Below are 72089 nucleotides of genomic sequence, written 5' to 3' on the forward strand. Positions count from 1 at the left end.
CTAGCAGTTTTGCATACTTGTACTGTAGATATTTTGACTGCCACAGGATCGGTTACCGAGATTGACTGAGTGAAGTTTTTCGATTGTTGAACTGTTGTTGCCAGGGAATTATTCCATCCACTAGGTGCCGCTAAATGGAGAGCAGTTTGGTTTAGTTGGTTTTTGAATCTTTATCTTCGGACTGACAAAGCGTTGATAGGTTATTCCCAGAGCTGTATTCGTAGGGTATACGGCGGTATACGCAGTATACTCACTGCTTTTTCGAGCAATTGTAGTATACCTTCTGGTTTTCCAAATAGAGTGCCTATGCTATCTTTAGGCTACTGATTCTTGACAACTACTAACTAACTACTTAGCCCTTTGAGGACCAATGGTATACGGGTGTACAATGGTACATGGGTGTACCATGAACCCGTTCTGAGAGTTTTATCATTCAATCAATTCATTCAGAGCATTGTTAGAAGAATGAAAATGTGACTTTGTGCTAATGCCAACACTAACAATGGTCAGCTACTGGTTGATATTGCTAACTTTGCAACCTGAAAAAATTATAGAAGGAAATTTGCGTCATGGAGAAGCAGAGGTGAGAAGAATTTGTAGACGCTTTGACATTGATGAAATACAGTCAATCCAAGGAATAAGAGACTTTAGTGAAAAAGTTGAAATTGTGCCCAATAATTTGAAGCCTCTCTTGACAGCTATTTCAACTTTCCTTGTTCTACAGCAGAATGTGAACGTGGTTTCAGTTTATTGAACGATATTATCACAGGTTCAAGAGCACCTTTGCTTATTGATAATGTGGGCTGTTCGATGTTTACTAAACTTAATTGCAATGGACCACCGGTGGCTCAATTTACTGCTAAAAAATGTGTAAGATCCTGGCTGCCAAACCACCGATCAGCTAAGGCCTAAGGATACTAAATCCCAAATTTGTAAACAGGATAAAGATGTAGATTCCTCTCGGCAGGCTGTTTGGAATGTAGGCCTATTCATAAAAAATATACAATTTTGTACCTTTCGTCCAATTTTGATAATTCATGTTGTGGTAGAATAAAGATTAGTATTTTGCAATTTGTGTATTTATCATTTTATCAAATCTGAGACAGTATACCCTGTGCTTTTTTTACGAATACAGCACTGGTTATTCCTAGTAGTTTCGCATACTTGTACTGTTGAAGTGTTGTTGCCAGGGAATTATACCATCCATTAGGTGCCGCTGAAGAGAGCAGCCCTTAGAATGAGTTGCTCAAGCGCACACCCCAAGAGTCGAGCCAGCTCCGCTTCATTATGAGTCGGCGCTTAACCGCTGAGCTAACTTTGTATCCCAATGACTTCGTAACGTAACCCAACTTTAACTTTTTCATAATCCATGATTTAAGAAGCGGCTTATTATCCTACAATCCTACATTATGACGTACTTAGAAGGCATATTTATATTTATCTCAAACTGATGCTATAGGCAGGGTTGCCAGATTGGCCTTTTTACGGCCAAATGTCAGAAATTTGGCCTTTTTGAAAAGTGTTTGGCTGGACAATTTTTGTTTGGCCGCTTGGCCTTTTTTTGGCCTTTTTTAGTTTCCCGATTGGCATTTGTTTGGCCTTTTTTTATTTGGTTTTCATAGTTCTTTTGGTTATCCCTAGCAACAGTGAAGAGTTTTGGTGTAGCGTTTTACATCATGCTCATTTCAAAGACCTTGCTAGCTATGCTTTAACATGTCTCTGCATCCCTGTCAGTAATGCAGTAGTAGAGAGGATTTTTCATTACTTACTGCAGTGAAAAAAAAACATGAAACAAAATGCAGACTGAGCTTTTGGAAACGATTTTGCGAATACAAATGGACATGCTGCTGAATGGAAAATGTTGCACAAACTTTGATGCCAGTGCCATAATGATAAGGCGTTTCACATCTGATATTGTTTATGGTGAAACTAGCAGTAACGAAATGGCAGAGGCGCTAGCATTCCTAGAATAGTAAGGAGTGTTCATTGTGAAAGGATGTTGGACATAAATGCAATTGATTTCTCTGATTTTGCAGTGTTGGGTGTTTAATGTAGCCTACAAGTAATTGTATTGGGTATAAATATTGTATATAAATCAAATGTAGTTATTACTATCTGAAGCCTTTACAAATTGTTTCACCTAACGGATCATCAGAAGGTCTTATTCAAATAGAATCTAGTTTAATTTAATCTAGTTTAATCTAGTTTAATCTAGATTCTATTTGAATAAGACCTTCTGATGATCCGTTAGGTGAAACAATTTGTAAAGGCTTCAGATAGTAATAACTACATTTGATTTAATTCGCTCTGCTTTGCCTTTTTGCTTGGCATTGAGCACTTTTTGTAGTATTAATAGTTTTCATTGTTTTAATATTGTATATATATATATACAATATTAAAACAATCGGCACACGGAAACAATCGGCTATGCGGAAACAATCGGCACACGGAAACAATCGGCAATATTAAAACAATCGGCATGCGGAAACAATCGGCCACCCCCACTAGTGGGGAACAAACCGACGATGGATTATGATGATGATGATGATATACTATTTCATATTGCATTAAGTGATATGCCAATATTAACTCCTTCTCACTAGTCACCAGGGTCTCACTGGTGGACGTTAATGGCTTTTTAGTCTACAGGATGATGCTTAGCCTAATGTTGTATGCATATTTCAGTTGTATTGTAATTGTTTCCATACCTATCTGTTTTTATTTTATGGATTGCATTTTTTCAGGAATTTTACTAAGCGATTCTTCTTTAACAGATAACATGTAAAACAATAGAAACTGGGTATTTATTGAAAGTAAGTGCAAAAACACCACTGATTTCAACAAAGAGAATAAAACCTCAGGTTTGGCCTTTTTTTTCTATAATTTGGCCTTTTTTGGGGATGCATTTGGCCTTTTTTGTTTTATCAATCTGGCAACCCTGGCTATAGGTTGAGCATTTCTGCATCTGCTCATCGATCATTCAGCAGCCATTGAATCAATGAAAAAAAGCTGAATTGTTGGGGGAAATAAAACCTCGTTCTACTGTAGTCCTGATTCTCATAAACTTAATATTACGGTACCTTTAGCCTGACCGACTCCATCACTAGCCTACTTTACGAGCCTACCAAAAGTTAGGCTGTTTGCCCATATGGTGTTTGTTATACTTGCAAGCTAGAGTTAGGCTAGTAAGCTATGTAGGTTCGCTTCTTGTCATATATTTCCTGTCTCAGAACGTGTTCTTAACGTTGTGTTTAGAATCTGACATAACCTACTCCCTGGCGGAAGTTAGTCGTTGAAAACTTTCATGACTCAACTAGCGTGGTTACTGCGTAAATTTAATTAATCTTTGGTAACATTTTTTTGTAACGCCCAAACAAGAGATTGCAAGCTGCTTTAAATCTTAGGCTACCATCGGTATTTCACAGGTCTATGACAATTGATAGTGATCCCCAGGGCCTGATTAAGGCTCACGGGGGCCCGAGGCACAGCTAAGGTTAGGGGCCCATATTGGCAATCGTTTTCGATGCAGAGCAAGAGTGCACAACTGTTACTGCAAAATCGTTACACAATTTGAAATCGTTACTCAAAAATAACAACTGTGCACACACTGGCACAACAACTTTCACTACCTACCCCTACGGTACTAATGTAAAAAAAAATTGGGGGCCCCCAAAACCAGGGGGCCTGAGGCTTGTGCCTCGTGTGCCTCATGGTTAATCGGGCCCTGGTGATCCCAGCTCAGCGGTTGAGTGGTTTCGGCTCCGGTGCTCGTAGATCTGAGATCGATTCCAGGTCGTGTCAAGGCGAAGACTCTAAAAACGGTACCAATTATGTTTTTTTGCATAAAACAGAGAGGATAAGTCGGGAATAATGTGATGACATCGTAAACCTGATATATAAGAAATAAGCCCTGTCCCTAAAAGACCTTAGCTGTTACAGAGCGACAATAAATAAAACCATAATATTATTATTATTAATTGACAGTGTTGGGATTGTGAAACAAATTTGTAAAAAACAACGTTTTTATAAAAAAAAAAAAATAGCCTACAAAAGTAACATGAGCATGACCCACCCTGACTTTCACAGCCCACAAAATTTATGCTTGAGTTGGATCATTTGTAAAACGTAAATTACGCAATAAAACTATTTTTTAGCATAAAAGCAATTGATTTCACTGTTGTCGATGATAACATTAAAACAAAAAGTAAAAAAAGAAAACTAGGCAAATTGGGCTTAGCCTACAGTAGGCTAAGCTAAAATTTCATTAAGATGAACATGGAACATCTCATTTTTTCTGTGGGCGTATTCTATAAAAGAACGTTTACAGTATTAGACTAAAACTATGTTTATAACTTTATGTGATACGTTTAACCTGGAAAGCCAAAATTTGAAGAAGTCCAGTCTCCAGTAGTAGCATAAATTTAATGGCAAAACCTTCTGCAAAGTCACCGTCTCTGTTCAAAGAAGTAATCGAAAATATCTTTAAACCAGCAACAGGATTTGCAACTTGGCTGACACTGACAGTAACAACTGAGTTAATTTGATATCACTATACTTCTCCACCCAATGTACTGTAAGTCGAAACATCAAATGTACTAGTCCGGTTGCCAAATCCAATTTTTTGGCTGAACCTGGAAATTTTATGCAAAGTTTTTTTTTATTGATTTTGGTAGCCTAGAGTCTACTCTTTCAGAATCTGCCGGGTGCACTCCGCGCATCCTTGAGCGTTTTGAGAAATTCAAGATGGCGTCCAAAATGGCTGCCGTTTCAGATAACTCCCTATAACTCAGTTAGTATTTGACCTAGGATGATAATTTTGGTGTCTAACCATATGTTTTGAGGGGCAAGGAATACATTGAAACTATTTATTTGACTGGTCGGGGATTGCATCAGGTAGAAATGCAATAATGCCGCCAATAGGGCTGCCATATTACAAAATTCAAACAAAAACAAACAAATTCACTTGTATTTGGTCTAGAATGATAATTTTGGTGTCTATCCATATGTTTCATTGACAAGGAATCCATTTAAGGGATTAAATGTGCTATGCATGACATAAAGTGAGCTATAGTTTTGGTGTGCAACGTGCACTATGCAGTGTACAACCGAGTTCAAAATAGCATTGGTTTTGGTTCTAAATGACATGGACATGTCATTTAGAATTCATTTTTCAAAGGATTAAAGGACTGTGTCTGTGTAGTAGGGATGCCAGAAAGCAGAGATATTATTGATTTTCTATTAAAGTAGCCTACCGTACGAGCATATCCTACTGTGGCTCATGCATTCTACTAATAGGAAAAAATTAAAGTGCTTAGGAGCAAAATGGTTGGAACGCCTAGTTACTCTGATTAAAAATAAAAAGCGCCAAATGTAGATGTGAAACTCATGTTCAACAAACAAACGTTTTGAAAGCTATATGCTAGTAATGTTAGATAATAATGTTGGAAACACTTCTTATAGGGATGGTAACTTCTTATAGCACTGAAGATGAAGACAAAGACAGTATAATTTTCGAAACGTTTGTTTGCAGACCATAAGTTTATTATCTACAGTTTGGGCCCTTTATTTTTAGTTTAATTAAAGTGCCTTGCTGAAATATAACTTAGCTGTAGCCTATACTATTTACCAAGGGTCTCAAACTCAAATTGCTCTGAGGGTCAAATAAACACCTATAAATTAACTCGAGGGCCGCAATGCACAATGAAAAAGTCAGTAAATAAAATAACACAGTCACAGAGAATGACGTCACAAATGATGTTATTAAATCTGGCTACTTTCCATTTGGACCAGGCTTGACAGATTGGCCCTTTTGGGGCCAAATTTGTGAAATTTGTCCCTTTTTTAAAGGTAGTTGGCCCCCAAAAAATTGTTTGGCCCCTTGGCCCTTTGTTTTCAATATTTGGCTCTTTTTGGAAGCAGTTGGTACATACTATCAAACTAGCTATTTAAATAAATGTCTCGGAAATTGAGACTGAAAAGTGTTATTACGATTTTTTAGACAGTGTTTAGGCTGACAATGTTTATGCCAATGCCAAAGATTCGAGTGGAAACACTGTAGAAGATGAAGATTTGGAATTGTTCTTGTAGAATGTAGACTGTGTTGTTGTAATGTTGTAACGTTATTGACGCTGTTAACGTTCATCATCATTTTGTTCCTTCCTCGTCTGGAGGGTTGGATACAATGCGCCATTGTTCTCGACCATGAGCTGTGCGTACTGCACATTCATAAGTTAATTTTGTCCATTTTGTGATGTTTGTTGTCCAAATCATTCTTGGTCTGCCTTTACTTCTTTTACCGTTTATCTTCCCTTCTATTAATGATCTTTGTAATGAATTTTGCCTTATTGTGTGTCCAAAATACTTCAATTTTCTTCTTTTGACTGTTTGTAAGAGCATTTTGCTTGAATTGAATTTGGAGAGTACTTCATCGTTAGTGATTTTTTGTTTCCATGAAATTTTTAACATTTGCCTGTATGTCCAGAGCTCGAAGGCATCGATCCGTTTCTCCATTTTTTGTGATATTGTCCAAGTTTCAGAAATGTATAATAGGGTCGACCAGATGTTAACTGTTAATGTTAATGTTAACGTTATTATGTATTATTAGCAACGTTATTAACATTATTGAACAATTTGGCTCTTTTTTACCCAGTTTTGCCCTTTTTTCAACATTGTTTGGCTCTTTTTCTCAAAAGCTGTCTGACAACCCTGATTTGGACTTCTTAATTGAAGTTTTGTGGCGGTAGCCACTTTAACAAGTCGAAATTCTGCCACTGAAATTGACTACAATGCAACCGCCAACCAATCAGAACGTGTTATAAGAGGCTACCGTCCAATTGTGACCCTTCTAGCACTCATCCAGGGAGTTAATGCTTGTTTTGAACTTTATTTGGTAATTACAGAAGAAAAAGAGCAATAGCTGTGGTGAGAATCGAACACGCGTCAATGAAATGACTACTGTCTAGCCCTAACCCTAACCCCTAAGCCAACCAGCTGACAAAAAACCCATCACTTAATTTGCTTTCTATGATCTTCTTTTCGCCATTTTTTACGTCACTTAAACCGTAGCTTATGATTGGTTGGCGGTTTCATTCTAGTCAATTTCTGTGGCAGAATTTCGACTTGTTAAAGTGGCTACCTTTTGTGGCGTGCGCGGACATTTTGCCGAAGCCCATTTTGCCGAAAGACATTTTGCCGAAAGGACATTATGCCGAAGGACATTTTGCCAAATGAACTAATTGCCGAACGGACTAATTGCCGAAAGGACTAATTGCCGAATGGACAAATTGCCGAAACAATTTGGAAAAAAATTACTTTGAAGTGACACAAAGTCTCGTTACTATGCAAGCAATGCTTTTGAAATAGAATAATTACTTTTCTACTGTTGTTTGCCTAAAAATTACTTTGAAGCAACACCAAGTCTCGTTACTATGCAAGCAGTGCCTTTGAACTGGTAATTATTTTGAAGTGACACCAAGTCGCAAGTCTCATTGCTATGCAAGTATAGTGCCTTTGAACTATTAGGCTAATTATTTTGAAGTGACACCAAGTCTCGTTACCATGTAAGCAGTGGCTTTGAAATAGTAATTACTTTGCTGCTGTTGTTTGCCTAAAAATTGCTTTATATACAGTCTCCACAGTTTTTGGAAATCAGTATTAGTTTGAAGTAATACCAAGTCTCATCTATAAGTATATATGCAGTCTCCACAGGTTTTGGAGATCAGTAGGCTATTAGACGTTTGCTTATATACATATAACACTTCTGTCGGATACTTACGCGCTGTCGCACATAATTTGTGAATGAAATCTGTTTGTGAATGACATTTATGTGTTATTAGGTTATGCAATGGTAATAGGCTACATGTAATGCATTTGTATAATTTCGGCAAATTGTCCATTCGGCATTTAGTCCTTTCGGCAATTAGTCCTTTCGGCAAAATGAGTTTCGGCAAAATGTCCATTCGGCAAAATGTCTTTCGGCAAAATGGGTTTCGGCAAAATGGGTTTCGGCAAAATGTCTTTCGGCAACTGTCTTTCGCCAAAAGCGACACTCAGCGACGGGGGGTCTGGGGGGCCTCCCTCAGAAAATTTTGAAAAATTACTTTGAATTTGGTGCATTCTGAGAGCATTTTCAAACAAAATGTGGGTATAAATATTCCTGTAAAATGGTGCTGTCCGGTGGCATGGCAAAATGATAAGATCATGTTTTTTTGGGCATTTTTCGGAAATAAAGCTAAGTTTCTATGTTTTCTTGTTGCTAATTCTTGGCTGAGTTATTTGAATGTTTGGTATTGGCAAAACTCGCTCTTTTAATGCAGTTTTGTTTAAAGTTAGGCAAACTTTGTTTTAGAGACATAGAGATTGAAAGCATCATTCTCAATATCATGACGTCACATGCGTGCCAAAGGGGGGGGGGTTGTAACCCCCAAAACCCCCCCTTGGCTACGCCACTGGGGCTGAGCATTATAACCATATATTTTACATATTTACAAATAGTTTTAACAATCGAAAGTTTTCGGCTTAACTTAAGCCCTCATCAGAAATTTGAAAATATTTATAAAAATGCAATAAGTTTCAACTTCTTGAAGGGAAAATTGCATTAGAAAAGGCAACTACATAAATAGCCACAAAAAAATTGTACCACAAGGAACGTGATAGGGCCTACCGGTACATCAAGTATGCCTAAATGTTGAGGAGAATGGACGCGCCTCCAGCAAATAATTGTTTGTTTAGATTTGGGTTGTAGTTTTTGATTAACAGTGCTTCCTGAATTTTGGTGTCAAATTGAGACTTGCCTTTGCGTAAAAGTATGATCCAGCAGAGAATTTTCGATCTGTGCAGAAAGAACACTCCATGGTATGACATGTAAAACTGCATACGACATTTGAGCAGAGAGACGAAGGCGTCTGGGACTTTAGTTGAAAATAGGAACTAATTTTGAATGTTTTGTAAGTAGAAAAAACGTCAACATCAAATTTAATGTTTACAAAATTAGTGTTTTGTTTCAAACTGTTTTTGTGCTAGTTGTTGTTTTCGCACTTATTTGTGTTGGCAAACGAAAAGCTAATTCTATTTTGTCATACATGACGAAAAAGTCGAGATCTATAAAAGATTGTGAGAGTAGACCTAAGGATGAGAATGCTGATGGTGGTAGTAGCATGGGGTTCATTCGGCCAACTTCTAATTGGATTGAGAGAACGAATCCTGATGTATCGGCAACCAGAGGCGTAGCCAGGGGGGGAGGTTGGGGGTTTCAACCACCCCTTTATATCGCCCTTCTTTCTGTCTCTAAAACAAGGTTTGCTTAATTTTAAATGAAACTGCATTAAAGGAGCGAGTTTTGCCAATACCAAACATTCAAATATCTCAGCCAGGAATAAGTAACGAAAAAACATAGAAACTTAGCTGGATCTCAGAAAAATGCCGAAGAAAACATGATGTTATTCTTTTGCTATGCCACCGAACAGCACCAAATATTCATACCCACATTTTTGTTGAAAATGCTCTCAGAATGCACCAAATTCAAATTAATTTTTCAAAATTTTCTGGGGGACGCCCCCCAGACCTCCACCGCTGGGTGTCGTCTTAGGCAAACGCGCTGTCGGGCTTCGCCCACCGGCTGTCACAATCCCCCCTTTCAAAATTTCTAGCTACGCCACTGTCTGCAACCGGTGGGTTGTTGGCCGTGAGTGCCTTTAAATGTTAATCAAAGGTATGGGCATTGGCCTATTGTCGTAAATCACTCGGCCGACATTTTTGAATTAGCCCCCCCTTAATTTTTTTTCTGGGTGCGCTACTGACATATATGATATAATTTGCTCTGCTTGGCATTGAGCACTTTTTGTAGTATTAATGGTAGCTATTTATTGTTTAGAGCAGGGGTGACGAACCTTTTTGCGGTCGCGGGCCACTTTGTCAATTACACATGAGTTATCGGGCCACACAACTTTTTAATCGTGACGTCATAGATTGGAATCAACCAAAAATACAAGGTGAAGTTGGTGAATAGTGTTATCACAACTTTACCTTATAACTTTTCTATTTTCTAACTTTAAACCCTGAAAGTTAGTGTTTAGGGCAAGAAAATAGCAAAGGAAAGGTGTACCAGTGAAGGCGTAAAACAGCTTTGAGATGTCTTTTGTCTTTAATGCATGAGCGATTGTCAAATTGTTTTGCGGGCCACACAAAATTTTTTGACGGGCCGCAGGTTCGTCACCTCTGGTTTAGAGCTACTGTTCGGTGTTTTATGGGGTGGGGGACGATCGCTCCCTTCCCTGGATCCGCCACTGGGGATAGTGTGTAAAACTTTTAAAACGATTTTGCTATCAAACGTAACAGTCTATTTTTAACAATTGTGAAATGTGACATGACTCATTAGTTTAATAACAGCAATTCAATTTTACGTTATTTCCTTCAAATAGTGAGACAAAAGTAATTCGTGCAAGACAGTTTGACAAATCCAATGCACGGTCGGGTACAGTGCCAAATTTGTTCGTAGTCGTACCATTCCATACATGTTGTTGCCCTTCAATGCCCTAAGGAAATCGATTTTCAATGCGTGCAGTGTCAGCGCTGCTTTTCCAAGTCTATTTGCCGAAACGACTTTTTGTCGAAGAGACTGTTCACCGATCCGTGACGCGACGTTTTATCGAACCATTATTATTTTTTCGAATCACGTTTGACAAAGCAGGCACGAATTCGCGAATGCCTGTGTTCTTCAGCAAGCAGTAGGCTAATGTATTGCAGAGTCTTTTTAGTTAGAAAGTGCTTTCACTTTGTTTAAAATACCGGTACGTTAGTTTATTTGTTGTGATATTAACAACAAAATACAAAAGGTTACAGATCAGCTACCACTTCAGTTTCTACATTGCTTGAGTTTGCTTTTGTAGGTCATGCCGCTTTTCACTTGTGTAGTTGTGTTTGAGCAATTACATGCTTAAAAAGTATAAAGAACTGACAATTGTTTCAGTAATTCTCGGCAGTCGAGTCTCGAGTGTAGCAAGAACTGACATTAACAGTTGTTTCGGTGTTAGTGGCTTCGGACTGTGACAGTGTTGTGCAGTTTGATCGCAATAGCTGTGAACCAGTTACTTCACTTGTAATTGCTTTTTCGCTAAAAACGTTTGAACATGCTGCAGATCTTTGACTGCGCCTCAACAGTAGACCACCTTCCTGATGGTACTACTACGACAGTTTATCGAACGACTATTGATCGAACGACAGTTAATCGAAGCGACAGTTTATCGAACCACAATTAATCGAACGACGGTTAATCGAAACGACTGTTTATCGAAACGACTGTTCATCGAACGAAAATTAATCGAACGACAGTTAATCGAAACGACAGGTAATAGAATAATAGAACAGCTGATTTAAGTGGAGTCTATGCATCCAAAATTCATCCTCGAGAGACCTTTTGTTTGTGTAATTCCTCATTTGCAGAATAGAATCACATGGCACAAATTGCAGCTTTTGTTAGTTACTATAGCATGGATCAATTGGATCATGGATGTTATAGTTACTGAGTCATAAGAAATAGGTCGATGCATGCGAGATCCCAGACAATTGAAGGGTAATTATCGGATTAACCACTTAGTCTCGGCAAGCGTCAAGGAAAGAGCTGGTCTGTTTACAAGCAGGTTTGAGACATTCAGCTCAAACTGGCTATTCAATGAGTATTTTCATGTTGATTCAAGGCCTGGACACGTTGAATTGATGTAAAAACTCACTCAACGAATATTGACATAAACAAATATCTTCGAGCAATCGCATACAACTTGTAAACTGTCAATATTTTGTATCCGTGTATTCAAAATAAATGAATGCGATTAAAATGTACATTTAAAACGCCTTGAGTATTCCGTTGCATTATTATGTGCATTAAAATTTTAGATAAAATTTGTTTCGGGAGATTCGTCGTTCGATAAACTGTCGTTTCGATAAACAGTCGGTCGATGAACTGTCGTTTCGATAAACAGTCGGTTCGATTAACTGTCGTTTCGATAGATTGTCGTTAGATAAACTGCCTTTCGATAAACTGTCGTTCGATTAACTGTCGTTTGATAAATTGTCTTTCGATAAACTGTCGCGTCACGCTTCCTGATACCATTGAACTGCCTTTAGGCTTCTTTTCTATCAACTACTGTAGCTTACCAACAGAAAACTTACAAACAATGCTCTGGAACAGACCAAGCCTACCAGCTTATGGGCCAATTTACGGCTTGCTTAATTTTAGGTAGCTACTGCTACAATAAAATAGAAAGTGTTTCTCGGCGGTCGAGTGTAGCAAGAACTCAGCGATAGACACGTGTTTCGCCCATGAGGTTGGACTCATCAGTGCCGCACCACTATGTGGCAAGCACTAGTGGTGCGGTACTGATGAGCCCAGCCTCATGGGCGAAACACTACCTATTGCTGAGTTCTTGCTACGCTCGACTGCCGAGAACCACTTGTTTTTGGGAAAAGTCTTGATGGCTAGTGTGGAGGCTACACTGGTAATCTGGTATGGTTAGCGAAACACAATGCTCGCTGTTCTATAGTGAGTAGGTAGTCAAGTAATACTAACGCCAGGAAGATCGCTCCTTCTCAACTAAAATAGAACGGTTACTGTTTCACATGATTTCGTTTTGCGGCAAGCGGAATTGCTGTGACAGCATGGTGATTTGAGCGATCCCCCTACAGCACAGAAGAGTTACTATGTTCACGATGCTTTTACAAGGTCGGATTAATGTCGTAGAATCTACTCATCATTGTATTTTGATGAAATCACCTTCTCCCTCCAAGGCTACTTGCTACATCCGGCCTTGAAAAAACGTGAACTCTCACTGTGATAGAGCAAAAGTCAAGAACAAGTTGAAACAAAACTAGTTTATTTTAACGCACTTTTTAATTCTGGTTCCATTTGCAATAAAAAAATAAAAAAAAAAACTTTATTTCCGTCTGAATCCCAAACAAAACGACCTGCGGATTATATTTATCAATGTAGCCTACTTGGCATTGTCTTGTTTTGATTTTGTTTTTACAACTCGGAACTCTTTGATTTCGTCTCTTGTGATGATTTTTACTTTGACTGAAAAGTGTTTTGAACAGCTATGATAGGGCGTAGGGCATGTATAGCGCTTGCACGTTGCAAGTTCAATCAGGAAGAGTTCTTGATTTCAGCTAGCAAAGATGTTTTACCTTGTTTCAACATCGCCAGAAGATGAAGCGATGAAAAATGAAAACTTTGACAAACTAGGACTAACACAAAGCAGCTGAATTTTGAGCCTACACGCTTGTTTGACTACAAGGAACTGAATGGGAAATCTAGAACCAGACTAAGAAGAGGAATGCAACATGCATGCATTACGGAGGTGTAGCCATGGGGAGCTTGTGGGAGCAATTGCCCCCCCCTTAATTTTATCTCGCCCCCCCCCCAAAATGGGTTTTTGATGCCCATACAACGTCGTATTAATGACATTGTATTACATGTTGAATAACGTTTCATAAATGCTTGGCTGTATTTAGTAGTTGCATTTTTATATATACTTCAAATATTAAGGTGTTTGCCCCCAACAGTTGCTTTAGCCTCCCCTAAAATTTTCTTTCTAGCTACGTTGCTGTTGTTGGCTGTGCAGCCGAGTGGTGAAAATTTGCGCGACCTTCGAAAGAACGTGGGTTCGACACCGCTCCAGAGTATACGGCTATATCTTGGAAAACACATTTAATGGCAAGCTAAAATAAAGAGAGCAGCTGACTCAAAGACTATATGTCGCTTCACTGCTTCCTGTTGTCTTTATTATCGCATCTGTTATTGCAGTGTACTGTGTGTTATCGCAATGAACGCAAATAAAAAACACGATTATCATTACAATGCAGTAAGTGCAGTAGCATTGGTAGGGGGAATAGCATACTTTTAAACACAGGCTCCGGGTGATTTTAGGACTCCAACTCAAACTTTGCTGCCCACTGGCTATCAAGTGCTAGGTTAAGACTATTTCAAAATTTCAACGTAACAGCAAAGTTAGCAGTCACTGAAGTACAAACTTAAAAAATATTTTGGTTGAAATGAGTAAGAAAGTGTTTGGAATCTATTACATGTTTTAATTTATTTCAGATAACTTAATTTTTTTAAGTTTAGCGCAGGTCTATTAGTGCAAAAGAAATTAACAGCGATCTGCTGTGACCCAGAAAACTAACTAATTATTGCATAAAGCAGGCGCAACTTCTTCGTATTTTTCATTATCGTCTAAATTTTATTTTATCTTTACGCTGAAAATAATTTTTTCTTTTCGATTTTTCACAGATTTTGTTCATTTCATGGACTGCTACAGACCAAAAAAAGTTTTACTTGTGCTTGAATTTTTATCGTGTGTTGTTCAACTTCAACAACAAATCCTCATTTACAAATGGAATATATTTTAAGTGAGAAAGGAACGCGAAAATTAGTCTTGGATGGTTATATGTATGTTCGTGATAAAACAAAACCCAAAGTAACCTACTGGAGATGTGGCAACTACCGCAAGTGTAAAAGCCGCGTATGTATATCAGAAAACGACGAAATTATCAAATCTCCATCTGAACACAACCATCCACCAGATCCAGCTAAAATAGCAATCGCAAGAATGAAAGTAAGAATGAAGGCTCGAGCTATGACCTCTACAGAACAAACGTCGAGCATTATTGAAAGTACAACGCAAGATCTCAATTTGGTGGTTTCCGACGTTTTTCCTAATACAAAAAATTTGGAACGGATGATACAGCGCAAGCGCGCATGTGCAGAAGAAAGCAGTTTGACAAATGAGCTTCGTGTGACGCGGATTGGAGAAGACTTCGTGCTCGAGGAAGACGATCAGTATGGATTTTATATGTTTGCTACTCAAAAGAATTTAGACTCACTTAATAGCTGCGCTGACTGGTTTTGCGACGGTACATTTGACATGGATGCACTTGGGCACCAGTTATACACAATACACGTGGTGGTTAATAGAAATCGCACGGTGCCTCTAGTGTTCGCTGTTACACGTAACAAATCTGAGTCTGTGTACAACCGCATTTTTTCCTCGTTGGATCGACATCGACCGGGAATAGCTCCAAAGACAGTAACAATGGACTTTGACGTGATGGCATACAACGCTCTTTCATCCAGTTTTCCTAGGGCAGAAATTTTTGGATGTCTTTTCCATTTTGTTCAATGCAACATCCGGAAAATCAAAGCTCTTTCTTTGCAGAAATGGTACGATGAAGATAAAGAGAACACTCTTCGCATAAAATGTTTTCAAGCGCTAGCTTTTGTTCCTCCATCGGATGTTATCCGAAGATTTGAGGATTTTGTGGAAACGTTTAATGATGACGATGAGCAGCATCTATCTGAGTACATCGACTATTTTGAAACGACCTGGATTGGACAATTACGTCGTAGAAAACGTCGTCAACCGCTATTTCCAATTTGGTGTTGGAACGCTTTTCATCGCGTTCAAAACGGTCTGCTCCTTTCGAATACTTCCATTGAAGACTGGCACAAAAGTTTTACCAAGAGAATCTCGACCACCCGTTTAAACTTACGCAACCTCGTTAAGAAAATTATTCAAGAGCAAGAGTATAACAAAATGTTTTTTGAGCAATTGAATGCCGGAGTTGATCAACCTCCTTTGAAGAAACAATGTGAAAATGATGACGACTTTAATCAACGTTTGAGAAGCATTGTCGAAGACTATGACGTAACAGATGGTGACATCACCACTTATCTTCTTGCCATCGCCCACAATTTATAGCATTTTTGAATTTACAAAATATCAGCTAGAAGCTGTTCAATAAAACTCTTTTTCAGATAAACACTGTAAGCGCCGATCTGTTTACTGTTACAGCAAAGGTTTTGCATTCGCTAAACATACCAATGTAGCATCTGTCTGTAGACGTTGAATCAATGCAAAAAAGACTTCGTTGCTATCTGGGGAGTGTTGTGAGTGTGACTTAAACTTGGTCTTCGTTTTACGTGCAATTCATACGATAGAAAGACGTTTCTGTAAATCGTCTTTAGACCGATCGTCGCATCACAGTGCAGTTTGCTTTTTTTTTCAAACCAAACTTAAAGGCCTACTAAATGAAAATTTCAAACGGGACTTAAGCATTAAAATGCGTAAACTGAGCATTCAAGAATACATTTCAAGAAAAATTACCGAAAAAAAATTGTTTTCAATGGCGCTGGCAAGGCCCAAAGTCCAATGTTTCATTTATTTTCAAAATAACCAAAACTGCAAACACTGCTCGAGAATACGTCACAAAAGACAGCAATAACAAAAGCCACGTTGCCACATCTGATGTTTTGTGCAAACTGTCTGATGTTTTGATGTTGAAATCTGATGTTTTGATGTACATACATACATAGCCTACAGTCAAATCGCCCGCAGTAACAATTATTGCGAAATCAGCTGATTGTTAGTCTCTAGTGACGCAGACTGTACAGCGGCACGCTTCGCTGCTCAAGCCCAATCTTGTTTTGAAAGCTCTGACAAAAGCACGCGCGCAATGGTGATCAGACCGCAATGGGGCCAAATTTTATTGAAAATCGTTTTATGGTAGCATGTTAAACAAAAAGAACGTGGAAAATCGCCAAGTCAGGTTTTTCCTTTAGTATCTCTTTAAGTAATTGAAGAAGTCTGTCTTTTTACTTTGATTCAGCGTCTGCTGACAAATGCTACACTGGTATGTTAAATAAAAGCAAAAAAACGCTACATTCTGCAGACGTTGCGTCAATTCAAAAAAGGAAGGGTTTGCTAATATTGAATATAACAGAGGTTTTGGTTGCTCTGTTTTCTTGAATATCTTTTTTTCCTTTGCAAAAGCATCTCACGTGCTCTCTAGCGCGCTACAACGTAAATAGTTTTTAAATTCGCACCTTCTATCCCACAACGTGATGTCACAATAAACCACTGAAATCATTCTCATTTCTTTTGTCATTGTAAAAGAGTTTGCTTTTGAAGATCTGGGGTTTTCATTTGCATGTTTAATTGTTTGTACCAACAATTGCTTTGTAGTGTGGCGTGTGAGATTTAGTTCGTTCAGAAATCAGGCATGTTGACCTATGAAACATCGGAAAAAATAAAAAAAATTATTAAGTTTGTTGTGGTAGGCTACGGTAGCCTACTAATTTGTTTAGCCTATGGCTATGGTAGCCTACCGTAGTCTACTATTCTTACAACAGACGAAATAAAAGTTTTCTTTTCTTTTTTCTTTCTGTCAATTACTACATTTTGTGAAAAAGAGGCAAAATGTTTAGGCTAGTCGACTATCAATCAAGAGTACGAGTTCAGTACCAGGAAAAAGGTTTTCTGAGAGAGAAAGAGAGGAGGAGCTTCATGTTGGTTGCTGTCGGTTCAGCAGCCAGCTTTTCCCGCCATAGTTGGATTTGCATATTGACGGATACCTCGTCTTGACCAAATGCCTAACTAAGGTACGGATTTTTTTGCTTGACCTCAATCGTCGCCTACGTCCCGGAATTTGGCCTGAGAGAGATGAAAACAGTCTGTGTGAGACTTTCCCTGCAATCAGGGCCGGATTTAGCTGATGGGGGCCCGGGACACTTTTAGATCGGGGGCCCCCGTGTAAAAATTTTTTTGCGCCGGCGGCGCGAAAAGCCACCTCTACGTCTACAGTAGCATTAATCCAGCACTGCACAGCATTTTGCAGAAACTTCAAAGGCTGAAAGAAAAAAAATGACACAAAATTACATTTTTTACGTCGGGGGGGGGGGGGGGATTTAAAAGGGGGCCCGGGGCACCTGCACCCTCTGCCCCCACCCCCTAAATCTGTGCCTGCCTACAATTAACTTTAACCATAGCTCACGAGCATTAGAAGTGAAACCAATGTTTTCACCACGACAACCGTGCCCACTAGAGCAAGCCCACATCAGTGATCTCGGGCAACATCGAAGTATTTTTTTTGTACAATCAACCATCCTTGGTGAACTTTGCAAAAAAGACATTTAATACAATGTCTTCTGCCTACAGGGAACTTACCGACGTGTTACTGCAGGCTACATACCACAGTCGAAGAATACCCGGAATGGACTTCGTCAACAAAATTTCTCATGAGAAACATGGTAGTGTCAATTACGTAAGGTCCGGATCACGTGTCCATTCAATTACGTCCGATGATAGCAATAACAGTGCAATGCCATTGATAGCCTACGTTACTTTATTTTAGCATTACCAGAGAAAATAGTTTTATCGGGTAAGCGACATAATCCACTGTATTAGTCGAAGACGCACAAATAAATTATCAAATTATAAGATGTCTGTGGGGTTTGTCTGTTTTGCTGGTGTCGTCGTCATCGGGGTGGTTGCTTGAGAAAGTCCTTGGGCATCCGTTGTCCTCGATCGTCTTCTCGAATTCCGTCAAGTGTGGTGATGCTCTATTGGGTAAGGAACATTTATCCCTTCTTCTCTGTATTTCGTTTAGGAGTATGGTCTTTTTGGTACTTGTGGCCCACAAGTTGTGGGTAGAGCCGAGTCGAAGTGTGGGAGTAGGTTTGTATTTGCTTTTTCTGGTAGAACTCGTGGTGGAGTGAGCGTCTTTGTCTATCAAATCAGTTATGTTTTTCATAAGCTTACGTAAATAAGAACTTAATTAAAAATTTAGTCGCCTATCTTTTTAAGAAAGAAATAACTTTATAATAGCTTGCCACAGACAGGCAATAAGATAGCAAATTAAAGGGATGGAATAACACTATTCAAACTAGAAAAAAACTAACAAACGCAATAAATTCAAACGTTTTCATCAAAGCTCTATAAAATATGCTCGTTATTATATTTCTCGGGTAGGCTATGCAAACCAATTGCATATAACACCAATCATTAAAAACACCATACAGGTCCAACTACTAGCCACATCCGCTCATACAGTCATCAACTGCAAATTAAGTGTGCAACATGAAGATAATTAATTTTTAGCCATTTTGTTTCTATATGACATAATAAATAATGATTACATTCATTATTTATTTGGCAAAGACGATAGTTGTATCATTCAAATCTCATTTCCTTTGTTAAATGTTAATTTCACTTTTGTGACACAAGGCACGATATTCTTGAATGTTTTAACGGAAAGCGTGTCATTTGTACTACGTATATCAATCAGGTTGTGATAATTGAGGGGTAATATGAATTAAAGATCCGTTTTTAGCGGATGACCAAATGGTCCTTGGCTGCTCCTGGCTGATCAGATTAAATTGTTTAACGCCATGCCGTTCTACACTAAGCGCAAGGCTACTTATGCATTTTCTATGTTTATGAATTGTATGTATTGTGATGAAAGCTTATTGTGTTCGTATTGTGATAGAACGTGATTGGCAAATAAAATTGTTTTTCTCCCTCTCTCTATTTGTTACCTTCCTTGTGTTTAAAAAAAATATTACTTAGTATTGTGTAGAAACGTTAGATTTAGGTAGCTAGGCTACACACTTTTTACTTGGGGTGAGTCTACGTTGGTAAAAGAAAACATAAGAATTAAATCTAAATAGATTTTTGTTCCAACACATTTCTTGATTTTGGTAGCCTAACAGGCTAATTCTAGAATATCACTAGCCTACCGGTAGTCTAAAAGTTGATAGGCCTATCCCATGGCGTACCCTACAATGTAGGTTCATTCAGAAAAAGTAAACACTTAATATTTTTAAACATTCCTAGTTTATCCTGCATCCTGGCTTAAGAGCACTGGTCTGATGCACTACGAATACTGTATTCATTACTTTTCTGTTCATGTTCAAGCAGCATAACGCAAAAACAGCAAATAAACTTAAATATCATAAAACAATAATAAATAACATAAACGTATACAAAATAAACAAACATAACTCAGCAACAACACTACATTTAACATTATAAAACAAAAAACAAAAGCGAACGTTTTCGGCTTGTCATACAGCCCTTTTCAAGCCGATAAGAAAAAATACATATTAAAAGAAATGCTAAAGAATCATATAGTATCATATAGCCCAACTCAACTGGCTCAACAGGCAATTATTTGCTGGCGGAGCTTCTTATCTTTTAACAGTTTTTGATTGAATCATCACGTCTTGTGCTTCTCGCATTTTCTTTGTTTGTAGCCTATCACTATCTCGTGTTGTGCTTCTGTCAATCTTGCGTAATTCTGCCTGATTTCTTTTTTGAATAATTAATTAATTTTTACTTCTCAAATACTTGACCCGTTGTGTTGTGTAATTTTCAGTTGTCATTTGTGTGAGCGAGACAGTTTTTTAAATGTTTAGATTTGACCATATTTTTGCTGTGATACTATATGATTCTTTAGCATTTCTTTTAATATGTATTTTATCTTATAGGCTTGAAAAGGGCTGTATGACTAGCCGAAAACGTTCGCTTTTGTTTTTTGTTTTATAATGTTAAATGTAGTGTTGTTGCTGAGTTATGTTTGTTTATGGTTCAAAAGAGCTACCTCTCTACCCAAATTGTAGTATACAAAATAATACACATTTGAACATTTATTGAGTTGAGAAGACGACTGGTTAGTTTTGTCCGCCCGGTTAGCTCACTGGTTAAGCGCTCCACTAAAATTCACGCGGCGCTGGTTCGGCTCTCGGGGTGTGCGCTTGAGCAACGCATTTCAGGACTACTCTCCATTCAGCGGTACCAAGTGGATGAAATAATTCCCCGGCAACAACACTTCAACCATCGGAAAATTCACTCTGCCAGTCTCGGTAACCGGCCCTGGGTCAAAAGCCTCTACAAGTATGCAAAACTACCAAAAATAACCTGTTAAGGCTTTGTCAGTCCGAGGATAAAGACTCAAAAAAAAAACAAAAAAAAAACAAGTTAGCTCATATCCAGATGGTAGCCATGTTGGAACTCAATTTCTAGGAATTCATGAAAACATTCAAACTATCACTTATTACATTCATCTGTGATTTATAACCCTATTGACAAGAATACTGACTCATCTGGTTTAAAGGTTAATATGCTTCAAAAGATCAGACAAAAACAATGGAAAAAAATCATAAAATGAAACCCTTGTTTTCTTAATCTTCAAAGTCAATTCAGGCATGACTTTTCTTCTGTTTTTTAATTCAGGCCTGACCAACTTGAAGAACTGTGAACGCAGTCTATTAGAACCAGCCTTGCAAGTAGTTCAGGGGCACGGTGAGTCTGTAGAAAACTTTTGCGTTGTCGTTCCAAATTTATTAACGCACCAGCACCAGCCAAGCCTATGGTCACTTGTCGACGTCATACACTGAAATGCAAAATGGACCATATCAATGGTTAAAAACCAAGACTAATTAACTAACGAACATATCACTAAACCAATATAGGCTGGTATAAGTACAATCTGATCTCTTCAAATTACATTGAATTATTTTACAGTTTTAGCTGTAGGCTACATGAGGGATCATCATTTAATATGTCTAAACTAGACTACTCTAGGTCTCTTTAATCTTTATACTCATCAATGTAGATAATTTTTGGAGCTAGTTGTTCAAACACTACATATATTTCAGTCAATCCCTGGACCAGGCGCGGATTTATGGGTGGGACCCGGGCAGCTATCAGCTGGCCGCCCAAGGGGCCCTATCACCTTGTGAGCAGGTTTTTTTGGTGGAACATGCATTTAGAGAAGTTAAACAAATGCGGCTTACTTGTTTTGGTAAATAGTATCCGTTCACGTCGCAGCTGGGAAACCAAACCGATTGCTGCAAGGCTTTGCACGATGTCGTCAGCGCCTCATAATGACGTGAGCATGGACCCTGAATGCAAAAAAAGCACAGATCTTTGTTATAAGAAAACTAACGTTTAGAAACAACCTGTTGACCAGATTAACGTAACAATTAAAAGTAAAAAGAATTGTAAGCTATATCAGGGCGTTGGGAGGATAATTTGTGCCCAGTACCAACGAGATCCTCGGGCCCAAATCAAAACACTTCTGAGAAAAAATACTATATCCAAAAAGTACGAGGTGGTTTCTTAAAGTTCCTTGGCCCTTTGGAAAGAATACAGCATGGGCTTTATCCAGAGGGGGGTGAGAGGTGATCACCTCCCCACTCATTAGAGTGGTTGAAATGACTAAGACGAGTTGAAAGTTGTTGTTGAAATGACTATGACGAATTTAGCCCACTGTCTAAAAATAACTCCCAGAATTCTAAAAGTGGATAGAGCCCATGGATTACAGGCCCATAAAAATCATTCGGGCCCAGGTCAAAAAATACCCCCATGGACACTCGTGTCAACGTTACTAAGTTAAATGTTCTCTTGGCTAAATACCCTTTTGAGTTAAAAAACCGAAAACATTCTTGAATATTTGTTCACTCCAATAATAAATAAGAATTGACGACATTGTTATCAAAAAAAGAAAGAAAAAATATGCAATGATATCAAAAGCCAATGCCAAAACAAACTTTCTCTTTGGTTTATCCTTGAAACCAGTAAATTTCCTAGAGAATCTTATCAGAAATATCAGCGGAATGTTTCTATAGAACAACAAGAACAAAACAGCACGATTTCTTGAAAGGGTTTTTCCATTTGAATAGCTGAGTCCGAGCTTCAGCAATCTCACGTTCTATAGAAACATCCCTCTGACATCAAATAGTGTTTAGGATGATCGGCTAATATGACTAAAAATGTCAAACAAATACATAACAAAAAGTGATAGATTAAATAAATTAATACTTCTTAAAAATAGCGTGTGTAAACACCTGTAAATTACTTATCACAATAATGGAATGAAAAATGTCTGTTGTTTATAAGAATATCCTGTGTAGTCACGCATAGCGTCTGACTTGACTTGATACTATGAAAATTTGTTTATTTATCGAAATAGTGATTTATCTGTTCTGCGAAAATTGAACTACCAACAGAAACGTTCCATGTTTATTATTGTAAAGTTCTGTTTTCTTCGATTATACGTTTGTAAAGTAGGGTAATCATCATGTGTGAATTTAGGAACCAGATTAATTTACTTAGCTCAATGATTCCTGTTTTCCACATTTTTTCGTTTTATTGAAAAACGAAACAACGGGATTTACTCTTAATACATCCCATGATGCTAAATTATTGAAAACAAACCAATAAAATAAACAACTTTAAAAAACGTATGTTTTTGCAGTTTCTGCAATTGGTTTACCCTATAAAAAAGATACATTTCCGTTAAGGGTGATAAAGTTTTTATTACGTTAAAGTTAAAGGCGTTTCTTAAAGGCGTTACGTTTACGTTAAAGGCGTTACAAAATATTGATTAAACTCATATATGGTTGTACGTGTTCAGCAATCGAATTTATGATGCAATGCGACATCCGTTAACTTCTTTTCAGCAATGCCATGGAAAAAAACTTTTACAATATTTAAACCTTTGTTTTGATTTTGATTTAGTTTATAAATATTTATAGCTTAGCGATTCTAATTTGAATCTAACTTAGAGAAAGGTGAAATAAGTGTAGCTATTTGCTGAAATGACAAGAATGGTTCAATCTATTTGTTCACTCACCGAATAAAGTTTAAAACTTTAATTTATTATAGTCTCGCTTTCCTTATTTATACATTTGTGGCCTGTTGAAAAGAACAAAACTACTTTCCAACAAACACTTGAAACATATAAAACACTCTTAAAGAGCATAAAGCGGCGTTTAATATGATTTTATTCCTTTCAGCTTTAGATTGTTCAAAATATTAAACTTTGCATAGCATTTTGGGAAACACGACTAATTTAAGGCCATTTTTATTTGTGGACTAAATAAAAAATTATTGCAAAAATATACTTAATAAATAAAAACTATACAATAGCCTACGGTAGTCTGATCATAATTGTATTCCGTAAAGTTGATGACAAAAATTTTGAGTACTGGTATTCCTAAATTTTTATTGCATCTACTGTAAGTGCTTTTGTTGTCAAAAAATTGAAAATATAGGCTTAAGATGCTTTAAGTTTTCACAACTGAACAATAGTCGAACAGGTGCAGGACTACTGATGTAAAACAGAAATGTGTTTAATAATAATCCAATGAGAAGTGTAAACATGGAACCGCAAACGAGCGCTTACGTTCTCCGGTAAACGCTTTTACTCTGAAACAAAACAATTTACAAAGCGGATTATAGGATATTGTTTCAGAAAGAAGCCTAAATTGTTCACGTTTTCTCCTTTAATGTAATTGAGAACTCTAACTGCAAACAGGTGAAGCCTGTTTTATCATTTCATCACGACTTGCTATGTCAAAGCGAGAAAAGAGCGCAGATCTCACATCAGGTAATTTTTCTTTGATACGGTTTTGGTGCGTTGACGCAATTTTGCGAGCCATTCAACAATTGAAGGAATCGTTGCATACAGGCAATTTGAATCTGCTATAAAATGGCTCAAGAAACAAACTATTTTTCGTCTTATAAAATAAGTATTTTCAAATTCGACTGTGGAGTTTATTACAATTCAAAAACGATAGTAGCTCTACCCAAGATGTTCCTTAACTATTAAACATTGAGGGCTACAAAGTGTACAAAGAATCACATCGTGGAACATTGAAAGTTAGTTAATTCATGAATTCATTCGCTCTCCGCTTCGATACAAACATTGGAAATGAGAAGGTGTTTCTATTGTAAATCATGTTGTAGATTTGCATGAAGCTCATGCAATGTCCATGCTTCTTTAGATGACGTAAAACTTATTGCCGAGTTGTCATGTGAGATCTTTAAGTGATTTCAAAAACAACAAATTAATTTTTAACTCACGTCAGCATTCAAAGGACTCAGCAAGCCATGATGTGGATGCCTGGGAAACCGTCTTCTTTTTTTTGAAAATGCACTTTTGTTGTAGCGTCTTCTTCTGTAAACGGTTCGTCGTGTGTGGACTGCATCAGCTAATATGTCAAAGATCTGGCTTAGTCAAGGTTTAAAAGAGATACGTGGGGCAAGTTACAATAAGCTTATCAACTTATTGTTTTGGGATTCTATTCGAACAAAGTAATTTAAAGGATTATAAACATGAAACAATGTATTTTTTAGTAAGCTATTGTGATGTTTTTAAATAAAGAAGTAACGTGATCGCGACGACTTGGCTTTTTTAAGCACTAGAGAGAACCACGATTGCCAGAGAATGCATTACTGTTATGGGACTTGATTCAAGTAACAATAGAACTGTTCAAATATTGTTTGATTCGATTTTGCTTTTCTAAAGAGAATGCGACATCTTTTGACTGTAAATGGCATTAAAGACAAAATAGAGTAAGAAAACAAGTCATATTTGACTCAACGCGTTTTATGCATACCTTGAACAAATTGATCAACCACGAGTCACACGATGCTATATCATTGTTGTAGTTGAGACTTCAGATTTCAATGTAATCGATGATCAATGTGTACCAAACAAAATGGACGTAACTAGATTGTTTATTTTTATTTTAACCTTCTCGATATATAATTTAATCCTTTCTGGCTAAATTGTTGTGAGATACTTTTAAATAACAAAATATGTGGATGAACACAAAAGCTATTTTTAGACTTGTGGAAAAAACTTCAACCAAAACATATCAACAATTTGACGCGACGACATCTTCTTTCTCCCCATCACGTGTTTTATTGTTGATTTTTATGCACATCTGAAATTCTCTTGAGAACGTCAAATGAATGTTGACACGATACCAAACAGCAGAAATCTTTTTGTTGTGATTTAATCCTATTTAAACGTCAAACACTTAGCCTACTAAACTTTGAGTTGTTATCCGAATCGAAGATCGTTTATAACCATATGAATACCTGAAAATCAGAATGGCCCAAGTCCACATTTTTGGCAAAATGAGTTATACCCACCATCGTAATACTAACGCCTAGCGCTACCTTATGAGCAAATGAAAGATCCTAATTCACGCTTTGAAACGTGTTATCGAAGGCAAATAAATTTGTATGATTAGCAGAATGGCCCAAGTCCAGGACTTCGGCCATTCTTTCATAATAATTTTTTTTATATTTTACATTCTTAGGCCATATACATTCTTATTCTTAGGCCATTCTTTCATAAATTGACGTTTCAAAGAATATGATGGGACTCGTTCGAACTAAATTTCGAATCCTTAAGCCTAACGCTCTTCCTACCTTAGAAGCTAGTCAGTGCTATACTAGCTAAGTACCGATTAAGGCTGCGAAGAAGCAAGATGTTATCAAACTGAAAAAATACTTGCGCCAAGAAACAAGAGACATGATAGACCAACTCGTTACAACGGAAGATGCATTCTTTGATACACAAAACTCAGACTATGAAAACTAAGGAGTTACTTTTTACACAAACTGCTTTTATCTTACGCAATGAACTGAAAAACTGCTTTTACTGTACATAACAAAAGTCTCCGATTTCTTTCATGATGAATGTATTTTGATATGACAATGGGGCAAGGTCAGTGGCGTACCTAGCGAGAGCGCCTCCCCCCCCCCCCTGTGTGGCTTTTGTCACTGCATCTTCAGCTAAGAAACGCTCCGTTTTTTGTCCCAAAAAAGTTGTTTTTTAAAACAAAAAAAGTCTTCAACCTCAAGAGGGGGCCCTTAAACGTGGGGCTCTTTAGGTGTGGGCCCCCCTGCGACTGCAGGTATTGCAGAGGGGTTACAACGCCAGTGGGCAAGGTGCTATCTATCAATATATCCAAGCAAAGCGCAGTGCATTACAAATTTGTGAGGTCCTGAATATAAGAAGGGTCCAAATCCAGTGAGTTTGACGATCCGCACCGCATAAACTATAACGCACAGCAACACACAATACAGCTTTTTTGTTGTCTATTCCCATGAGTAACTACCCACATTAACCAGGCTTTGATATCTTTAACAAAAAAAAAATTGTGAAGTTTTTTTTGATTTTCTCGAAATAGTATCACTTGGACTTGGGCCATTCTCATATTCAGGTATTCATATGTATATATTTTTTGTTGGTTTTAAGATTTCATGAAATACTTCTTTACATAGGTCAATAAAATACTAGACCTACTTACAGAATTTTTCTTTACTTGTGAAGGATATTTTAAAAACTATTTCCATATGAAATGCTACCTCTCTTCCATTTCAATAACCATAAACAGTAAAGTTTGTATTTTTTCTCATTTTAATTAAACTGATTAAACTGAATAGTTTTTTTTGTGTAGTTAAATTTTACCTTCTATTGATTTTGTAACTTTTGCTCATGAAATTAAGTTTTATTGTCTCGTAAAAGACTTTGCAACACGTAGAAATCAGAAGGAAGTGCAAATGACTGTAAGCCAATGCTTTACAATGTGTTTGGCGATTGAGTTTTAAGTAGTTGTAGATGTAACGATGTACTATAAGTTATATGTTATAGTTATATAAGTTATAAATAATAAATTATATATGTTATATAAGTTATAGTTATAAGTTATATATACTTATATAGTTTATTATTTATAACTTTGTATAGTATAGTACTTGTATAGTATACATGCTAATACAAGTGGAACACGATATTGCAAAGAGATGACTGCTGAAATAAACTAAAAACTCACCTTGGTTTTTCTGCAGTTTTCTACACACTCCTTTGCTTTTTATTAAAGTTGATAGAGATCCTTCGCATTTGAGTCCTGGATGACAAGATGGTTTATTTATTCCACACCTGCAACAAAAGTAGCAAAAATCTAAAAATCTTTTATTACACTAAACGTATAAGCTTTGTACAATACACATAGAGGGATTCAGTAGATCTTAAACATCTTTGAATGCCATACTTGCATCAATAATAATAGCATTATTTTGTCATTATTTACAATATTCTTTATTTTACAAAAAGTATGCGCTTTACACAGTAAACTCAGAAATTTGAGAAGATTATGAAAATCCTGGGATAAACTGTATAAACAACTTCAGTGAAATCGAACCTTTCTCCCTCTTCTAAGGCGCACTCCATGCAACATCCACATCCCGGCTCTTTAACCTTATAAGGACAATTAGAAATGGAAGGACACTCAGGTGGTTCCTCATCTGGGCATGGAGGACATAAATCTAAACATCTGTAACAAAAATATGAAGAATAATGATGCAGACGTTCGGTAAATGCAGCGTGACAATGTTGATTGGATACCAATACTTACACCTTATTTGGTGTAACTACAAGTCATTCTCAGCACGAAGCAAAAAATATATCAAGATTTAAAAAATAGCATAGTTGCATGAATAGTTAATATTACTATCTATACCTAATTATGATTATAGTTATCTTTCATTGAAAGAACATATAGGATAAGCTGCTAAACAGCTCCAGAGGAGGCTAAGAGGATTCAGCATAATTGTACCCGGAAAGCGAAAATTTGTTTTCTTACTTTTTTGTTACTATTAAGTTTGGTTAATATTTTATGAGATAAATTGTGTCTCAATCAACGTTTCTCAATGTTTCTTCTCCTTTTTCACTTTCTGGCGATAAATTCACTTTATGCTGTGTTAAATTTACCCTCTTTGTAAATGAAGAACACTTTCAGTGGCGGATTTCTATGCATTGACAGTGGCATACAGGTAATTGTGAATAACTTAAATCAAGGACTTATTTTTAACTTTTTAATATCAACCCTCAAATACATCTATATAAAGAAAAGGCAATATTGGAACGGATTAGTCAATTATCAATTAAAGGCGCAGAATCAGCTGAGAAACACCGTACGCTATCTGCTGTCAGAAAACGAGAACATCGCAAGGCCCGAGCCTCAAACAACCCTGGCCCTAGCCAACCATCCTTCCAATGTCCATCCTGCAGCAGAAGTTTCACCGCACAGATAGGCCTCATCAGCCATCTCCGCACTCATGTAGCCTACACTGACCAAAGTCAACACTAAAAAAAGAAAAAAGAAACTTGATCTCAGTCTCATTGGCCATCTTCGGAAACGAAGGGCGAACATCATCATCATCAGTCAATTATACAGTGATTACTAGTTTGTTTTTCATATCTTTATCCTGCATTGCGGGAAAGCGGACTTGAGCGCTATGCATCGGTGTACGCCTTCCGACGTACACCTGACCCACGCTGCAGCCGACGGCAATGTCTGTTTCCGGTTGTCTACTCCACTTATGACTTAAATTTGGTACTACCCATTACTCGAAATCGAACACTGGGTAGAGGCAATTATCGTAAAGTTTCTTGCCCAGAGAAACAACAGCAAGTGCGGGTGGCTGGAGTTGAACATGCAGGCTCTCGACTGCGAGCCCAACGCGCTAACCACTCGGCCACTGCTGCCGACATAAAGGTGACCAGCACAATTTATTCCATATAGTTACAACAGTCTGATCTTCAATATCAAGTAGTGGGATGAGGGGTGAATTTGCTTTGCTATAAAGTAACAGTGACTTTCATCAACAATTAACTTGATAATATATGATTTCATTTTTATGTTTTTTTATTTTTATAGAATCCCTTTCAATTTCTTCTTCTTTTGACTTTATTCCCATTTCAAGTGAGATCACCGGTGCAGATTGTAGTCCTCCACATCACTCTGCCAGCACCATATCCTTCCTTTACTTTAACGATTTCCATATCTTCCGTCACACAATCTTTCCATCTTCTTTTCGGCCTTCCTCGCTTTCGTTTACCAACTTTCAACGTCCGCCCCGTTAGCTCAGTGGTTACGCGTCGGGTTCAAGATCACGCGGCGCTGGTTCGACTCTCTGGGTGTGCGCTTGAGCAACGCATTTCAAGACTGCTCTCCATTCAGCGGTACCTAGTGAATGGAATAATTCACCGGCAACAACACTTCAACAATCGGAAAACTTCACTCTGCCAATCTCGGTAACCGCCCTGCGTCAAGAGCCTCTACAAGTATGCGAACAAGTACCAGGAATAACCTATCAAGGCTTTGTCAGTCCGAGAATAAAGATTCAAAAACCAAACCAAACCAATTGTCTTATTCGTCTTCCGACAAGATCTTCGTTTCTCCTCACGACGTGACCCACCCATTAAAGGCGTTGTCTCTGAGCTTATATCATCACTTCCAGTATACAAATCTATTTGCATTTTTAATGCGTTTAAACAGTGTTTTTTAAATGACACTCAGAAATAAGCTCATTTAACAAAATAATATGCTCATCTCGAATAATTGCATTAAAATCCCAAGAAAGATTTGAATGCTATTTCTTTAGAATTTGAAAAGTCCTAGCCTTATAAAGTAAATTGAAAAATTTTATCATCACTTACAGAACAGTTTCATGTGAGTCGACAATAATGAATATACACGTGGCGATCAACACTAATATGCTTGCTGCATGATTCATTGCTGAAAAGTGTCCAACTACATACAACTTAAAACAAATCTCTGCAAAAGAAAACAATGGTTAATAATTTTATTTCAACGATTTTGAAACCTTATCTAGTGATTTTGAGACAACATCTAAGAAATTGCCCTGGCTTGGTGCAAGTTTATCGGTATTTTTGTATAATTAGTCTTCTGTCTGTGATAGTGAAAGACTTATTTAGGTGCAATTATCTTACGACGTACCGCTTAAGTTGAAAATTTCATTTGCTTGCTTTTATTAATAATCTTATACGCGATTTAAGTTAGCCTATAGTGTTTTAATACTTTTTGAAATTTGTGAGCAAACTGCTGAAGAAAAAGCAACAGATAAGAATGTGTTCTTCTCTGCAGGTAAAAGTACTTCTTAGATGTTTCTTAGACTATAGGCCTACAGCTTTTAGCCTTTTGCAATGAACGTCTTTTATGAGAGATTTTGTTTTTATTGTGGACCATGGAGTGGACGGAAGAAGAAAAACGCAAAAACGCTCAATTTTGCAAAATGAGAAAAAAGATATTATAAATTTAACCCAAAAACTTTTAACGATTGATAAATTTTTATAATTAATTCACTATTATAAAAACTTGTATTCAAATCGTAGATTACACTTCAAATCCAGTTACAATGTTAGTTCAACAAGTGCCGATAAGGTCAATACCTGATCATTGACTTTCCTTTACTTACTAGAATAAACTGAGTAATCATGCAGCAGTCAATTATGAAACGCGCTCAAAGACTTTTCTTCCACCATGACCTATATGAGTCGGCAACAAAATGCATTTTATTACACATTGAAATGCAGCCTTTCAAGATGTTTTGCATGTGATTGAATCTCATTTTTGTTCAATTCTTCAGAAGTTTATTCTCGAAAAAGCCACAAAAATTTTGTTACAAGGTATAAAACTATTTGAAAGCATTTTTTTATCAAAAAATCAAGCAATATTTGAAGCAGTATTGAAACAATAAGAAATAGAATTCTTATCGCAAAAGACTTTCATTCAATCCAGGTACGGTTCGATTTACTTTCCAATACAGATTTAGGTATAAAGAACCAACATTTTGTAGCCTAGTTGGTTGGTTGATTTTGAATCTTTATCTTCGGACTGACAAAGCCTTGATTGGTTATTCCTGGTAGTTTCGCATACTTGTAAAGGCTCTTGACGCAGGGCTGGTTACAGAGATTGACAGAGTGAAGTTTTCCGATTGTTGAAGTGTTGTTGCTGAAGAATTATTCCATTCACTAGGTGCCGCTGAATGGAGAGCAGTCCTGAAATGCGTTGCTTAAGCGCACACCCCGAGAATCGAACCAGCGCCGCTTGATTATGAGCCGGACGCGTAACCACTGAGCTAACGGAGTGGATGTGTTGTGGCGAGTTGTGTGACATAGCCTCCGTCAGTAGCTTATAGTTCGTAAAGAGCCTTTGTCTTTTTTGGCAAGTTTTGTTTTGTAGGAGTATTGCAATTTCTTGCTTAGATTTGGAATCTTTATTCTCGGACTGACAAAGCCTTTGATAGGTTATTCCATACAGTTTCGCATACTTGTAGAAGGCAACAACTTTCCGGCAACAACACTTCAACAACTGCCGGAAACTGCATTCTGTCATTCTCGGTGATCAGGCCGCCTATTTGTAACTTGCAAGTTGCTGCAGCAGTGCAGCTGATGGAGTGTTTTGACAGGTAGACACCTTAGATACGACGTTTTCTCCTATAAACCAGCTACAAGTAAAAATTTATATCAGTTTGTAACCCGATGTAACTTGTCCATTCAATGGGTTTATAAACTAATGCGAAAAGAATATTACTATCAATCTTTGTATTTGGTACATTACGACTCAGCTCTTTGGAGTTGAGTAACTGCTTTGTTTCTACTTTTTATGTTTGATTGAAATACGGATCATCTTGAGTCTGATGCAAATAAATAAATAAAAAAGAAATATAATAATAAATATTCCTATTGAAAATCCCTTTTCCAAGTGAAGCGCAGTGTTAAGATTTCTTTTAATTAATATTGAAACGAAATCAATATGACAATATGCAGACCACCTCATGGTATGGAAGGCCTAGTTTCTATCGATGACGACACCAGGCAGTGGCTAACCAGCGGATGCCCTGACATATAACGACAACACGAGAGAAGAAGAAGATAATATGACAATGAGCCCACATCTTTTATTGCAAGCATTAAATTGCAGAAAGGCGCGTTAAGTTATCAAGTACTTTTTTCTCAGAAATAATTCTCGCAGTTTATGTATATGTTCGATCCAACTTTTTGTTCAGGTGTTTCAAACATCAAGATTAATCCAAGTGGTTTCCACAGGTGGTTGTAATAATGCAGCTTTTAACATGACACATACAACAAGCTTAACATATTTCTGCAACTTCGCATTTATCAGAGCTAGTTTCATGAGTGGTATTTGATGACTCATGATTACACGCAACAATACTACCATACAACAATGATAAAAAGTTCTAGAAATAAGGAAAGCGAAATCTCACAAACTTAAGAAGAAAAATAAGGTTGCAAAAAATGGTGCAAAAAGAATGAGTTTAAACATCTATATTACTTCTTATTTTGTGTGTATTGTGCAACAATCAGTACAAAGCAAGCACATGGGATGGCTGCTGCATAGTCGAGCGGTGAGAGCCTTGGTTCAACGTTCGAAGGTGCCGGTTCGACACCGCTCAAAAGCATGTGACTGTGTCTTTGGCAAGACACTAAAAGGCAAAAAGACCCAAAAGCAAGACCCAAAAGTGGGCACGAATATTGGCTTCCTTTCGTTTTCGTTCACTTATCCTAAATCTTCAACTGCCGGGCGTAAGCCTGGACTGGATACGACAAAAACACATGACAGACAACCGGAAGCAATAAAAGGTTGTATTCCTATCACATCAAGACAGCTTTAATTTAGCAAGCTATTGAGCGCCTTGCCAAGACACAACCGCGTGCTTCCGAGCGGTGTCGAACCGGTGCCCTTTCAAACATTGAGAAGCGCTTGCACCATAAAGTTAAGCAGCCAATTCAGTTAATTTCGATATGTATTTTTGGTAAGAAACAAGAGAAAAACTTTTTAAAGATAATTTTAATCTAAATGTGTGAGCGACTTCTCATCTGAGAACAAACACATTTCAAAATTTCAAACTTTGTTCTTTTTCACGATCACGCGTTGAAACTCTTATAATTTTTGCAAATTTTGTAGCATTCAACGTCTTTGCTACAATCAATGAATACAATTTACAAATTTGCAATTTAAAATTCCATAAATTTCTACATTGTAATTATTTAGTAGCCTATATTATTCTTTTTTATTATCATGCATAGAATTTACTGTAGGCTATATCACCATTCAAAAAGAATTTATATCATTATTTAAACTTGAAATCTAGTGGTTCTTCAAATGTTCGGTCGCCGAAAAGAAGATGGAATCAATAATATGAATTTAATCAACTGATTCAACGAAACGAATTAAACAGATCAGAAACCAAATTATTTATTAACATAAAATTCCTGCTGCAAATTGAATGGCGTCATTGCGCATCCAAACCACATGTACGAAGTGGAAACTTCTCTCTATCAAATCGTGCAGACATTTCGAAGGTTTAAGAGATTAATTTTTTTGCTGAAAACACACAATCGATTCTTGGCTGCATATAAACCAAAAAATTCAAAGAACCCATCAATTTTTCAAAATTTGCGAAAACGAGGCTTTGATCAAATATCAGTCCGCCCCGACAGCTCAGTTGGTTAGCCGGTGACTTCTGGAACGAAGAAGCTTCAAGATCAAGCGACGCTGGTTCGACTCTCGGGGTGTGCGCTTGAGCAACGCACGTTAAGGATTGCTCTCCATTCAGCGGCATCTAATGGATGAAATAATTCGCCGGCAACAAGACTTCAACAATCAGAAACTTCACTCTGTCAATCTCGGTGACCGGGTCTACGTCATTGATTCAAAGCCTCTACAAGTATGCGAAACTGCCAGGATTAAGCTTGGCAAGAAACTTTCTCAGTCCGAGGATAAAGATTCAATCAATCATTCAATCAATCCTATGCTTTCAGAGCCCGAAATAAAAAGATAAAAATAAGTTCACTTGCATGGCTATCGAGAGTAGTAATTAAGCCTGGGACCGGTACCTACGAGGTTACTGAAACCAAAAGCAAAACATTTCCCGTGATAAAATTTTTAAAAATTTCTAGAACTATGGGTTTCAAAACTATCTAAAAGAATATTGCAGATAATCTGGTAACACTTTTGCATAACGCACTCTCCTCTCAGGACCAAGATGACGTAAGTTATGCTTCCCCTTTGGTTTTCTTGGACTTCTTCAAAATAATGAGTGAAAAAGATAAATAATCTCCTAAAATACTGATGTTCAACAAACGTTTCAATCAATCAAAGTTATTCCCCACCCAGCAGACAGAGCGAAAACATCGGCCATTCAAGTTACTGTATAACTAACAATTGCTACTGAATAAAAAGGAGACAGCGAAAACACCATGAGAGCTCAGTCAGTCACCACCTTCAATAAGCCTAAATAATAAATTACAATATCAAAAGAACAAAATCAACGACAGCACATAAAAAAAATGAGAGTTAGCAACAGAATCGTCCGCCCCGTTAGCTCGGTGGTTACGCGCCCGGCTCAAGCTTACACGGCGCAAGTTCGACTCTCGAGGTGTGCGCTTGAGCAACGCATTTTAGGACTGCTCTCCATTCAGCGGCACCTAGCGAATGGAATAATTCACCGGCAACAACACTTCAACAATCGAAAAACTTCACTGTTCCAATCTACCTAACCGGCCCTGCGTCAAAAGCCTCTGCAAGTAGGCTATGCGAAAGCGAAACTACCAGAAATAGGCTAACCTATCACGGCTTTGTCAGTCCGAGGATAAAGATTCAAAACCAACCAACCAACCAAACGTAGGTGAAAAAAAAACAAAAAAATGACAGAGCTATGCTAATACAGTGTCAACAGCACAATATGTACGTAGGCCTACTGTAATTACTGTACTGTAGGCTATCCCTACATAACACAAATATTGCTTCACATAGAATAGTAAAGTAACTATCAAGGCTTTGTCAGTCCGAGGATAAAGATTCAAAACCAAACCAAACCAACCAATTATGCCTTGTCTTGATATAGTAGATGCTTTTTGAAGGGCCATGCAAATAGATTTGTTAGATTGTTTAGATTTTAGAAGTTCACCGAAACGGCGAAAATTAGACTGTTGTTAGCTGGGCCGTTAAAAAGCAGTTAGGGTCCGGCCAAAATGAGAACCTCCGCCCACAAATCAAAGCACTTTTTTGAAAAAAAGCACTAGGCTATATCGCATGATCATACGATAGTTTCTTCAAGTTTTGGACTCCTTAGAAAGGTTATGGCCTCTAAACACCATCCTGACCAGGGTCCAAAAGTACTATACCTTAGAGTTAGACCTTAGACCTCTTTGTTAACGCTACTGTATTTTGATAAAGAGATCGGCCTAGTTTTCTCCTAAAAGCAGAGGTTGTCCTCATAATGGTAGTCCGCACAAAAATATGTGAGGCTATTTGAGGCAAAGAACATGGAAGTCATTATGTTCTTGTTTTCTTTCGTTTGCGTGGTGGATTTTGCCTCCAAGTTTGCGCACACATTTTGACCAGTTTCCATGCGTTTGAAGAAAATTTTGCTTCTTTGTGGTAACCAGCATCTTGGTATCAACAGCTTGCCCAACCAAGCTCTAGAAATTTTGAGATTTGTAGAAAAAAAACAATCCAATTTTGCTTGTTTAGGCGTTGCTCTTTCTGTTAACTGTGATATGCAAAACTAATACAATAAGCTGGCTAAACGTTTGAAATTCGAAACCGCAAAATGTAAATCTCGACCTAGCTAACTAACTGGTCACAGCGGTAAACCATAATCACTTCGTGGGAAAATTGTAACATAAGATTCTCGAATCCGTTCGTCTGTATGTAATGACCGAAAGAGAAACACTCTTCTGAAACGTCTATTCAAAATTGTATTTCTGTAAAATTAGCCCGCGGCTATCAAAAATGGGACGCAACACCGTACGCCACTAAAACCTGTCACTACAGAACAAACTACTTAGATAAAGACGGAATTTTTGTCCAGCTAGCAAGCACTAAGCAAACAGTTAAATGTCCGACTAACTCTCAAGCCAGGGTTGCCAGATACTCAAGCTATAGTAAGGCCAAAATCCATTATAAAATAAGGCCAAAAAAGGCCAATTTTTTTATTTACTTCTAAGGCTAAATAAACGCTAACAACTTAATTGAAATAATTTTTTGAAAATGCCATTTTACAATCAAATATGACAGGTACGGTAATAATTTAGCACTGTCAGAGCATAATGACCGGTTAGTTTGCATAATTTGATTAATGAAAAATTACTGTAGTAGCAGATAAACTAGAAACCACTATTACTTCAATTCATGAACAGTGCTATTCGGAACATCTAGCTAAGCAATAAGCATGAATTTGTCTTATTGAGTATATGTACCAGGGATGTCTACAACTACAGGATTAGAAACTATTTTCAGGGCTATACATGAATACAGAAGAATTATTAAAATAAAACACTGTTTGTATCAACTAAAGAATGTATAAAATTCAATTTCGCAATAACAATATAAAATATAGCCTTCACTCACATCAAAACTTATTGATGTATAGAAGTTTAACCTAAAAACCTAAAAAATCAAAAAAAACGAATGCAAAGATTTCCTTTCGTTCTGTAGCATTTTGCGTATTGCAAACCGGATCAGAAGTACGGTAAACGTGGAGTGTTTAAAAATCAGTGAAATGTGTTGTCGTAGGCTTTTATAATAAACTTATTAACAGACCAACCCAGTACGAAATCAATACGTTTAAGATGTCATAAGAACTAAAACTAATACTGTACTTGGTTTTGAAATTATTAAGCAGCAAACAAAATACGAGGAGATTGCACAAATGGAATGCAAACACATCACATTAACAAACAAGGCAAGTGTACACTTTACGGTTTACGGCAGGTGCAACTTAATAGAACCGCCCTGTCCACCGCTAACACATTCTCTACTCTCTACCAATGTCTCTACCCACTAATTAAAATTAAAACGAATATAGGTCAGGCTCTAAGTGATGATAAGTGATACCTACGGTACTTTTATATTACAATTGAAATTGAATTTCCTTAAAATAATACTTTCTAAACCGGTCAAAACTTGCAGCCATAAAAGGGCCAAATAAGGCCAGATTTTCTGGCCTTATTTGCATCAATTTTTGTAGGCCAACTGCAATTTAAAAAGGCCAGTTTTCTGGAATTTGGCCTAAAAAAAGGCCATCTGGCAACCCTGTCTCAAGCAACCATTTCACGAATGACCAGAATAGATATCAATATCTCAAACTCACGTACGCAGTACTGTGACGTAATAGTGAAAGACATTGTCACGCAATTCAAACAGGTGTTCAAAGGTGGTGATGCCATGTTTCATGTTTAAACAGGTTTGACACAAGTCTTACGAACGATTGTGCAATTTTGGCTCATTTTTAGGAAAATTTCCATGACGTAATACGCTAAGATTCAGTAGACCTGAACGGTTTTTATATGACGTTTGATTAGGTGAACCATTGTCGGGAACACTAACCGCAAATAAAACATAATGCTTTTAAATCGCGAAAATCATAATCGAGTCCATGAGTAGTCTAAACTCACAATTAATAAGAGATCAATCTGCGATGTAGGCTAGCACTGTATGGAATAGGCGCAACACAAGACTGGCCTAATGACAGTCTGTTCATAAAATGCTAGAAATACAATTTTTGACAGTTAAAACTTTATAAAATTTGTGGTGACCATGGCTCGTTTGGCTTCCCCCTGGCTACGCCTATGCGTGGTACACCGATTACCAAGTTTAGAGTTCCTACTTCGGTAGGCACCGCCCACCGGTGTTCGTAAAGTAAAATAATTTCTGACTACCTTGAACTAAGCGCACTGCAAAATGGATCTGCAGAGCAATTTCATTGAAGACAATGGTAGGCTACAATGACAACACCATTTACCCCTAGCTTTAACAATCCCAATTGTACGTTCTCTTGGTCTCTCTGTAGTAGGCTACAAACACCAGCGTTCTGTTGTATATTTGTATGTATGTTATTTCATGTAGTAGCCTAGGCTATGTCATGATGTAATTGCAGTGAACTAATAAAATGAGAAGAATTGTGCAAAAGTTCAATGAAATATGCCAGGAAACAAGTCAACAAACTTGATATTTGTAGCTACCAATTAATTCGATAGTGAGCAAGTGCATTTGCATTTTGTAGACCAGGGATCCGCAAATAGTGGGTCGCAAGACCATCCACAGTGGGTTGTAAAACGATTTAAACTTAGGCTACTATAAATATAACTTGTAAGGCCTATGGCAAAAATGATACAATCATATTATCTTTGATGTGCTGAGTTTCGTACAATTTTGTACAAGAAAATTCATATTTTCGATCGTAGTAGGCCTACAGTAGTCCCTGCTTATTAAGCCCACGATTATATAGCCTAGAGCCCTAGAAGACACCTTGAGCCAGGACTTGAAAACTCTCTCAGCTTATCTCCAGAACCGGCGGCTGCAACTCAGCGAAACCAAAACTGTGGTAGCAGCTTTCCACCGACAGAATCGGGAAGCTGATTGTGAGCTACATGTTCAGAACAATGGAAAAAATCTGTCATTCTGTTCCGAACTAAAATATCTTGTGGTAATACAAATGTGGTAACACTAGACAAATTGCTTACATGCCACCACCATTTGTTGTCACTGCGCAAGAAACTGACATCCCGCGCTGCGCTAATCAAGAGCCTGGCAGGCTCCAGCTGGGGGGAGAGAGCTGATACTGCGTAGGGTATAGCAGCCTCAGCCCTTGTCTACTCTTCAGCAGAGTAGCCTACTGTGCACCTGTTTGGTGCTGCAGTGCTCAGTGCCACAACATCGACACTGCCATAAATAACGCTCTGCGCACAGTGACCGGATGCATGCGTTTCACACCATAGGATAATTTTCCCATTCTCGCAGGCATCCAACCTGCTGAGCTTCGTCACGAAGAAGCTACTCTGTCTCTCGGCCGACGGGCACTGGAGCCTAACCATCTTCTCCACCACAAAATATTTGGTATCATGCACGCTATAGGCCTAACGTCCGCGTTTTGTCGCTTCTACTTTTTTCTGAACCTCTCCTATGTTTGTTATATATTGTTTTTTCGTTGTGATGGTCAGAAAAAAAAAAAAACTGAACTGAAATCTCTGCTCCCCCAAATGAGCACCCCCGTCGACAGAAATCAAGACACCGTTTGTGCCAACCGCTTAACTTCTGATCAACGAAGTTGATGAGCAAAGATATCAAGCTCAGTGGTTACGCGCCCGGCTCAAGATCACGCGGCGCAACCCAGCAAACATTGTACTTCGGCCCAACGTAGTGTGACAGTTGGTAAAATAATGCTCCTCCGTTGGCACTACGTTGTGGCCGAAGTTGACCCAACGTATCTTGCACCATTCGTCGCAGTTGGGACAACTTCTTTAAAATGTTTGGGCCAACGTTATCCCAACTCTGCACCCAACGTAGTTCATCGTTGGTACCCTACGATGGCCCAACGTATTTTGCACCATTCATCGCAGTTGGGACAACTTCTTTAAAAAGTTTGGGCCAACGTTATCCCAACTCTGCACCCAACGTAGTTCATCGTTGGTACCCTACGATGGCCCAACGTATTTTGCACCATTCATCGCAGTTGGGCCGATTTATTTTAAAATCTTTGGGCCTACGGAATCCCAACTCTACTGCCAACGTAGTTCATCGTTGGTACCTACGCTGGCCAAACGCACTTTGCACTTTTCGTCGCAGTTGGCCATACATATTTTGCACTATTCGTTGTAGTTGAGCAACGTTGGTTAAACTTAACCTGCAATTTCAAGTTGACACTGTCCTGATGATCCATATGCCAATACGATGACCATCTTCTTATACTGAGCAAATTTAAGTCAATGATGTAAACAAACGTAAAGTTGTTGAAAAATACATTTATTCGAATGGTAAAATGCACCACCCATGCACAATTCACAGCTACGACAAGACATGCATAAAAGTCTAAAAACACAGTGGACTGAGGCACTTCATGCCTCATCAGAAGACTGCGCCTGGATGTAACAACGTGATCTGTGGCGGCCTCAAACGCAAGTACCTATAAAACAATATGCAGCATTTGTAAAGAAAACAGGGATGAAAGAAAATATACTGTACAGTGCAAATTAGGTCGTGTTTACAGCACCGTGAAAGAACAGACTCTAATTGCTACATATCCCATGGATAAATATTTGTAATGGATATGTAATGTAATCCCATGGATATGTGTAATGCAACACCCGGTTATGTTACAATAACAAGCATTTTTTTAATACATCCTAACATTCCTCAGTATGTTTTAATTCTGTAATTCGTAGCCTATACGATGGGGTGGGGAATGGGTATACCGTTATGTTCTATCAACCTCTAACATTAATGCACATTCGTTAATCGTGTTAATGCGGTTTGCCTTCTCTAACCAGTGCAAATTATTATTGTTATCGTTTGATAGATCTTCGAAGTCAAGTCTTAAAATGTGTGTATATTTCTTAAAGTTCTGCTCCAGCAATAAACTAATCGCTGGTTAAGTAAATAAAAATGCTTTTATTGCCCTTATTGAGAGAATAGTAACGATTTGTCAGTGACGGAGAGAACAAATGAACATACCCGCAGTACTTTTTGTAGCAAGACGTTTAAGCCGGCCCCCATCGCGGTCTTCCAACGTCTTAAACCAGTCGCCCAGTTTGTGGTCGAATTCTTGTAGAGTGCATGATTTCGTATTGCTCTGGACAACATCTATAAGTAAAGCAGTTTTGTAAACAAATAATGTTACATCGATTTTTATTTTTACACAATCATCTACAGCAGTGGCCAGCGGCTTTTAACCTGTGGGTAATTACTCAATCTGGGGAAGTTTGAGGTCTTCCAGAGGGCAATGAGCAGGACAGTGCAAATTATTACCAATTTTTAATCAAACTTAAATCATTGTTGGGTTTGGCTTTGGCTATTCCATTCAATTGATTGCCAAAGACTAATAAAATTGGTACGAATGGAATTAATTTTATGCTGCTGTTTGGAAGTCTTCACGAGCAGATGCAGAACAACGTGTTATTGTCGAAGGTTGCTTATTTGTGCGACTTTTTCTCTGACATAAACGCCTTGAACTGCTTGCAGGGCAAATGGACAAGGTTATGGGATTTAATAGACAAATAATAGATTTAAGATGCCCAACATGCTTAATTGCTTAAAATGGGGTAACGGGTCAGAAAAAGGTTAAGAACGTTGCTCTACAGAGTCTACAGTCTGTTTCACGTGCGTGGCACGATCATCAGGAGAGCTGTAATGAAAATAAAAGCGAGGACATCACCATAAGCATAGCCGCCGAACCCAGGAAGGTCGGCCTTTCCGACCTTTTCGCAGAGAATGCCACCCTTCCCTGCGAAATCGGCCAGATCAACTTTCTAATCTCATCTTTTTTATTGCACACGAGTAAACAACAGGTGTTTTTCAACTAGATCTAGACTGAGGCATTAATCAGGGATAGTAAACAGCAAATTGACAAAAAAGATTACGAAAAAGGTAAACTTCAGATGCTGCAAAACTTATGATATATCCAAGGTTGTTATTTCATTGAAAATTAATCATGAACAGTAAGTATTCTTTCTGGAGACGATATCATACCAACAAAAGGTGAATACAAAACTTAAACAAACACTTACCTACGACCATGTTCTTTAAGTTTTGCATGCAATCAAAAGAAAACTTTTTCTCTCCACTTAATTTATTTTCCCCTTCCCGGTCCGCGAGACGTAACTTGCGACTTCGTTTAACATCACCTGAGGCATCAATCGATTAACCGTGTCGTATAGGCTTTTTCCTCCTATACGACACAGTTGTTTGAACTGCAATAGAACAGATGGATGTTGAAATGCATAAGCCGAGATCGTTAAAACATCATAGAAAGCAGTCCCATCAAACAGTCGCGGTGCGTACCAGGCTACCAGCGTACATAGGCGTCGAAATAGGGTGGGCCGGGTGGGCTTTATTTTAACAAAATATGTTTTGCCCACCCTGTTTTCATGACACCTATGAAGTGTTCGTTACAATTATTTCCGTTTTTGTTTTTAGCTGAATTATCCAACCAACTGCAGTGCAACGTCCGATGACTTGCAATAAACAAGATCACAGATATGCGTAAATCAAACGCACAATACCACATTTCAATTGACAACTTTGAAGGTGGGTATGTAAATGAACCCAAACCTCCAAACAGCAACATTGATACCAACATCAGATTGTTCCAAATTCCAGTTATTAACATCAAGGCTAAATATTTTCACCAAGTTGTCAACTTAAACCTCAAAGATATCAAGCATCTGCTCATGTATTTGCCTAACAAACCCGTCAACCACTGATAATGATCGACAATGCCTGGAAATTCCCAACAATGCCTGAAAGTAGTTAGCCTACTCCACAATACCTGACAACCCCTGAAAATGCTCCACAACCCCCCAAAAAGCCTACTATGCCTGACAATACCCGACAATGCCTGACAATGGGTATTTAGAGGTACCGTTTTAAAAGGGTTAGGCTTGATTAGAGTTTCCGCAAACATTTTAAAAGGGTTCGGGATTAGGGTTGATCAAAGTTTCCGCAAACATTTAAAAATTTCTTTAAATGATCCTAAGAGTTTTTGTTTGTTTGCGGAAAAATTTTAAAATGTTTGCAGAAACTGTGATCAGCGACTTCGGCTTTTTTTAATTTTTTTCTCGATCTTTTCAAGGTACGAACTGACGGTACGAATTGTTCATGGTACTAATTAGGTTGCATCCGATGCTGCGCAATCTACTTCATAAAACAATCTGCAAAAAACTTGTGGTATATACATAATGCGGTGATAGTAGCAACACTCGAATCCTGATAAAAGCACTTCTCGTTGACATAATAGTCATTTTTATGCCACTTGAAAGTGAAGATACCACTTTTTGAAAAAATCGAGTAGGCTACTTCTAAAAATGTTACTTCAAAACCAATAAACAGGTCACGTAATTGCCGTAAAAAGTATTAAATAGTTTACCCTGAAGAATAGATCTGAGTCAAATGAAATAAACCTTACCTGAGTTTCATGATGATCATTCATTTGGGCAGTGCTCTCATAAATGAAAACCTGAAAGTCCCCAAAGCTACGTCTAAAAATTCCTAGATTACATCAAAGTTCCCTAAATCATTATTACATTCGAACAGTTTCACGTTCTGAAACAAAAAGCAAGATGTTAGATTTTCAACAGGTCCTTGATAGGCCTGCCTTTCGTTTTACCGCATTACTCCCGTTAATTTGTGTATTCGCCACCTAGCGTCGTTTCCCCTTCATTGTTATGTTATCGCTCTTTGCAAATGGCAACACTCACCACGAGATTGTCTATGGAACTTTCGAGACGTTTTCGTTTTTGCTGCTAGTTTGCCAGCTAGCCGAACTTGTTAGTTACTGTAGTTTGTGACTGAAAGTTGATTGATTGATGTTTATGCTTTGTTAGCTGCTTCTCTGTTATGTACTTCTACAGGACTTAAGTTTGACAACTGCTATGGTAATACTTATTTGCGTGTAGGCTGAATTCCATATTTGCAGCTTGCTATCTCTCAAAGTTCAACTTACTGGTGAGCCTATTTGTGTTGTAATAATGTTTTTGGTAGCTGAATGTTGACTTTCTACCGTAAAAAAACGTAACATATCTCTGATGTGCGTAAATTGTTGTTAGGCTAATACTTCAAACTTAAATATTGCAGAGTCAATCACTATAGAATCCTTCGCGTACAAGTGCATCATTTGGCATTACTGATCCGGTCATACTACCGGTACGTTCATTATTCTGAATTGTATGATTGATTGATTTGTGTCGTGAATTGTGGATTTATGTTTACTACTGAATTATTGACCAATAATTTGTCAGCCTAATGGAAATTAATTCTCGTAAACCGATCTTAACTAGGCCAAGTGAATTGCCACGTTTCTTTGTTTTTTAATGATTATTGACCTAGCGTTATGGTTGTACGGTACGGTAGCCTACGTAATAATTGTGTAAGGTAACATCGCGAATTTATTTATTCAGTGCGTCATTGGCCAACCTGTGGAACTTGTGTACCGTACAGTGGATTGAGAACTGTTTGTCAACAAATTTGGTACGTTTATCAGTTCGACTGTTGTGCTTGCTGAATTGTGACTAGTGTCTTATGTTGTGTTATTTCTTGACAGAAAAACCGTATAAACTTCATTGCTGCGAAGCAGTCATTGGAAACCGAGTGATTTCTTCAAGTTGGCGTGCTTTAACAGTTGCTCAGTCCTGCCGGGTGGATTAGGAAAATCGTGACGTCACCGGCGCAATTAACTACCGCACCTGTTGTGTTCGCGTCGCACACAACATCGTTTTTCAAATTTGACATCAAAGCTTAACCATCTTTGAACTGAAGCTGATTTCGTCAATTGTACCGAACTGCTGATCTTCACCAACCTGACGATCAAATTTGCGTTTACTTACCAAGTTCCCATCAGTGTCACGTGACATCTCTCATTTGCTGAAGTTAGCTTATGCTGTTACGAAGCGGATTTGCATACACAGTTATGGATTCCAAAGCCGAAGCTATTCAACAAGCAGCTGATACTTTGAGAGACAGCTACAAGCGTGGTGAACAGCTGATGAGCAAACGTGAAAACCTCACAGAAGTACAGACTATCCTGTTAGAAATTGACAAAAATTATGCCTCTTTAATGGCGCTTTGTGTCGATGTCCCTGACAATGAACAAATTCCAGGAGGTCTTTCAACCAAACGGGATTACATTCAAGGTAAAGAAGAATTTGCTGATAGAGCCAAACAGTGGTTCACGGAATGCGAGAGGACAGACACTAAAACTCCTCCACTACGTTCACATCACTCGTCCTTGCGTACCCATTCTCACCGCTCCAAATCCGGAAGCATTCGGTCATCGAGTACAACGTACAGTTTGCGTCAACGTGAAGCACATGCCAAATTGGAACTAGCTCGTTTGACAAAAGAACAGAATGATGCCAGGCGACGAGAGGAAGAAGAACTAGTTCGCATGGAACAGGAGAAAGCTCAGATGGAACAGGATAAAGCTCGCTTGTTCGCTCAGTTGGAACAGGATAAAGCTCGGTTGGAGCAGGATAAAGCTCGCTTTGAACGTGAGAGAGCCGAAGCTGAAGACCTGCGTCAAATTAAAACTGCCGAAACTGAAGCCGCACTCTGGCAAGATGATTCTTCTTCGATTATCAATGTTGGATCAATGACATCCGTACGATTGCCACAGCAAACCTTCACTCACAAAGACACACACCTGGAACCTCTGCGTCACGGTAATGAGCGGCACAAACAAGAACCAACTGCAACGTCTGCAAGAATGCCAGACCAAAAGGTAAATTACCCTTGTTATTATACTAGCCGACAACCTGATCTTTCAGAACGACTTCTACCTAAACCAGATGTTAAGAAATTCTTTGGTGACCCACTCGATTTCTGGGCTTTCTGGCACCGTTTTAAGTCCCATATTTCTGATTGGTTGACACCCGACAGGAAGATGTCTTACCTCATGCAGCACTGCTGTGATGCAGTCTGTGAACAAATAAGGCACCTTGCCGATAGCAGCGAAGGTCACAACTGCTATGATGAAGCGTGGGAAGAATTAAAACGGAGGTATGGCCAACCACACGTTATTGCGCATGCTTGCGAGGAACGCTTGAGAGCTGTTACCAGAATTTCTCACCACGAACCCGAACAATTGGAGAAGTTGTCCGTCCTGTTGAAAAGATGTTGTTCATCATTGAGCTCAAACACCGAAGCTTCGAACTTGGATACCGTGCAGTTTATCACCTGCCTTGCGAATAAGCTGCCAGTGTCTTTGAAAGAAAAGTGGGTAATTGAAGCTCTGAAAATCAATGATGACACTGGAAAAGTGGCTGGATTCCAACACTTTGCTGACTTCATAACGAACGAATCTAGGATTGCCAATTCAATCTATGGCGTGAAACTCTTTTCATCAAATGTCGACAAACTTAACAAGCCTGACACCAAAGGGAAACAAAAGGCTGCACTGTTTAACGTAGTGACAAAACCTACTGAAAGATCTGGACAGCTCCGAATTGGCAACAAGCGACTCATACAATGTATCCTGTGCGATAATACACATTATTTGCAACACTGCAAAGAGTTCAAAGCCCAATCCGTCACTGAACGGGAGCAATTTGTAAGGAAGAACAAATTGTGCTTAAACTGTCTTGGACCAGATCACATACGTGCCGACTGCAGAAGCCGAGGTAAATGCACTGAATGCGGAAGCTCATCACATCATTCTCTGTTACATCGGTACTTGGTCACAACTGGAGAACAAATCCAGAGACGACACCCCAACCCCATTGCTAATAGAAGAAATGATAGCCAGCCAGATGATCCCGGAAGAAGACCATCAGAAAGGAACACAAATGAAGTTGTAGAAACCTTCCATTCCAGAACCAGCAACTCGGCAACTTACTTGGACATCGTTCCCGTACGTGTGACAGGAGAAGGAAAGGTAATACATACTTATGCTCTCCTAGATTCTGGTTCAAACCGCACCTTTTGTGAACAAAAACTTGTAGAGATGCTTGAACTGAAACCTGAGCCATCTGGTGACTTCCAGGTGCAAACACTGTCTTCGAGTGGACCATATTCCTTTAGTTCTTCAACTGTATCGTTGAAAGTTCTACCAGTAGTTGGCGGCGAAGTGCAAGAACTGACAGATGTGATCGTCGTTGACAAGATACCTACCAAGCCAACTCCAGCGCCTTCTCCGGAGTATCTGCAAACGCACAAGCACCTCCAAGGCATTGACTTGAAGCAACTGGACCATGCTACAGTTACACTGTTGATCGGAAATGATCATGCTGTCGCCCACCGATGCATTGAAAGCCGCTTTGCACCTAACCCGAAGCAAGGACCTGATGCAGTCAGGACACCCTTAGGCTGGTTGCTTAGAGGTACTCGTCCGAAGGAGAAAGGCTTAGGCAATTTCGATACTGAATCCGACATTTCAAATTTTCTTGTCCGTGACACGAAGCAGAACCCTGCTGACCAAGCTTCAAGGGGCATGACGGCCAAAGCCTTGTTGAATTCTGGGATGTGGCTCAATGGCCCAGATTTTCTGAGGAAACTCCCAGAAGAATGGCCCAATCAAACCGCTCAGCAACCACAATCTGAAGATATCTTTGCTGCTTACAAACCAAAGAGAGAAATCGAAACCTTTACTGCTTCTACGACTGAAAGCCAAGGAACCAACAAGTTAATCTCCTACTTCTCATCTCTGCGCCGACTGAAACTATCAGTAGCTTGGTTCCTGAGATTCAAATCGTACTTACTGATGCGCATGAAGAAAGAAACCCAGATTACACTGAAAGGACCAATCAGTGTGCCAGAACTTGATGAGGCAGAAATTGAGTTAATCAAATACGAGCAGCGTCAGAGTTTTCCTGCCTGGATCAAATCTCTATCCAAAGGAAAACATCCAAACATGCCCAAAGCCAAGAGGATCCCACTCGAAAAACTCAGCCCTGTCCTAATGAAAGATGTTCTACATGTTGGCGGAAGAATCGACAGATCCGACTTACCGTTCGAAACGCGACATCCTGCTATCATAGCTCCAGAGCGCCACTTAACGGACTTGATAATTGAACATTGTCATACCAACGAATCGAAGCACATGGGTGAAAGCCATACACTGAACAATATTAACCGAAAATACTGGATAGTTAATGCCAAAGTTGCGGTTAAAAAAGTACTTGCAAGATGCCTGCCTTGCCGGCGAAGGACCGCAAAACCTAGACAACAGCTCATGGCAGAACTGCCAGAAGCAAGGTTACAAATGTCACAGCCACCATTCTCACAGACTGGCGTTGACTTTTTTGGGCCGCTGAATGTCCGAAACAGACGAAGTGACATTAAGAGATACGGCTGCCTTTTCACATGTCTCACAACTAGAGCCATTCACTTGGAAGTGGCACCAGACCTGACAACTGGCGCATTCATAAATGCCCTACGGCGTTTCATAGCTCGCAGAGGCCCCATCAAGAAAATCTTCTCTGACAATGGAACCAACTTTGTGGGTTGTGAAAGAATCTTGAAGCAAGCCATCGATGAGTGGAATCAGAACCAGATCCACCAGAGCCTTCGACAACAAGGAATAGAATGGTCATTCAACCCCCCAACAGCCAGCCATATGGGCGGAGCCTGGGAGAGAATGATTCGCACAGTACGTCAAATTCTTATGAACATCTTACCAAAACAACCACTCGATGATGACACATTGCACACATTACTTCTTGAAGTGGAAGACATCGTCAATTCAAGACCACTCACCGATGTGAAACTGGAAGTTGATGGCGACTTACCTCTTACACCCAACCACTTGTTGAAGTTGAATTCTTCAGCGAATTTACCGCCAATGTTAAGCTGCGACAGAGATGGCTACCGACCACGTGATCGATACCGCCATGTGCAGTTTCTGGCAGACACCTTTTGGAAGCAGTGGGTTAAGGAATACCCACGATCTGTGATGTCAAGAGCAAAGTGGCTTCACAGAAAGGAGAATATCCGAAGAGGAGACATCGTCCTTTTGATTGATGACTCTGCTCCCAGACAACGATGGCCACTAGGCAGAGTAATTGAAACATTTCCTGATCGTCACGGCGTTGTTCGTTCCGTAGAAGTGAAGACTGCAACCGGATCTCTGAAGAGACCAATATCCAAACTTTGTGTAATTGTCCAAAGGGAAGAAGATGATCCAGATGAAGATGAGACACCAATAGACACCGTTGAGATTTTGCTGGAAGATCAAAGCGATGAGGAAGAGACTAAAGACTGAACTGTTACATGACAATAGACTGTTGAAAAACTTTTATTCATGAAAAGAACGAGCCAGTTTGGCCCTTCTTTGGCCCGGGAGTGTTAGATTTTCAACAGGTCCTTGATAGGCCTGCCTTTCGTTTTACCGCATTACTCCCGTTAATTTGTGTATTCGCCACCTAGCGTCGTTTCCCCTTCATTGTTATGTTATCGCTCTTTGCAAATGGCAACACTCACCACGAGATTGTCTATGGAACTTTCGAGACGTTTTCGTTTTTGCTGCTAGTTTGCCAGCTAGCCGAACTTGTTAGTTACTGTAGTTTGTGACTGAAAGTTGATTGATTGATGTTTATGCTTTGTTAGCTGCTTCTCTGTTATGTACTTCTACAGGACTTAAGTTTGACAACTGCTATGGTAATACTTATTTGCGTGTAGGCTGAATTCCATATTTGCAGCTTGCTATCTCTCAAAGTTCAACTTACTGGTGAGCCTATTTGTGTTGTAATAATGTTTTTGGTAGCTGAATGTTGACTTTCTACCGTAAACAAACGTAACATATCTCTGATGTGCGTAAATTGTTGTTAGGCTAATACTTCAAACTTAAATATTGCAGAGTCAATCACTATAGAATCCTTCGCGTACAAGTGCATCATTTGGCATTACTGATCCGGTCATACTACCGGTACGTTCATTATTCTGAATTGTATGATTGATTGATTTGTGTCGTGAATTGTGGATTTATGTTTACTACTGAATTATTGACCAATAATTTGTCAGCCTAATGGAAATTAATTCTCGTAAACCGATCTTAACTAGGCCAAGTGAATTGCCACGTTTCTTTGTTTTTTAATGATTATTGACCTAGCGTTATGGTTGTACGGTACGGTAGCCTACGTAATAATTGTGTAAGGTAACATCGCGAATTTATTTATTCAGTGCGTCATTGGCCAACCTGTGGAACTTGTGTACCGTACAGTGGATTGAGAACTGTTTGTCAACAAATTTGGTACGTTTATCAGTTCGACTGTTGTGCTTGCTGAATTGTGACTAGTGTCTTATGTTGTGTTATTTCTTGACAGAAAAACCGTATAAACTTCATTGCTGCGAAGCAGTCATTGGAAACCGAGTGATTTCTTCAAGTTGGCGTGCTTTAACAGTTGCTCAGTCCTGCCGGGTGGATTAGGAAAATCGTGACGTCACCGGCGCAATTAACTACCGCACCTGTTGTGTTCGCGTCGCACACAACACAAGAGTTAAGCGGTTTAAACAACAACACTAGCAAAAACCATTCTACATAACTTTGTTGTATTAGTGGGCAAAGTCTCACAGCAAAAAGCAGTACGGTATGTTAAATTACAGTGATGTTTAACATTACAGGGATACAGTGAAGATATCCCAATGCTTATCACATGCTAAAAATGACATAAACTGTGAGCGACTATCGACTTATTCATGAGAGCTAATTCGACTAGTAATTAGTTGATTAGTTCATGTGCTTCAGCATCTGTAGCTGAACTCTTCATGAGCCCTTGCCAACTGCAACAATTTAGCTCGATCCCTTAATCCCAGTTTGTCAGCTGACTTCATACCTTGGGTGTGTAGCAAACCAACTAAACTTGCTCACTTTAAACTGTTTCTGTAGTCAGTTTTAATGTTCTTCAAGCTATCCGTACTAAAAAGTCATTCAACTGGGGCATTTAAACATGGTAGGGACATTAGGCAAGTGACTACTTTGCTATGAACTCAAATACGGAAGAAAACTTGACAAATAAACTTCCATTCATTCTGTAAGCGAACAAGACAAAACTGCAAATGCAAATGTCGTCCAACTCCATTTGGGTTTTCGCGCGTTTTTTACGATTTACGTCACAGACAATTGTAGTTTCTGACTGCGCATGCGCATCGTCATCTCTTTTTAGCAAATTTTTACACTAGTCAAAACTGTGTCCAAATGTTATTTAAAAATTAGGTTTTACCGCATTGGTAAGAAAACCTGCAAGCAAATACAAGCTAAATTGGTTCGTAAAACGCTGAACAAAAATTCTGTCTTAACAAACGTCTGTAGACGTTGAATCAGTGTAAAAATGACAGATTTTGTTGTATGGCTTGGCTGTAACAGCGCAGCTTTCACGCAAATTTGAGACAGTAACAATGGCGAATGCCTTTTTTTAATTTCTTCAATCGAGATGCGCTGTCTAGTTGTTATAAGATGTTTATGGTTTTTTTAAAGTGCTTGCCTGAAACACATGGTACGGGAAACTATGGTCCAATTATTCAGCTCAGTGTTGTCATAATTTTTTTCGAAAATAAAATGAAAACTTCGAAAACAAAAATGAACGGAGCACGTAAAAATTGCGAGATGAAACTACAGCCCTGATTAATTTTAAGAAGGCAGAGTATAGTTATATAGAGCCATAGTAGAACACTAAAAAAACTAGCTGCTGCTAACAAACTTGAAAAACTGCAGCTAAATTTGCAAATTAGTGTTTTTTTTTCAGAATTAGTGATCCTCATAGTGATGCATGATTTAGAAAACATTTCAAATTTTCTTTTACTTATAGCAATAACGTAAAAAAATTGAGGGGTTACCGTAGTTCGCCCGCAAATAATGACGTTGGCCCAACGTTCTGTACAACTGCACACCAACATTGGAAAAACCGACTTCCTAATTCTAAGTTTTTTTGCATTTTCATTGTCCCATTACAATTGTAAAAGGAATACGATGAAGCAAACTTAAACAATTCTTCGAAGGTATCTTCAATTAAAATATTTCAAAAGTTGGCAAAACTACACTACCCTCAGCCAACCCGAACAACCGTCAGCCAACGTTGGGCCAAGGAAAAATGTTTACTGGGAAGTTCGACTCGCGGGGTGTGCGCTTAAGCAACGCATTTCAGAACTGCTCTCCATTCTGCGGCACCTAAATAGTGAATGGAGTAATTTCCCGGCAACAACACTTCAACAATCGGAAAACTTCACTCTGTCAATCTTGGTAACCGGCCCTGCGTCAAGAGCCTGTACAAGTATGTGAAACTATAGGCTACTACCAGGAATAACCAATCAAGGCCCCGATAGCTCAATTGGTTAGCGCGTCACTTCTGGGACGAAGAAACTTCAAGATCAATAGCGGCGCTGGTTCGACTCTCGGGGTGTGCGCTTGAGCAACGCACGTTAAGGATTCCTCTCCATTCAGCGGCATCTAATGGATGGAATAATTCCCTGGCAACAAGACTTCAACAATCGGAAACTTCACTCTGTCAATCTCGGTGACCGGGCCTTCGTCAGTGATTCAAAGCCTCTACAAGTATGCGAAACCGCCAGGATTAAGCTTGGCAAGAAGCTTTCCCAGTCCGAGGATAAAGATTCAATCAATCAATCAGGCCTAGGATAAAGATTCAAAAGCAACCAATCATCTCTGCGGCTACTTGGGCGTACTATGGAATTCTGAATGGAAGTGGTAGGCTACCACCCAGGACCGGATTAAGGGTTAATGGGGCCCTGGGCTGAGCTGAAAGTGGGGGCCCTTATCAAGTGACATTTTTTGCTAAAAAGGTTATCGATCAATGACGTTAAAAGCATTTCTCAGCAGCTGGGGGCTCTGTCTCCAAACCCCGAGTTGTGTGTATTGTTGTATTGTATAGTTGGTACTGTGCTTTTGCTGCGATTGGGATCGAAAAAAAGCGATTAAACAGGAACAATATTTTTAGAACAACAAAATGACATAATTTGTTTAATGCTGACTTTATTAGAGGGGCGCAAACTCTCAAACTTACCCGAGCGACGCCTCTATTCTCTAGGTACGCCACTGTTATCTAGTTGTCTTTTTGAAAGCAAAACCAATCATTTTAGAGCAGATCAACAAACGTATCCGTTTGTGAGATAGGCCTAGGTTATCACTGTTCAAAGTGAACTCGATCCTTTCTCCACAAAATTTAGTTGCAACACTTTCAATACGAATTCTTTAGGCTATAAGCGATTATTGATATACTGTACGATAACATGTTCATTTTGTGCAATACTGTAGCCTACTGTTCAAAACAAACAATTTTGCCCCAAGAAAATTGTGAGGAAAAACCTGGTTAATTTGCAACAGTATTTCTTCGGAAAAGATTCGTTTTCTGATTGAAAAGCAAATTAGCAATCACAATAAACTTTTAGTGCTTGGTGTGAATGCTTAAACACAAAACTGTTGAGATAGGCCTACAGAGCGATCAAAGTAAGCTTAATCGTTTCATAAAAAAAAAAAAAACGTTTGTTTTTGGCCGCAACTTTATGTATGAACTGTGAATTGTTTGTCAGCTTCACACGATAAAAACAGATTCATATTCATAGGAGTAGCCTATAGGCCATAAATCAAAAATGAAACTGCAAACTGGTAGGCGGTACCTGGAGTAATTTTGTTTGCTGCCCTAGAAAATTGTTCATATCAACTCAAAATGGACGCTTTCTTGCTATTCTTGTGGCAAAATCGCTGATCAATTCTTCAAAAGTCAATGAATCCAAAATATCGTGTTCACTGTTCAATGCTTAGAAGCAAAAGATTCGAAACTCGCTCTTGCCGCGAAGAATTTCGAACTTCGTTTTTGATTTTCCTTGATTTTGAAAAAGATCTTTCTCCACTGCAGTTGGAGACCATCATACACAAATACATTCGCAGAGCAACGAAGACATTGGGAAAGGTTTCAACGCACCTGTTTTCCCTTAGAAGTAAGAACATGTTGAGCTCTTTAACAGTAAGAACAGTAGCCTAAGTTGAACAGTAAGAACATGGTGAACATGTTGAACACTGTCTTCCACTTTGTGTTTATCAAAGTTTTCTGAGGCTTCTTTTGCACCATCAGCAGTTTTTACTTTGAAAAATTCTGCAAAATGAACTGTTTCAGTCGGAAACTTGGCTTCGAAATCCATGAAATATTCCTTCATCAATGCAACAGTAGCTTGATGAATCTCGTTAGGGCTAAGATCTGTCAGTTTTGAAATGAAACCAAACTTACTTTTGACGTCACGGTAGCCTATGCTTTCAAACGCTTATCCAGTTCTGCAGATAGTTTGTCAATTATGGCAAGATACACTTCAACTGTAAATTTATCTCTTGAGGGAAAAAATCGTTAGCTCTGTAGAGGGCTCATCAAATTGCCTATAACGTTGGGTTTGAATTCGTTTTGAAGAACCTGCGTAGGTGTTGGATCCACATTTCTTCTTATCTTTTTCTTCATACGTTTCAAAGTTGGATCTTTCGCTTTTGACAAAGCTCATGAGACTTTGTAACAACTGTACTGCATTATTCAAACACAATCCACTTTTTCGAAGGGACAGGTTTGTTTTTTGAAACCTTTCCAAAATTGCACTCCACATTTCAAGCAAAATAGCTGTTTCCAGTTGTTTCAACTTTTTTACAAATCCTTCTCCTTCGACTTTGCTCTCTCGAGATTGAGCATCATCAGAGGCCAATTCTTCAAGCGCTAACATGGTCTCACTGTATCCTTTGTTTTATGCACTGACTGCATCATATCTAGCTGACCATCTTGTATCAGATAATGTCTTTAAAACAGGCAAACCATCTAGGAATTTTCGATGGACTTGCCAACGATGAGTAGACGAGATGAGCCATGGATAAAGGCTTTGCAACAATTGGCAGGGGTTCTTCGTTTTTTTATTTAAATTTAAATGTTTATAACCCCTGATAACAGCAGATACGCTGCTGGCGTAACAAAACTTCGATGGCACAGAGATAACGCAATGAGTCTCAAATAATTTCTTTTATTCGTGTTCTCTCGCTTGATTCGGATAATGTCTTTATACTTCAGAGTCCGTTGTGAAGCGTCTGTATGATTAGGCTTCTCGTTTCTGTATGATTAGGCCTCTCGTTGCTCACCTCATCAGAGTGTTCTGTGGCGTTTCGAGCTTTCCGAATCGAACCAGGCTTTGTGCGTCACTGCCAGTAAATGTGCTCTGGTGATTTCTCCTGAAAGTAATAAAAATACAGGGTGCAGAAATAATGTGTTCCAGCACAAACAGTAAGTAACGAAATTATAAAGCGTCACAATACTAAGCGAATTAAATTGAGCACGAGCGATTAACAATAAAGGCAGCACTCACTACAGGACGTGTTATCCCGAAAAAAGCAAATAGTCGAATTATAGGTAGGGAATTAGAGATAATTTAGACCTACCGTCTGGAAGGTAGAAAAAGGTAAAGAAACATAAAAAGGTCGCAAGATAACGTTGAGAGAATGTAGAGTATGAAAACAAAGAGAGAAAAACACACGCGCATTGGCTAACGCGATCGGTTGGCACAAACCAAAATATCTGACCACAACTGAAGAATGACACTGTGCTGAAGTTGAACTTCGTTTATGAAGTTGTAAAAAACTTCAGCAAAAAAAATACAGCCAGCGATTTAGCTTGAGCTGCAAAAAAACCTGTCATAGTTGCAGTGTATCGCGATGCGATTGAGGGCCTAAGCAATGTTGTTTTATACATGAGAATAGACTGTGCTATTGCTTAGGCAATGTCAAAACATGCCCTACACTACAGCATGCCCGGTTGTTGGCGTTGACCTCGATAAAAGTAAAAATAGCTATGTGGGGACCACATTTACGTACCACTAGCTACATGCTTTGAGAGAGTACGTGGAGGCCTAGTTTGGCTCCATTAGCCACGCTGCTCAGAGAATAAACAAAAATGTTCAAGCATAGTAGCTTGTAAAAAAATCGGGGCACCAATGCAGGGGTTCTTCGTTTTTTTATTTAAATTTAAATGTTTATAACCCCTGATAACAGCAAATACGCTACTGGCGTAACAAAGCTTCGATGGCACAGAGGTAACGCAATGAGTCTCAAGTAATTTCTTTTATTCGTGAGTTCAATTGCATTTAGATTTTGAATTTAGAAATACACTTTATGTTATTTTATCTTTTATGTTATCTGTCTTTTATATTATCTGTGTAAAAATTGTTTTGTGCAGAGGTATATAAAGCACTTTTAAAAAAAGGAAAAAGCAAGCAGTTACGTAATTTAAAATTGGCAAATTTCAACAATTTGAACAATATGTTTACGAACTAGGGTGAACTGCTGGTGAGAGTCCGTCACAGAGGTGAACTGCGGATATAACGTTTTGTTAAAGCAGAGAAGATTGAAAGCGATGCATTGCCATTAAACAGAATCACTTGGGAAAGCTGCGGGTGTAAGGTTATTTAAGGAGAAAATGATTTATCAAAATTATATTTGTGCACAACAAGTGAGTTTTCTTAAGAAACGCAACTATCTATCCTCACTGTTGGGTTCCTGGGTAAACTATTTATCAAACTATATTTGTGCACAACAAGTGAGTTTTTAAGAAACCTAAATGTTATGTGAGAATTACATTTTGTAGAGAGCTAAAAACAATGGAAATTCATTCGGGTCCCTACAAATTCAAAAAGCTAAGCGGCAGAACGGCATGTTTCTACAGCACATTTACCGGCATGTTTCTACAGCAGATTTTTTTCTTTGAGGTTGGGGCCCCAAAAATTGGGGGCCCTGGGCTTCAGCCCAATCCTCTCCCCCCCCTTAATCCGGCACTGTTACCACCAGATTCCATTCGTTCATCTTTAACGCCGACACATGCCCCATTGGCCTGAGACTACAAAAACAGGCATCTGTGCACCTCAACCGTCTTCGTACAGGCATCGGGCTTTTCCGCTCAACCATGCACCAATGGGGAATGGCCTCTTCCTCCTCCTGTAAATGTGGTGCCGAGAAACAGACCGCAGACCACACCATCAATGATTGTAGGCCTACCACCCTCAAGCCACCTAACGGAGTGGAAGGTCTACGCGTCATGCATGATGAAATTGTAGCGGACGCGGTAGTTAGCACGCGCGCTCATATGCAGCCGTCCGTGCTGACGGCGACATTCCTGGGCAGAACCGAGATCAGAACTGGCGAGGAATGAGCGTACGCAGGATTTTCTCAAGGGGGGGGGCCATTGAGAGTAACGTAGCCAAGAAGTTTGAAAGGGGAGGTTTTGACGACCGGCGGGCGAAGCCCGACAGCGTTTTCGCTGAAGACGACACCCAGCGGCGGGGGGTCTGGGGGGCTTCCCCCAGAAAACTTTGAAAAGTTACTTTGAATTTGGTGCATTCTGAGAGCATTTTCAACAAGAATGTGGGTATGAATATTCCTGTAAATTGGTGCTGTCAGGTGGCATAGCAAAAGGATAAGATCATGTTTTCTTCGGCATTTTTCGGAAATGAAGCTAAGTCTCTATGTTTTCTTGTTGTTAATTCCTGACTGAGATGTTTGAATGTTTGGTATTGACAAAACTCGCTCTTTTAATGCAGTTTTGTTTAAAATTAGGCCAGTTTTTTTTAGACTGAAACCATCATTCCCAAGCATAAAGAAACTGAAAGCATCATTCTCAATATCGTGACGTCACACGCGTGCCAAAGTGGGGTTGTAACCCCCAAGGCCCAACCCCCCCCTTTGGCTATGCCACTGGCCATTGATATCCCAGACGTCTTCATGATATCCCAGTATGGTTTTAGTTTAGACTTTATCTATTTCTCTCTCACTAATCACTATAATAGGCTTACAGAACACTATGCTACATTGGCATACCTGGGGTGGGGTAGGTGGATTGGGCCATGTATTTCGTATTGGCTTAGTCTATAAAACAACATTGTTACAGTAATTGCTTTGACAGAGCAATGCAAAACATATTAAATGCCTTAATCTACGTCGTTAACTACTAAAACATTCTTAAGGGAGGGGGGGCATGGCCCAATGCCCCCCCCCTGCGTACGCCATTGGCAGGACTCGATAGTCTTCTTCACTGTCTTATCTTTTGACTGGCTTGACGGATTAATACTTGACACAAGATAGAATTCTTTAAGACTGCGTTGTTTATTATCTTGACCACTAGTTCTAGAAGAACAGAAATCCAAACATAGCAAAAGGAAAACACCGAACTATTGACAATCCCACTACCGAAATATTAGCATGCTGGCGTACTACATTAGGAACTTTATCACAACAAAAAGAACTTCAACTTTGGGGAAAAGAAACTTCGTTTACGACTGCACCTTGATTACAAATAGAATAATAGCGAGTCTGAGTTGAATAATCTTCGAATCGTCTCGAACAGTATAGTAAAGTCTAATATAGCAGTCTCGTCTAGTGAAGAATCATAATTGCAGTTGCTTAAAAAGAACTCTAGTTTAAATTGGAGAGGCGCATCCACAGGCATTGCCAATTCTACATGCGATCATCTAACATAGCCTAATACAACGGTGGATCCACTAGTCGCTGAAATACAGTGGTAGGCCTACTGCAATTCAGGCACAATGCAAAGATTGATTACAAGACTGCATTCCGAAAGTACGCGTTATTTGTTGATTGGAAAGGAAGATTCTGGAATTCGATATGACGTTACAGTTGTTTATTATGTCTCTAGCTTTATTGCGAACGTTGTTGATACAAAGCACTTCATTAACAGAAATGAATGCGTGTCACAATCATGGCGGTAACGGATTAGCTCACGTGGTCATAGAATAGAAAAAGGCGAAGGGACTGACCTCTGGACAGGTATTGTGTTGCGTAATGATATGACGTCATCAACATCCCCCTTTCAATGAAAGGCGTTATGCATAGGATCGCAGGTTTACTATAGTATGAAGGAGAGATCATTTGGGGGTTAGGTTACATAATGTAAAACGTATGGCAACACATATGATTACGATATGGCTACACAATGCAAAACGTATGGCAACACATATGATTACGATATGGCTACACAATGCAAACCGTATGGCAACACATATGATTACGATATGGTTACACAATGCAAAACGTATGGTAACACATGTGAATACGATATGGTAATTATATTTACAGCGAAAGGGTAAATGCTCAAGAGGTGAAGATGCAAACATAATGCTAGAAGTTTTCAGTGATATCTGGGCTAATGCAGTTAAAATATATCACATATAACTCCATACACACATGCAGAATGTCATCAGGCTGTAGGTTGTTGAGGAAATTACGTAGTATGGTAATCACTCAACCACACAGGGGCTCTACGCATCCGTCTTGGTCGTTCTGAAGAGCTACTTCTGGGGTAGCTTTCAGAGGGTGCGTCATGGTTGTCAAGTGGGGTTATACTGTTTGGTATATCTAAGAGCAGGTCGCTTTTGTCGATACGAAGGTGGACCCTGTTCCTTTTATACCTTGTGCCAGAAGCGGACTCGATTATGTAGGTGCGCGAAGAAGGTATTGCGGTCACTCTCCCTCGTTCCCAGCTTGTACTGGGTGGGCTTTGAAAATAAATTCGTTGTCCAATTGGAAATGGACTCATATCACGAGCGTTTTTATCATAATTCCTTTTTGTGGCATTTCTGCGATTAAGCCTTTTTTCGGTGTGCATGGTGTTGCTAGGTTTGGTGATTATAGGTATCACTGATCTAAGTTTTCTGCCAAAGAGGATCTCTGCCGGGCTGATGTTTACGTCTTGGCGCGGCGTGTTCCTGATTTCAAGCAGGGCTTGGTATTGGTCGGTTTGGTTGAGAAATGTACGCTTAAGCATGGTTTTTACACATTTAACCGCTGACTCTGCTTTCCCGTTTTCTCGTTGATGGCCTGGGCTGGAAGTTATATGGATGACCTGCCATTTTTTGCAAAATGCGTTAAAGCCATCAGACATAAACTGTGGACCGCAGTCTGATACCACACATTTGGGAATGCCGTATCGTGCAAAATGCTTTTTTAAGCAGCTTATAACTTGTCTGGTGGTGGTTGACGTCATCACGTCGATTTCAATGAAATTAGAGTAGTAGTCGACCGTTATTAAATAACTCTTTCCTTGAAACTCACACAGATCAATACCAATTTTCTCCCATGGCGCCGTTCCTTCGTTGTGTTGTTTGAGTGTCTCTTTCTGGTTGCTTGGTTTTGTTTGTTGACAGATTATACAATTTTCTGTCATTTGTTTTAGTTCTTTTGGTAATCCTATCCAAAACACGGTCTCGCGTGCTCGCCGCATCATGCTGTCATAACCTAAATGCGCAAGGTGTAAATTGTCTTTGATCTCGCGGCGCAAATTTTTTGGGATAAATATGCGCTCTCCCTTTAGTATTAAATTCTTTTCTTGCGTCAGGCATTCTCGAAGCGAAAAATAAGGTTTGATGTTTTCAGGAAGATCATTTTTGGTAGCTGGCCAACCTTCTGTTATGATCCTCAACAGTGTTTTTGCTTCGTCATCGCTTTGCATGGCCTGTTTTACTGCAATTAGACGTTCGTCTGGTATGTCCTCTAAGACGTTTAGGTTCATTATGTGATTCGGTTGATTCTCTGAGTCGTTAAGTTCAGGGAAGGCTCTACTTAGAGTGTCGGCAATGACAAGGCTGGCTCCAGGCATGTATTTGAAATCAACATCGTATCTATTCATGCGCATCAGCAGGCTCTGTATCCGTTTGGGGGCCTGGCTTAGTGGTTTTTTAAGTATGGTTTCGATAGGTTTGTGGTCGTTGTGTATTGTGATTTGTCGGCCATAGGTGTATTGGTCAAATCGCTCCAGACCAAATACGACTGCTAATGTCTCTTTCTCTATTTGTGCCCAATTTCGCTCAGATTTTGTGAGGGCGCGAGATGCATATTCGACAGGTTGATCGTCCTGCAAGAGAACAGCACCAAGTCCATCCTTGCTGCTGTCCACCTGTAGAATCACTGGCTTTTGCGCGTCAAAATAGGCCAGTATTGGGGGTTGCTCGATTTTCTTTTTAACCTTTTGTATTGCCTGCTCACACTCCTCACTCCATTCCCACTCTACGTTTTTTCGGGTCAGTCTTCGTACGGGCTCGAGGTCGTTTGCCAGATTTGGCATGAACCTCGATAGATACTGAATCATGCCGCAGAATCGTTTTACGCCAGATATATCTGTGGGTGAGGGCATGTTTCTTATTGCTTCTATCTTTGATGGATCGGCTTGGATCCCGTTTTTCGTTACCTTGTGGCCCATAAACGTGATTTCCGTTTTCTTAATGATCGCCTTTTGATCATTGAGCAAAATTGGTATATTTTTGCAGCGCTGTCGCAAAGCTCTCAGGTTATCGTCATGGTTATTGATGGCCTGGTTTTCATTTGACCCACAACCAACAACAATGATGTCATCTGCGACAGCGAAGACACCGTTTAGGTTTTGCAACGCCTCTATTAGTCTTTTTTGAAAAATTTCGCTGCTTACTTTGAGACCGAATGGAAGTCTATTCCACCGATAGCGACCATGCGGCGTGATCATTGTTGTTAGTTTGCTCGCTTCTTCATCTAGTTCGATATGCCAATAGGCGTGTTTTACATCGACCTTTGAGAATATTTTGGCATTTGTTAAGGAAGGTAAGATGTCGTCAAGCGTTGGCAATTTGTAGTGTTCTCTTTTTAATGCTGTGTTTAGTGGCTGGGGATCGATGCAAATACGTAAATCTCCATTCGGTTTTTTTACTATTGCCATTTGACTAACCCAGTCTGTTGGTTCATCAACGGGGGATAGTACGCCTTGCTCTACCAGCGATTCGAGTTCGAGTTTGACTTTCTCTTTGAGCGCGACTGGCACATTGCGACAGGGTAGGGTTCTAGGTTTTACCCTTGGGTCTACTGTTAAAGATGCACAACCGATGTAACCCAGTTTTGTGTTATTTACATTGGCGATAAAAGCATCATCATTGATCGAAATCAAATTCAAGTTTTTAACTGTGGATAATCCTAGAAGACAGTTCAAGTTATTATCTACAACAGTGAATTTAACACAGTAGGTTTCCTTAGTTCTCGGATTGATAACATCGAGTAGGGCCGTACCTGCTGGTTTGACTGTCGTTCTATTCCACATCGTCAATGTTTGTGTAGTCGGAGTTATCTGACTTCTTTTTACAAAGCGCTTGCATATGGTGTTGACGTCAGCTCCGGTGTCTAGTTGGAAACGGACTTCCTGTTCATTTATATTGAGTAGTGCGGTTAGTCCTCGTTTCTCACTTCCTTGTATAGCACACAAATATGCGTCTTCTTCTTCAGAGTGCACGCTTGGTTCCATGTTGTGGACCTGGTGTAGGCGGCTTCGGCATTTTGCTGAAAAATGATTTCTTTTCCCGCAAGTGGAACACGTTTTTCCATACGCTGGGCACATGCTTCTGTTGCGGGGATGGCTTTGGCCACAAAACTCACATTCAGCGCTTTTCTCATAGCGTGAAAAGCGTCTCGGTGTTGCCTTGTTGGAATGGTGTTGTACAACTTTGTGTATGGACTCAGCAGGCTTTGTTTGCAATTCTTGCAATTGTTTGTGCGATGCTTCACGGGCTCGGCAGATTTGTATTGTTTTGTCAAGCGTGAGTGTCGCTTCGCATGAAAGCTTCTCTTGCAGCGCCGTCGGGACAGACAGTATGATTTTGTCTCGCAAAGCCCTGTTTCTGTCTGGAAACTTGCAGTGTTCGGCTTTTGCTTTCAATTCCGTCAAGAATGCGTCGAAGGGTTCTTTATATTCTACTTTGTAAAACCTCAATGTGGAGATAACATCGTTCTGTTTTGGGCTGCAATATTTTTCAAGTTTTTCCAGCAATATTTTCGGATCGTCTTTGCTCTCTTCTGCGGTATATTCAAAATGTCTCATTTCCTGGATCATGCTCCAGCCTGCGCATTCTTTAACGATTGCTGTCTGCACCTTGTTGTCATCGTTATATGCTTTGGTCGTCAGCAAATAGATATCCACCATTTCACGCCATTGGTGATAGGACTCGGCAAGGTTGCTGTCCAGTGGATCAAGTGGTGGGGGCAGTCTATGTTGGCGATCTGACATCTTGTCTGTCTATGACGCTGGTTCAATTTAACCTTAGTGCCACTTCTATCTGTATGTCTTCGATTTGCTGACGCTACGGCTGAGTTCAAGAATCTTACGCTGCCACCATGTTTATTATGTCTCTAGCTTTATTGCGAACGTTGTTGATACAAAGCACTTCATTAACAGAAATGAATGCGTGTCACAATCATGGCGGTAACGGATTAGCTCACGTGGTCATAGAATAGAAAAAGGCGAAGGGACTGATCTCTGGACAGGTATTGTGTTGCGTAATGATATGACGTCATCAACAACAGTGACGCGCGTTGCGTCAGAGAAAATGAGCTCTCGGGCACCACAAAATCAAAGACTGGCTGCTCTCCAGTATAGCCTTCCAGTGTAGCCCGGGAACATCGTGAGTCTGGGGTGGGAAAAGAATAGAGCCTTGCCCCCAGAGGCTTACATGATGACGACAACGAAGCGCACGGTTAATGAGTCCACCCACTTATTAAGTCCAGTTTGGTCCATTCCAGAATTACTGAAGGTGGGCTATAGGAGTGGTAGAAAATTGTCTCCCGCTTAATAAGGCCAAAATTGTCCGGTCCCGATATGGACTTAATAAGCGGGGACGACCGTATTGGAATTGATATTAAATTGCAAAGTATTTTGCACAAAATTATATGCATCTGAATTGTTTGGGTCGCAAAGATTTCGAACAATTGTTTTTTGGGTCGTGCCAACAAGTATTTGCGGACCCCTGCTCTATAGCACTAGTTGAATACTGTAAGTCTTGGATTTGTCACATAGCCTATATCTATTTACCTCTTCAACCATTTCAGGTTTTACCATCATTTCATCACTGTGCTGCTGTAGGTTATAGGCCTCTATTTATTCTTTAGCCAACTCAATGAAATAAAACAAATGATAGTCAAATTATTAATTTTTTTTTAGTTTTCCACGCTGCGATCATCGTTGCAATACAAGGTATTGCGACCATGCCATGTTCTAAACTGATTGTCTTGTTTTGGTCTCAAGCACGTTATAACGACAAAACGCTCGCGTTTTGTCGCTTCTACCCTTTTTACACCTCTTCTGTGTTTGGCATATCTTGTGATGGTCACTAGTCAGAAATAAAAACAAGCTAAGCTGATGTTTTGAGTTATTGCACGCCACTGAAATCTGACGCGTCTGCTGTGTTGTAAGTCAAAATTCAGTGACTACTAAACTTCAGGACGGTTTTTGTCTCGACCAAAGTTGCCAGATGGCCTTTTCTTGGGCCAAATTCCAGAAACCTGGCCTTTTTGAATTGCAGTTGGCCTAAAAAAATTAATGAAAATAAGGCCAGAAAATCTAGCTTTATTTGGCCCTTTTGATGGTTGCACATTTTGACCAGTTTCGAAAGTATTATTTTAAGTAAATTGCAAATCAAAGTATCACTTGGAGTCTGACTTATATCCGTTTTAATTACTGAGTAGAGACATAAGAGTAGAGTTGTCAGTAGTGAGCGTGTTAGATGTGGACAGGGTGGTTCTATTAAGTTGAACCTGGTTTCGGGACGGTTGCCAAATAGCCTAATTAGTGAAGTTTCTTAGCTTAGTCAGTAGGTTACATATAGTACCAGAACCAGTAGCTTATTAACATGTAAGCAACTGTCTCTTCAAACCATCTAAAAACTTCATAGACTTGCTGATTATAGGCTAATAATAGAAAGAACCAATTTTATCAGCAACTTTTATATTTACATCGTATATTTTTGTAAGGTTAAGGTATAGCCTATTCTCCAAGTATTGAAAATGAGTAGTAAATGGAAAGCGAGAAGAAGATGAAAGAAAATTTTCATCATGTATTGATGAAAAAAAATATAACCAAGCATGGGAGGATACTCGTGTTTGGATTAAAAAAGCAAGTGATGTCAGTGAAAATGCTTTTTGCAATTATGCAAGGTCCAATGCAAGTATGTAAAAAAATTGGCCTTTTTTGGCCTTATTTTATAATGAATTCGGCCTTGCAATAGCTTGAGTATCTGGCAACCCTGGTCTCGACTCATTCTGAAGTGGGCAAGTGATGATTTAGCTAAGGTTAGTAATCACATGATCTAATAATAGCATATGAGATGTTTCAAAGCAGAATGCTTATTCATCTTTCAATTTTATACGGTACACTAATAAAGACAATAACTATATTGAAGTTAACAGTTGGTATCAACAGTGATACACACGAAAAAGTAAATAGTTATGTTATATCAGTGAGGGTAGGTAAAAAGACACAAAAATAATTACCAAAAATTATGTTATCAGATTAAAGTACTTATGCATCAATTAGGCAGTGACTGCTGGTATGGGCAATGCTAACAATGTAATTGAACGGGTGCAACCTACTGGTATTTCGTTCCCTGAAAAGACCGAGAAAAAATACAACAGAGCCAAAGTTGCTGATTGGAGTTGCCGCAAACATTTCAAAATTTCTCTCGATGTTTTCAGGGGACGAAATAAATCGAAATTTGATTTTGTTGATGGCGGACAAATGTGTCCGATCTAAGCAGCTATCTCGGTGGTCAAATTTAGTCTCATGGCGGACACACCAGATTTAATGCCAATCGTCATGCTAAATCACTTCATCTTGATAAAATAATAATTCGCCATTGGAGAACTATAGCTATGGTTTAGAAGGCTGTTTAAAATTTCAGCGAAGTCACTCGGAAAGGCTTTCATCAGACCAGACCATTGAACAGTCAAAATGCCCTGTAGCTGTCCAATATGCCACATACCGGTAACTGATTACGGTAACTTCCACCGAACGAGGTCGTATAGTTTCTTCCGTCACAATGCTCTGGGCACAAGTCGGAAAAATTCTACACTAACCTTATTATACTGTTTTCTGCTGTGCAACGTTTTCTTAGGCTTTTTTCCTTAGGTTTATTTTTGCGCGTTACGTATGTTAGCAAAAATGATGAAGAGCAAGTAGAATTTTCCCTGAGACTTTTCTTTCTTACTGTAATACCAAAACTTAACAAATATTGCTGCATCTTGCCGTAATAGCCTACTCATATAATCTAGTTTTGTAACCAGCCTTGCCTTGTTACTCGGAGATCAAGGCCAGACATTGTGACATACCGTAAGACTTGAAATAAGTCAGGCCTTGAAACTGACGGCGGCCATGGCCGCAATTAACCTACAAAAACCGACAATTTGACGCCAGGTCTCGCCCTTCCGTCGGCCGCATTTGTCCGCCATAAAGTTCTGAGAAAATTGTATGCAAGCAGGCTTGTGAATAAAGTACTTTGCCACTTATATAATCACAAAGGATTAGAAAGCAGTCAAAGCACCCGATAAATCACAATACACACTATTTATGCTTAAATTGTTAACATTATTGATTGACCAAGCAACTAATATTGGATGATAAGTAGGATGCAAGTGACATCACACTACACTTTATTGATGTGATAAATCATTATTGATGCGTGTCGAAGTTCCGATGGCCGCCATGTGCGTCTGGTTGGCCGCCGGACAGTTTGCATCAGACGGACACATATGGCCGCCGGAAAAAATTTGTGTTTTGAGGCCTGTAAGTTGTGCGTAATTACCGTAGAAGTACTGGTACTCCCATCTATTCTTAGTGAAGAATTCACCTTTGTTAGGCTGATTCAATAAGCACTATCAATCGTTAAAGCAACGTAAAAATCGAAAGATTTTCTGCTTAAATGGAATTAACATTTTCTAGATGCACGCTAGAAATTATATTTTTTCAAGTTTCAACAATTGTTCGTGCTATGCAATGACATAAGGGTTAGACATGTTTCTATTTCTAACCCTGACCTTTAATAAGGATTCAACTTATTAACAACTTATCCAACACTTTGTCCCCCGATTTTGGGGGATGAAATAGGTTGCATCCTAATTGAATACTAGTGCTGGCACAGTAATAATAATAATAACATAATACTACACAATAACAACATTAAATAGTACACTGCTAAGTATTGGCAACAATAGACAATAACATAGAAAATAAATAGAAATGTTGGAAACAGAACTTGCTGTGGTAAGCTTAAACACAACATGAAAATTAGAAACATTGTGATTTGTGGGGTGTACAGGGTACAACCTATTCCGTTCCCTGAGCACTTCGTCCACCAATTTCGTCCCCTAAAAAGATTGAGAAAAAAAACTACAACAGAGCAGAAGTCGCCGATTGGAGTTGCCGCAACCATTTCAAAATTTTCCTAAAATTTCCAGTCTATGTTCAGTTAGATATGTCTGCCATATTTTTCCGAAATGTGGTTTTGCTTTTTACAATTACATAGTTCCAAAATTGCTTTGGTTCAAAGGAGAGTTTAACAGCAACATTTGCAACAATCTGTTCATAACATTTGATTCTATTGTGTATTGTTCTTATAGTTTCACTCCTTGCAAGAGTGTATTTGGCATAAGCAGTAGCTTTTGTTTTAAGCCGGTTCCTCCTTTTCTTCTCGTTGCGCTTCCGCTTGGACACACAGACATTCCTAGCTGCAATAATTTCCCCACTCTTGCCTACAAAGTATCAACATTCATATCATTAGAAGAAACAATATTTTCCCAGTCAGTACGTCCAAGCATGTTTCGCATCAAATCATAAATCCCTTATTGTAATCAAACTATATCGTGGCAACGCTTTGCACTGGTGAAGAAGACAAAGCAATGGACACCAATAGTGTGACATGATCACTTTTTCCAAGCGGTGCTCAAGCTTGTATAATTACGAGATTAAATCTTGGCAGTTGGAAAAATATATAAGATCTAGGGTATAATTCCCAGAGAAGATGTTCTTGTTGGTTCTGTTACAAACTGTTCAAGAAATGCATCTCTTGTAGTTTTAAGATTAATGCTGGCAGGGTGGGTTAGAGGTTTAGAAAAGGAAGGCACACTCCAATTAATCTCAGGAAAGTTAAAGTCACCTAAAAGCATGAGGTTGTCTCAACATTTCATTTACTTATTGATTTCTTGCTTATTTCCTAAAAATCCTAAGCCTAAAGCCTATTTTGGAACAGTAGCCAAGGCTACAAGGAGAATGCATTTCTTATACACGCTTTATTATTGCTGTATTGACATAATAGAAATTCAAACCCAAAATGGCTTTGTCCAGTTTTCATCCTGTTTGATATCCATTCCATATATACCATGCTAAAAGTTGGCATGGCTGCGCAGTGCGCAATAGATTGTATGTAAATGGTGTGAATTGCATTGCAAAAAAAGGTGGACTTCTCTAGCCAAGTTTCAAAAACTTCATGTGTTATTTGAGTTTTAACGCAATCATTGAGCTAACGAGAATCTCTGATAAATTTGTAGTTCTTCGTAGAGCTGTAAATCTTGATAGTGCCTAGCATTCACAGTACTGTCTATCCCATTTCCTTGGTTGAGAATGGATTGGCCAGTCTATTTTACAGAAAATTGGAGTACCGGTAGTTTAGTTTGACAAAAGCCCTGTGACGATTATTTCACCAGAGGGGTGGATGGCTTAAAACTTCTTTTATAAATCTCAGTAACTGTCATATTTTTTTCAGAAACTATATTTTTGTCATTTTTTATACAACAGTCTTAGTAAAATGGCAGGAAGAACCCCACAACGTTCAAATAATTCTGCAGCGCAAGGAAAAATATGTCAATTTAAACTTGTTTTGCTTGGAGAATCAGCAGTAGGCAAGAGTAGTTTGGTTTTGCGATTTGTAAAGGGACAATTTCATGAATACCAGGAATCCACAATTGGAGGTAGGCGATACATTGTCTTTTTATCACGTATTCACGTTTTTGATCAGTAAATTTTGTTAATTTTATCAGAATTACTGAAGAAAAACTAGCTAGGCCTAATGTAGTACTTCATTACAGTACTTTCTTCATTTCCTATTAATTTTTGTATAATATAGAATATTTCAGAATTGTGCAATTAGGCTGCTATTACATATGAGTATTTTATTATTTTAAGTTATATATATCTTACATTCATGGGTCTTTACTAATTTTCTGTTCTGTCATTAAAATTATCTGCCCGAACAGAGAACAGGAAATTTGAGAGTCTATTGTTATAATTTCATCATGCAATACAGCTTGATTGCATGTTATGTCAATTACATACTTATGATTTTGAAGAATAGTTTCATCTTTTTGGCTCAATCGTCATGTGATAAAATCACTTATAAATATAATTGTCTAGTTTGCAAATGATTGGACACCATTAAATAAGATTAGGCTATGAACTACCCACACACCATGATAGAACAAATTCAAGTATTTTAATCATGGCGGTGTGTGCTCATCAGAAAAAATTATCTTTATCAGAAAAAGTAAACATAATACTGTAAATAATGAATTTCTTCTACTTCTCTAAGTTTCAATCTATCACAAATATATACATTTTGTTGAGTTAAGGTATTTTCTATTTTAATCTCGCCCTATTAATGTGACCATTCACTACTAGCTTTACTTATAGAAATCTAATGAAAAGGATTCAATGTTGACCGTGAGCTGTAAGACAGCTACTTAGAGGCATCGACGAAAGAGAACATGATTCAGTGCTATTTTAACATAAAAGTTTTAATAAATTTCTGCGTTTAATCCCGCTTAAGTACCGGTACTACTTCAAAACTGGCATTCAAAAATGTAAAATTTTCTTGTTTAATCTTCAGAATATGTGCTTAGTTTAAAGATAAAAATAGTGCTAATTTACTGCTAATAGCAAAACATGGATAGTGGATAGGCTACTCAGCATAAGCACAATTTGTTATATAATACTGTATAAGTGTTATTTACAGAGGTGGGCATCCTTCCTCTCCTTCAAAAGTAGTGTGCTACCGCTACAGTATACCAAGAGAGCAGCCCTGCGTGCTACCAGTCGATGAGAAGTAATGCACTACAGCTAGCCTACTTGGAGCAAAAGTGGGAACAGGACATCTTGCCCCGGCCAGCCTGCTGCCTGACTTCTGATCACGGCCTTTCTATCGCCAGGACATCTCTCCACTAAACGACTTGATGCTGATTTCTCACTTATATATCTGATTAACGCTTTCTTATCATAGCATGCCCAATCGCCCATGGCTTGTTTGACTCAAACCTTGAACATTTATTGATCTATTTTAAGAAATAACAATAGACTTAAGATTAAAACTTCCAACTCCAATTTCACTTTACCAGTTGATTGCTGATGTTTTTAATATTGTAGCCTAATATTGATAAAAAATATTTAATATTGATCAAAAATATAAGCCACCTGCCAAAAATATAAGCCACAAAAATAATGAGAAATAAAAAGTTTACAATGTACGGTTTACAATCGAGTGAATATGGTGTGTCATTGTCAAGTTAGTGGTGTTAATATGGTGTTAGTTTCTTCAAAGGTTATTTTTATTGGTCATAACTTTTCAAAGTTCGAGTCAAACAAGCCATGAGCATGCTATGATAAGAAAGCATTAATCGAATTAGTAAGGAATTCGCATTGAGATGTCCTGGCGGCAGGCCGGTCATGACAGGATGTCTTGTACCCTGCTATGTTCTTGCAAAGCCTTTGTGGCAAGGTTGTCAGATGGTTTTTATATTTCTTGCACAATCATAACTAAAAGCTGGCCAAAAAGTAGCCCAATTCATTTACACTTTGAGACAAGTCCAAAAGTAGCCTAACATTTGAAAGTTTACACAAATTAAGTCAAAAACGAACTTTCTTGCTAGAAAGATAATTATCTATTTTGTGAAATTTGACTTGAAATATCACCAAACGAAGTCAACCACACCGCAACCTGTGACTGCTAATATTTTTCTGACTGGTAAAACTTTATGTTTATGTTACTTCATCTTGTGCGATTAAGCAACACAGAGAAGCATGGGACAGGAGTTCAAGCTGACGAAAGAATAATACCAGCACAAGGACATTATAACCTACAAAAAGTCAAAAACAATGAAATTTGTTTTTCTTGCTCAATCTGACCAGTTTAGCTTGGTCCCAATGAGGTCTGATTAAGCGGGGTTGATTGTAGCCTATTTGCAAAATAAGAACGATTAATAAACGCGACTTTTCTTGTAGGATTTTGCTTCGTTGCATTGTATTATACAAACAGCTACTTTATACCTGTACTTAAGTTTTTTCTTGTTTGAAAAAAAGAACAAGCGATCCCCACTGCTCTAATGTTTCTATCAAAATTCTCTAAAAACAATTCATTTTCTTCAACTTTAAATTGGAAATTAGCGGAAGTACGACCAAAGCAAATGTAGCACCTCTATACTACCACTACATTGGGAAAAGGTAGCTTTGCTACTGCAGCCACTACTCTAAAAAAATGTAGCTCTGCTACCAAAAAAGTAGCGCACTGGTAGCAGCGCTACAAAAACACTTTACTGCCCATCTCTGGTTATTTGTGTACAAATCAGTTTATTCTACTGTAAATATATCTAAACGCAGTTTTTTTATAATTAGTTTTTCTTGTTCAGCTGCTTTTTTAACCCAAACACTATGCCTGCAAGACAGCACTGTCAAGTTTGAGATATGGGACACAGCAGGCCAAGAGAGATACCACAGTCTTGCACCCATGTACTACAGAGGGGCACAAGCTGCCATTGTGGTGTATGATATCACTAATCAGGTAGTTAAATTTGGTTAATTTTTAATGAATATTTGCATTAGCCGCTCAGCATGTAGATAAAAATACCAACTCATCTTTTTATGTATGACAACGGATCTTAAGGAAAGGAGCACCAATTCCGTTCAAAAACAAACAAGTATACGCTACAGCATCGGAATGGCCCGTTTCGGCTAGTCCGATTCGGCTAGTTCCCTATTCGGCTACAGTTTTGAATTGTATTTTGTATTTTATTCCACAATATCGTTTCTTTTGCATTCCGACAAAGAAAAATAAATTGAAATGAAATTTAGCGCAAAATGTTTGAACTATTAAATTGAAATGTTTGCTCACATAAAATCTTTTTTAGTTGTCTTGAAATTATCGAAGCTTTAGATGAGTGGGGTTTAGACCTAACCCTAACCACTAACCAGGGGCAACAAACATGGTTATTACAAGTGGTGTTTCAAAGATAAAACACTTCGCGAAAGAGATTTAGATCATTTAAACCAGTGGTTCT

At 38.8% G+C, this 72089-nt stretch overlaps 4 protein-coding genes across 4 annotated transcripts in view; 3 read left to right on the top strand and 1 right to left on the bottom strand.

Annotated features, from left to right (window-relative positions):
* The first annotated feature begins 14381 nt into the window (after window positions 1-14381).
* LOC145779782 (uncharacterized) lies at window positions 14382-16704 on the top strand. The gene has a single exon (XM_082591426.1). It carries the CDS (start codon window positions 14385-14387, stop codon window positions 15747-15749), a length of 1365 nt encoding a protein of 454 aa, XP_082447552.1. The 5' UTR covers window positions 14382-14384; the 3' UTR covers window positions 15750-16704.
* A 4413-nt stretch (window positions 16705-21117) lies between these two features.
* On the bottom strand, window positions 21118-44868 carry LOC145779891 (insulin-like growth factor-binding protein 5). Its single transcript, XM_082591597.1, has 8 exons — window positions 44793-44868; window positions 42028-42144; window positions 40976-41104; window positions 27833-27935; window positions 27464-27570; window positions 24696-24823; window positions 21623-21730; window positions 21118-21219 (listed from the first exon to the last, which is right to left on the bottom strand). Exons 1-8 carry the CDS (start codon window positions 44866-44868, stop codon window positions 21118-21120), a joined length of 870 nt encoding a protein of 289 aa, XP_082447723.1.
* Window positions 44869-44924: 56 nt separating this feature from the next.
* LOC145779982 (uncharacterized) lies at window positions 44925-49211 on the top strand. Its single transcript, XM_082591712.1, has one exon. The coding sequence runs from the start codon at window positions 44925-44927 to the stop codon at window positions 49209-49211; it is 4287 nt and encodes a 1428-aa protein (XP_082447838.1).
* Window positions 49212-68534: 19323 nt separating this feature from the next.
* The window catches only part of LOC145771773 (ras-related protein Rab-5C-like), a 14918-nt gene continuing 11363 nt past the window's right edge, over window positions 68535-72089 (top strand). The window contains exons 1-2 of the mRNA XM_082583508.1: window positions 68535-68735; window positions 71442-71593. Coding sequence (XP_082439634.1) covers window positions 68573-68735; window positions 71442-71593 — 315 coding nt within the window. The 5' untranslated portion in view covers window positions 68535-68572. The remainder of the gene's footprint in view (window positions 68736-71441; window positions 71594-72089) is intronic.

Source organism: Aplidium turbinatum, chromosome 1 (assembly GCF_918807975.1).
Source record: "Aplidium turbinatum chromosome 1, kaAplTurb1.1, whole genome shotgun sequence".
NCBI lineage: Eukaryota > Metazoa > Chordata > Ascidiacea > Aplousobranchia > Polyclinidae > Aplidium > Aplidium turbinatum.

What these genes read in the sequence shown, in the direction of transcription:
- LOC145779782 (XM_082591426.1), top strand. Translation starts at nt 14,385, where the DNA reads ATGGAATATATTTTAAGTGAGAAAGGAACGCGAAAATTAGTCTTGGAT.
- LOC145779891 (XM_082591597.1), bottom strand. Translation starts at nt 44,868, where the DNA reads ATGTCACGTGACACTGATGGGAACTTGGTAAGTAAACGCAAATTTGAT. An exon ending in AAAACTGCAGAAAAACCAAG is followed by an intron (nt 24,824 to 27,463) that starts GTGAGTTTTTAG and finishes TTGACATATTAG; the next exon opens with CTGATGCAGTCCACACACGA. An exon ending in GATACTATTTACCAAAACAA is followed by an intron (nt 21,220 to 21,622) that starts GTAAGCCGCATT and finishes TTTGCATTTCAG; the next exon opens with TGTATGACGTCGACAAGTGA.
- LOC145779982 (XM_082591712.1), top strand. Translation starts at nt 44,925, where the DNA reads ATGGATTCCAAAGCCGAAGCTATTCAACAAGCAGCTGATACTTTGAGA.